Consider the following 72089-nt stretch of genomic DNA (forward strand, 5'->3'; position numbering starts at 1 on the left):
TGTTTACGCCAAAAAAGAAGACTAAGAATGGGACAAAAAACAACCTAAATATAAACTGTGGCCACTGATGACACAACATGAATTTCTTTATTTAACTTGCCAGTGCACAGATTGACGAGAACAAAAAAGGCCGCTGCATAGCATTTTCTGGCGAAAGATGCGCCAGAATATTTTAAGTTTATTTTAAGATATAAGCCAGAATATTTTAAGTTTATTCAGCAATCCACGAAAAAGGTAGTCAGACTCAATGAATTTATCTAAAAATGTACAGTACATGTAACACCACACTTTAGAAGCAATGACAGTACGACCACGGGTAATAAATTTGTGATTGACCTCACGCAACGCAATTATGTGGTATCTAAGGGAGAAAAATATTAGAATAAAGCGAATTGCAAGAAATTGTCTGAGTATACCTGAATACAGGAGACAACTTAAGAAACCGCGCTTAACAATGGGGTGAGTTTTTCTGTTTTATTTCCCCTATAAGACAATTCATGAAGGGTAGCGAGACTCAATATATTTATCATTTAACAATACACAGCACATCTAACAACATATGACAATCCGTGATAACTTTCATCACGCTTTAGAAGAAATGAGAATACGAACACAGGTAATTTATTTGTGATTGACCCCACGCAACGTAATTATGTGGTGTCTAAGGGAGAAATAATACAAGAATAAAAGGTGTTGTAGCAAATTGCCTCAGTATATCTGAATACAGGATGCAACTTAAGAAACCGCGCTTAACAGTATGGTCAGTTTTTCAGTTTTCTTTCCTCCTATAAGAGAATTCATGAAGCACACTAAACGACTTTGTTGCGACAGTTTCGACGCGTTCACGCATTATGAATTCGTCTATCGCCTCGGAGAAATATCGACTATCAAAAGAGTCCATGAACACGCTATGTCGGCCGGACGATCCTCGCTTGTCACACCAGGGCCGTCGTGTCTCCCACTCCTTCGTCATAGTCCAGAAGACCCTCGGGCTTGACAAAGGTGTCGTTGGCTCCGGCGAATGAAAGAGCGCTGTCATTCAGGCCGTAAGCCACCGCCACGGTTCCTTTCTCGAGCTGAGGAGGACGTCTGCGAACACATTTTCTTAGTCAGTGACAAAGCGCACTGACTGTGGGCGAAGGTTTGCAGCAGCGATCTATTATGAACTGTTGGGAACTATTAGGAATAGGTGAACAATCTGAGCTTCAACGAATGTGGCATAGAATAAACCTCACAACATCATCCGCGTGGCTGCCTATCATACGGAGGTGAGAAGTTTGCCCTTCTGACAGTTTTTCGACAGGCCTTTTTACAGTAAAAATCCTGCGACCGTGCCCTCATTTGAATGCGACGCGCAATGTCACAAGGACACTGCTGCGTTTCATGAGATATGCCAACCCTATATGACCATTTGTGATGAAATGCTACAGCTACGCCTACTATAGGCACTTATCCCTGGCCGGGAGCACTACGACACTCAAATTTATTTGTCAACACAGCATCAACGACACCGCCATGGCGCGCGCATGCCGTCGTTCGTCCATACATTAGCATCGAGTTTTGCTTAGTTGAAGGCCGGGAATATTCTTACATCTAATCTCGATTGCAAGCATGCCGAATCATGGGGAGCATGCGAAACTGCACATTTTCAGAACGTATACATTATCACCTCGTCATAAGCAATCGAAGAAGTCCCAGCGAATGTTTATCACGTGCCTCCCATTTTGCTTCCGCCGCTCGCTAGGAAATATGTTTTGCGGCTACGAATGTCTGCAATACGATGTCTGCTGGCGATAGAGAAGAAATGTACGAGTAAACAAGTGTGCACTATAGTGAAGCTATGATCAGGAATTAACTGGTGTAACGAAGTATCTTAAATACAAATGACAAGTATCGTATCGGATACAATTGATCTGCCGGTATCTTGTATATGTGTCTCAAATAAATATCGGCTTAGTATCTTGTATCTGTATCATGATACATTTGGAAAGTACCTTTGCACAGCCCTGCTAAATTCAGGTACAAGCATGTAGCACCTATTCTCGTCTGTATTGCTCAGTCACTCTTCGAGTCAGAGTTTAATTCAGCATACGTCTAGTGTAGTGCCTCTCAACTGCGGGACGTGCTTTTGACAACGTACGTGCTCGTGGTAGGCCTTCGCTTGACATGCTTTATTCGTGTGTATATCTCCTAATCAATGGAGGAAAGGCATAAAATTCGGAATCAAGATTACGTCACGCAACTCAAACGTTAGCTCTCTCAAAGCAACCTGCTGCGATACCGTTCTATGTCCGTTTTCACTCGCCAAATCCGCGCATCGAATCCTGGGAAGAGCACGCCATGGGTGGCGTGCTTTGTGATAGGTTTAAGTGCCGCTGACCGCTGGAGTTTAAACCAATTTCGCCAGCCCGTGCCGCTCGTTTACTGCGCACCTCCCATTTGAGACGTTTAGCTCATTGGCTCGATAACTGGAAAAATATTGTTACTGTTCCAACAACACAATTCTGGAGCATACCCACAATTAGCAGCGCATTATAACTTCCGATCGGCGCCGCAGACAAGGAGACGATGGACCCAGCGCAGCCGCATACGCTTACACGACGGCATGCCGTCACATGCTTGGGTGTTTTTCCCACGTTGTGTTACACTGATATTGCCGTGAGATATGCTCTCTTAGATGCATTTTTTTGCTTTCTTACCTCCACACTGCAATATTGGGAAGTACAACGCAGCGATTCCGGAAGTTTGAGTGAGTTAAACTCGCAGTAACCCTCGTCGGTGCACTCACGTGATGCCATTGGTGTTAATGCTGTCCCAGGGGATGAGCACGGTCGTCTCGAAGATGTAGGCGAGCACCATGACGAGCGAGAATATGGTGCCCGAGAGGATCACGGCCGCGGTGAACCGCACCGACGAGTGCCATGTATCGGGCGGCGGCTTGGGCAGGTTCCGCGTCTTCATCATGCGGATCACGTGGGCAGTCTCCGACGACGATGAAGACGACGACGAGGTTTTGCTCCTGCGATCGGACGTTGGACGGGATCTTGGAGCGAATTGACTGACTGGGCGAGCTCGTGATTCGTCACAGGCTGCTAGCCAGGAAATGCTCAGAAGAACTGAAACACAAATAGATAGGCGCGGACGAAGCGGATGACACGAGCTATAGTGCAGCTCGTGCCGGCCTTCGCTGCACGGCCCTGCTGTGTTGATAGGAAATAAATAATGAGCAATTGGTGGATGACCAGCGAAGCTGTTTAGCACACAACACAAAGGTGACATAGAACGGGCAGACTGCGTATGGCCAGAGGACTGCCGAGGATCAACGCGCCTACGAAGAGCGACGGCAGGAATAGAGACGAGAATGCAATCGTCGCCGGCAGTGCGCACGACACGCGGTCTCCCCATTACGACGCGAGAAGCATATATCAGAAATGGAGAACGGCCCCTTGTCCTATTTACACTCGCGACGGTGCCGCCGCCCCGGGAGAGTGGCAGGAAACTAGGCACGCAAGTGGTTGGAACGCCGACAAAGAGAGGTTGGTGCGAACGTAGAAATGGCCGACGCGGGTCGGACTTTTGGGCTAAGATCCGATTGTAGTAATGTACAAGCCTTGTCACACGGACCATCGTCAAACCCGGCTCGGCCCTTCTTGTTCCCTTGCCTGTGGACTTTTTACCCATACCACCTATGTACTCTAAATCCCTATTCACTGCCTTTATGTTCTTCCTTTGTGCTTCTTACCATTTCTGTTTTTTATGAACATCTGAATAAAACCCTCTATCCTTACCCTTGTGTGACAAGGGTAGTTCAAGGGCGTGTTCCGGGTCCCGGAGCCCACCAACCGGAGTACACAGGGGTATGTGCCATTGTGCTTGGACCCTTTCTGCACAGCCACCAGGATCGGCCCACATTTTTGCAAACGCACAGGAAAAATGCTTGAAAAGTTAGCCATAATCAGCTTCGCCGTAAAAAAAAATTGTCAACCAGCGTCCTCAACTTTGTACCTTGCTACAGTCACATGTATATTACGCGCAAGCGTAGATGCCCGTCTGTCAAATCGGCGAGATTATATTTGCCCCCGCAAGAGAAGCGAGCGCCGGAGGAAGGCGCCTGGAGGTTGACAAGAGAATCGCCGCGTTCGCGACCCTTCCGTTAGGACGCCGCGGGACAGCGCTATTTGACGTAAGTGACAATTTCTTTATTGAATCGCTGTGCACCACTTATAGCGAATTCCAATTGCACACTCGGAGCACTTTCGGAGCAGCATTTTCAGCTCTTTTTGGAGCAACAGTGTTCCAATGACGGATCGGGGGCCCCGAATGAGTGTTCCAATGGCAGATTGAGAGCACTCGTGGAGGCGAGATAACTGCGCGGAGCTGCCTAACCCTGCTCTGCCAAAATCGGCGGAGCAGACCGAAACTCTCGCCTGACGCATTTCCTGTTTCTATCCAGCATGCCTCTATTCACGCCGGGACGCCGGTACCGACTGAAGCTACGGACACCGCTATATCGCCTCGCCCACTTTTGCTCGTGCGGCTTGAGAGCCACAGCTTCGTGCCGGGCTGTCTCCTAAGAAAACGGGCGGCTTCAGTTCGTGTCGCTTGCACAACGTACAAGGGGATGCCTTGTGCGTTTGATGAGTCTTCTAGTGCGTCGTAGTTTCAATTGTCCCTCTACATGCTATCTTTGAGAGCGTCTCCTTTTCTTCACAGACGCCGACAGCTGCATGTGGAGAGCCGCAACGCGAATGTCAGCAATGTGTAAATGTTTGTTATTTTGCTTGTGCTTTTTGTTTGTACGTTCCTTACGCTTTTTGGTACGTTTGCTTCCACCTTGCCTTTCAGCTCATAAATCTTTTATTGTGGCCTGTCTCTACGTCCCCGTAGTGCCGTGAGCGCTGTTCAGGCACGATATATCACGGAGAAGCCGCCGCGGCGGGCGGAGACAGCAGACATAATCCCCTCCGACACGCAAGGGAAGCTGGGTAGATGAATGTGCGGTTGCGTGGTGTGCACGAGCAACCCTTTGCCATATCCTTCCTCTGGCTGCAGGGATTGTGTTCAAATTTCTGATTTGGAGTCGTCGCTCAACGCCGTAATGGCGTGCTCGGTCGCGGAGTCGGCCGCCCACTCCGACTTTGCCATTGGAATTCAACATATACTGATGTTACATGTCCATTTTATTGCTTATCACCCACGCAAGCAGCAGTGGCCTTATCACGGGTTTGTCATACTCTAAAAAGACTGTGCGTCAATAAACATAAGTCACTCGCACACAGGCGTCCGACTAATTTACAACATTGGTGACGAGGCGGACCGGCCCGGCGAGGCCGCCGTCGAAGAAGGCGCGGGATGGCAGTCGGCAAGATCGGCGAGTATCGTCTCGGCATGGACGCGTCTTGGGATGAGTACGTCGAGCGGTTGAAAATGTTCTGCGTCGCGAACAAGATAACAACGGACGAACAGAAGAGAGCAGTTCTGCTGAGTAGTGGCGAATCAGCATACGGCCGCATCGATAACCCTGGTGAAGCCGGTAAGACTTACCACAGCAAGCTACGATGAAATCAAGATGGCGGTTCGCAAGCACCAGCAACCGAGGCCGTGGAGCTGAACGCAAGTTTTTTGATCTACGGAAGAAGCCAGGCGGCTGACTACGTTACCGCTCTACGAGAGCTAGCCGAAGACTGCGGTTTTGGTGGCAAGCAGTTACCGCTGGACGTCATGATGTGGGATCGTTTTGTATGCGGCATCAAGAACGAAGCAGTCCAGCAGCGGTTGATCGCAGAGCTCAACCTTACGTTCCAGGTGGCGTACGATATGGCCGTGACAGCAGAAGCTACGGCAAAACAGCAGCGAGACATACGCAACCAGGGACGAGACGAGACAAAAGACAGCCAGGGGCTAATACAAGCAACTTGCACGAAACAAGACACCGCAGCGGAAGATTCCAGTTGCTACCGCTGCAACGGTAATCACGCTCCACATTTATGCAGTTTTAGAAAGGCGGCTTGTTTCAAGTGCAAAAAAGTTGGACACATAGCAAAAGCCTGTCGTTCAATATACGAGGGTAGAACTTCTCAAAAGAAGATGCCACATGAACAGAAGAGGAAAGGGAGTAAGAGCAAGGGCGCCTACGAAATGAGCGAATTATTTTATCTCAGTGAAGGAGCAAGAACAAAAGTTCATGGTAGAAGTACAGATTCAAGGGCAAGATGTCCCGATGGAGATCGATTCTGGAGCATCGTGCTCACTTGTGAGTGAAGAGACGTTTCGATTAATCAAGGGAAAGCAAAATAAACTACCCCTTCAAGAATCAAGAACAACGCTCGTAACCTGGTCAAAGGAAGCGTTGCCTGTGGTGGGTCACGCAAGCGTTGGTGTGGAATTCAAGGGCCGGAAGGTAAAGCTGCCTTTGTTGGTAGTGAAGAGGCGAGGTAACAGTTTGCTTTGGCGGAACTGGTTTAGGCCTTTGGGCATTGGGTTGCATGGAATTGAGCAACTGAAGGTGGAAGACGTGACCTCACTATTTTCTGAAGTGTTTCGCAGTGATCTTCCTGGCTTCAATGCACCGCCAGTTCAAATCGAACTGAAAGACGACGATCCAAACCGACATTCCTCAAGAGTCTTCCAGTTCCAGGCGTGCCTCATAATCAGAACTGGTTTTGGCACGTGAAACCCCAGAAAGAAGAAGTCCAGTTCCACTAGCACTGAAGGACGACGTGGCCGAAGAAGTGAACCGCTTGGTGCCACAAGGAGTCTAGAAACCAGTCGAGTATTCGAACAGGGCAACGCCGCTTGTAGTGGTAAGGAAAAAAGACGGAACCTTATGTCTCTGCGGTGACTACCGTAGCACGATAAAATGGACATGCAACGTCAGTATATAACAGACATGGTATCAAATGACCGAGTTAAAGTATTTATAACTGCACTGATGCCACATTCTAGAACGTTTGCTCACCCAACAGTCAAACTGAATCACTCACCGACACAGATAGATAGATAGATAGATAGATAGATAGATAGATAGATAGATAGATAGATAGATAGATAGATAGATAGATAGATAGATAGATAGATAGATAGATAGATAGATAGATAGATAGATAGATAGATAGATAGATAGATAGATAGATAGATAGATATGTATCTACTTCGCTACTTCAGGGGAACTACGACGCTACTTCAGGGGAACAATGTGCAGCTTGCGCTGGTTGCTTCTAATAATCTTACGGTACTTAAAGCAAAACTCGCAACGTTTACGTATTTCACCCTGGTTGTGGCTGGTCGCGATACCCGTGGTCTCCAGTAATTAAAGGAAACAGCACAGCAACTTATAGCCGCGCCTGGCACTCAGGACCTAAACTACATACAATTAAAAAATAAAATTCTAGCATATTACATTCCAAAAACACGTTATGATTATGAGGCATGCCGTAGTGGGGGACGCCGGAATAATTTTGAACACCTGTGGTTCTTCAGCGTGCAACCAATGTACGATACACAGGCGCTTTTGCATTTCGCCCCTATCAAAGTGCAGTCGCCGCGGCCCGGACTTGATACCATGCCCAAGGGCTTAGCAGCAGAAAGCCAAATCCACTACGCCACCAAGGCAGTTACTCACAATCATCATTGTGCAATTTAATGGGCAGTTCCTTTTCCTGCAGTGCGCTGCTAGCTGAAGGCGCCATACAAGATATCATTTTTGCAATGAGCAAAAAACAAAAAGTAGAACCAACGTATATTTTGCTATAAGACGAAGCTTTACTGGAGCGTTTATTTAAATAATGCTAAGCTGTTACTATTGTGCGACGCGTTTTGCAGCATATCGATTGCGGGCCTATCCGGCAGATGAGCAGGACGCGAAAACCCCAACCGCACGAGGACGCAAAAAGAAGAATCGTCGTGACCCATTAAAAACCACGCGGCTGTTGATTAGTCTCAAGAATCGGCCTACGTTTCAGCAAGCCATTTCCGCAAACAGCCAAGTTTACTATCGCACTATCTCCAGCACTGGCTCAACTGACTCTCCAAAACGTCAAGCAAGCCGACGCGGCAAAGCACTAAAAATGAAGACATCGAAAGCTCAGCTTTATCAAAGGAATTATGCCCACGAAGGTCTTTACCTGTATCTTGAGTGAATTATGTACAGCATGTTGTTTCACTGCGTCATTCCATGGCGTATAGAGCCGGCTCCTGGGACATCTTTCGGGTTAGTACTTATGAGCTTATACGCTGATTCGTGTTGCGTGTGCTGTCCTGTGTGTGACTTATTCGACAAGGCAGCAACAGCTGTAGCTACAATCACGGTCACCAAACATACTGAAGGGTTCACGTCGCTTTGCAAACTAAGGCACCTTGTCGTCGTGCCACGCGTGCTGGCTCTGGTGGTCGTCGCCCCGGTCTTGTAGGTGGACTCCGCGAGGCTCGCCCCTGCCGAGGTCCGGGCGTCGCTCTCAAAGCTAGACACAGTCCGGGAGCCTCGGTGACGGTGACTTCGGCGCCGCCTGTAGCAGACATGCAACGATACATCTCGCAACGTTACGCGACATTATCATAATTGTCATAGGCATTTCCAGCGCTAAAGTCACTGCCAGCAATCTCCGATTAGCATACACGTGATTATGCATCTGCCATTGGGCCACGTAACTTGTTGCAAAATCTTAAAATATGCAAGTGTCACGACGCTGTACAGAATCAGGGTAAGTTTGCCGTCGCCTGTAGCAAGTCAGAAAACTATTTTTTTGTATTCCGCCTAATTACATTATTAGTTATTATGACTTATTCAACATCTCAATTAAAATAACCAGTGTCAATGACAAGATTATGAACCATCCTTAAAACTCCCGATTCAGCTTTCTGTTGCTCAATACCTGCTACATAAAAGTTTTTTCCGAGCGTGAAATAAAGCTCACGATATGCACTTTTTTATAATTTTCTGATGGATTATTTTCTCATTGAAATGTTTGTTGTGATTTTATCATTTGAAAGGTAATAACAAATAATATAACTAGTTATGTAATTAGGCGAAATACATAAAATAGTGTGACTTTCTCCAAGCGACGGCAAACAACTCTACCCTTGTTGCAAAAAATACGTGGAACACATGGTAATGCTCCAAACATGCCAGATAATCCTCAACCAACCTCAAATCCCTATCCCTCCACTGGCCCTTAGTCTGTTATCCTAATAAAAGTCCCGTGACCTGCTGTACACATCTGCTTCATGACACATTTGATCCTCTTATTCTATACTCAAATTTAAATTACAACGGTTTGCATTCTAATCCGTATGCGCCATTGTCTTTCTTTTTCTTAACAGTAAACTTATATCATTTTAACGCGAGAGCGTTAAGGGCTCCGTGTCGCAGAAAATCCGTCGTCGGCGTGGATGGTGGTGGTGGTGAAAAACTTTTATTTGTACGACAAAACGTACGAGGAGGTATGCTCGGGACGACCCTGAAGAGGCCGCCCCTTACAAACACTAGGTGGAGTCCCTAGTACGGGACCCCAGTGGCAGTAGCCGCCGCCTGGGCGCGCTTAACCAGGGCCTTTTGGGCCCGTAGGTCTGAGCAGCCAAGCAGGGCAGCCTCCCAGTCCTCCCAGGTAGGGTTGGGTAAGGGGGAAAAGGCAGGGTTGGATGGGCAAGCCCACACCATGTGGTAGAGGTCCGAAGACTTCTCCGCACAGTGCGGGCAGGCTCCAGTAAAGGCCGGATCGAAATGTTTAAGAGCCGCCGGGCACAGCATAGTGTTCGTGAAGAGACGGAGCAGGAGACGCTCCTCCTCCTTTTTGAGGCCTCTACACGGGCGGGGGTAGAGTTCGTGGCCGGATTGATAATAAGCTGTAATTTCTGTATACGAGTAGATTGGGTTTGGGGTGGAGTCCTGATCGGCGGGGTCAGAGAAATAAGGAGCCCGGTGAGAAAGCGCGCGGGCGGCAGCATCCGCTGCCTCACTTCCCTCTAATCCCATGTGAGCAGGAGCCCAAACGACGTATCGGGGGTCGGGGTCCCCGGTTCGGCAGCTAGATTGAAGGACGCGATAGGCCAGGAATGGTATCTGACCCTGTTCGTAGTTCCGACAGGCCCCTCGCGAGTCGGTAATGATGGTTTGAGAGCGAGAATCGGATGCAGCCAACGCGATGGCGACTTCCTCCGCATATGTTATGTCTCTAGCGCGAAAGCTAAGGCCGTTAACTGTTTTGCCTTCGTGGACCACCGCGGCCGTAAACCATCCCCCATGGTGTGGGCCGGTGGCATCCACGTAGAAAACGCCGGGTTTGGAATCATAATGGTGCGCCAGGGCCTCCGCCCGAGCCAGGCGTCTGCCGTCATGGTGTGTGCATGCCATGTTCCGGGGAAGAGAGCGCACGTGCTGGGCATAGCGCCATTCTTGTGGCGTACGTACGCGCTCTTCCATCTGTCTGAGAGATTGGAGGTGTAGTCGGGCAAGGAGGCGGCGACCCGACAGTGTCTGATAAAGACGTGTGATTTGGTTGGTAAGATGAGCTTCCTTGAGCTCCCGATACGTATTCACCATCCCCAGGCCCACAAGGCGCTGGTTAGAGGTGCTGACCGGGAGATCAAGGGCCCGCTTAATCATCTTTCGGAGGATGACCTCAAGGGCGTCCTCCTCATGCTTGCGGAGATGGAGGTATGGAGTCGAATACAAGATTCGACTAGTCACAAATGCATTAGCCAGCCGCAAGGCATCTTTGCATCTGAGACCCCCGCCCTTGTTAGAAACCCGGCGGACCATGCGGCCCACCTGGTCCCCCACCTTCCGCAGCTTCCCTAGTGTTGTGTCGGACCGGCGGTGTTGGTTGATGAAAAGTCCGAGGACTCTAATTTCGTGTTGTTCAGGGATTCGACCATACTCTAGAGAGAGAGCAATTTTGGACGTGCATTTGGGCGAAGGGCGGAGATGCACGAATTCAGACATTTGGGGGGAACATTGGAGGCCACAAGCGTGAGCATATCGGTCCACTATGGTCGCCGCTTGCTGCAGGTTGGCCTACATGTCTCCCAAAGAGCCTTGCGTGGCCCAGATGGTGATGTCGTCAGCGTAGAGTGCGTGTTGCAGCCCCGGGACAGCCTCCAGCTGGGCAGGCAAGTTCTTCATGGCCAGATTGAACAATAGGGGGGAGAGGACAGCGCCCTGTGATGTACCTCTGGACCCTAGAATGTATGGGCCATGTTCGGTGTCCTGTATGTGCAAGTATGCGTGTCTCTGTGTTAGAAATTGTAAGACGTACTGAAAAGCGTTAAGCCCGCAGTTGGTTTGAGAGAGATGAATTAGGATGATTTCATGAGTGACGTTGTCGAATGCTCCCTTAAGGTCCAAGGCCAGAACCACCTTGTCATTATGGGGGCATTCGATGGGGTCTAGGACTTCCCGATTAAGTTGGAGGAGGACATCCTGTGCGGATCTGTGGGGGCGAAACCCGAACATGGTGTCCGCAAATGTGTTATGGTCTTCCATGAAAGTAGACAACCGGTCCCGCACCATCGTCTCCATTAACTTGCCCACACAAGAGGTGAGAGAGATGGGGCGGAGGTTGTCAGGATTTACGGCTTTGCCAGGTTTAGGAATAAAGGTGACAAGTGCTGTCTTCCAATCGATAGGGATGGGCACTTCTCCCAGCCAGATAGAATTGAAGTATGCCAACAGTGAATTGTAAGTCGAGTCTGGTAGGTTTGCCAGGAGCTTGACTGTAATTCTGTCCCGTCCGGGTGCAGTGCCACGTTTCATTTTGGCCAGGGCTGCCTTCAGGTCATAAAGCTGGAAAGGTTGATCCAGCTCGGCATTCTCAGAGCCTGCATATGAGTATGCCGTCCCTCGGGTATCCTGGGTAGTGCACAGGTATTGGTCCCTGAGCTTGTGTGCTAGCTGAGTTGTGTTACCAGCAAAGCCGTGGATGGCGCGCTGCAAGTGTTTCTGCGTTTCAGTGCGGGTTTGTGTGGGGTGTCGGCGTGGATGCCGGCGTCCGTGGCGAAGAAAATCATCTCCAACCACCCCAACCGCCCAGGCCCTCCACGTGGTTCAGGGTTTTGGTGAACAAAAATTGAGTTTATCACAGTGAAATCCGTCAGAAAAATGGTAAAGTACGACTTAACCACAACCTACAGACATGGCCGCGTCGGATTGTAATTTGAATGTACGAGAAAACATAATTCTGTTATGAGGAAACTGAAACGCATACCCCTTTTCCAGCATTTCTACCATACCAACACAGAGCGCTCGGGTAGTTTACTTGCGAAAATGCTACCCAGATGGCACTCACAATCAAGTTATCAATTAGTCAGTGGCTGGGTGAGAGTAATATATTTGATTAATGGGAGCAGTAAAGACCAATTTGACACAAAAGAGAATTTTATAGGGCGGAACAGTCCATGAAGAGGCACGTGCTCCAAGCCCATTTTCGCGAACCTGGTGGCCATCACTGACGGGGCAAACACGCCGTCTGAGCGCACCAAACCTGTTTTTTGACAAGTGTGCTGGTGCTGTAATGTGTGTGCATGTCTTTCTTCTGTCCTCGTTTTGTTTTTCTTATCATTTTGTGCGTTTACCTTTTATGCCTTATTGCCCAAAGGGCTCCTTATCACTTTGGCAATCATATATCCTCCGGGATGGGATATTGCGGCCCGTTGTTTTCATATGGTGATATATTAACAGGGTTATGCAAATGACAACACCTGTGTAAGAACTGTCGATTGCTCCATATACGAGAGACATCAGTCTGCTGATTTCACTTCGTGTAGTGCGCTCTGCACTCAACGTGCGGTGGCAACAGCACTTGTTATCCTTGTAATAGTGTTGATGTTTTTTTTTTTTTCAAGTGATAAAGAAAGCTCTGATGGGATTTTCGGTGTCAGAATATCTTCTAAAGCAGTATACGCGTCGATGACGAGAATACGCCCATGGGATGCAGTGTGCGCTTATTGGCTGGTTGAGCAGTGCGTCACACGAAGGCAATAGTATAGCCGCAAGTGATCATCCAAGAATAGGTCCCCAAGTGAAAATCATTGCATCATTAGGACTGACATGAGCTTTGATGGGAATGTGTGTGTCCATTGTATGAAATTGCAGAAATTAAACACTGGAGCTCTTATTCGCTCTACAATTTATGCTGGTATATGCGTCACAATGGTTCGACGTCGTCATACAGCACATTGATTATGTGCTGCAAACGACTAATAAAATCTCGCTGTCATTCACGAGCTTTCGTATGCACTACTACTTAGTGCATGCACTTTGTATGCAGTTCGTAGTCATCGTCAAAGATCTCGTTGCTCATAAGACTACAGTGCATACACATCACACGCTATCTCGCACACCTCGTACATAATCTCGTTAGGTTGGCACAGAACATCACACACATCTCGCACATGCATTGTCATAGCACCTCGCATAGATCTCGTACACTTCGTGAAGTCTGAGTAGCTCATGCGTACAGATTTCGCACACTTTATACGATGTCTCATTGAATTTACGTAGCACATCGCTCACTTCTCGTGAAATCTTTGCGATATGCATACATCTCGCACATTTATCGCACATTTCTCATACAAATTTTTCAATAGGAAAGGAGAGAAACCGCTCGCTTTCCCTCGAGCTCAGAATCGTCTAGGGGTCTAAATTTAAGCTTTTAACCCCAATATGCTCAGCCAGAAGCACTATTTCAGACCGATTCTAGAAGAAATAATGTTCCCGCTCTGCTGCGAATGTCTGCTACGAATGATGTTGCATTCCAAATACATGGGGAAAAGGCACAATGCTAGAGTTTTCCTCATAGATACGCCCTATGTTTAAAGAAACCTGGCCATAATGAAAAAAGTGGAACGGGAGTTTAGTACGGCATTGCAAGTTTGAGGGCCTAAAGTTTTCCACTGTTTAAACGGTCAAGGGGCCAACAGGGACAAAATCTCACTTTGTCTAAATTCATTATAAATGAGGGAAGTATACTACGGAAGCAACCTTGGAAAAGCAGCAGCTGGCAATTGTATAGTTTTCTTTTTAGGAGCTTTTAAACAGCAACTAAGCAGACAACACGTGCACCTGGTGGCTGACGCTATGACGTCATTCCCAGCTCGCGGCCTCCGTGGTCTGAGCGCGGCGCGGGCGCCGCCTTACCTATAGAAGGTAATGGCGAGGAGCCGGAAGTTCTAGGACATACGTCACTTCCGGCGAACGGCAATTTTAAACTATGAAAACGGGGTATTCTTGCGAGCTTTTTGCAATGCCCCCGCTCGTATTTCAAACGTCCAAGTTTGCTTAGAAGCTCCTCTATATCTACGCTAGGCAATTAGGGGGTCAAATCGCTGCAGTTTGTTTTTTTCTCTGTCTATTACTGCTTCTCACTTTGGGCTAAAACACCGTGATTCTTTTTCGTGCGGAGAGCTTAACTAGGCTACGGCTTATATTAGCAGCGTTAGGCCATGGTACCTTGGTGAGGAGACTTCCGACGTGGTCAGCATGGAGTGCTCGCGCGTGCGCCGGCTCTTTCGCTTGGAGGTCCACCCTTCCTTGGGCCGTGTGCTGAAGGGGAGCGCTGCTGGATACTGCTGCGTCAGCCACCCCGCCATTTTGATTCATTAATGCATCGTTTTCTTCGTGTATACATTTGACTGCTTGCCAGTCATCCGTTGGCTTTCCTTACAGCATTTTATTCCATTATTCCGTACAGCAATTCGGATGCTGAAATACTTTAGTGTAAGTGAGAGTGCTGCAGGAGAATCGAGAATGCTATAGATCGATAACACTTGCTATAAAAATTCTATATTTCGTGGCTATTTCAAAGCCTGTTTGCAGGGAGACAGTCTGCTAAGTAAAAACCAGCAGGTCGTTTGCGAGATATGCAAGCCAACTAATTTCGTCAGCTGCGGATATCGACACTTCAAAAGAGCAAACGTGACATTTCCCTTGCCTCGCTTGTTTAATGTTTTTCGCCCATGAAAAATGCAACAAGTGAGACAGCACAAATGTCGCTTCTCTACTAAACCTGTTCCCCTACACTTATCATTTTTACGTATAAGTGTAGCGCGCAGAGACCAGTAATACAAAATGAGCAAGGAAACTTCTCCGTAGTACCCAGGCAAAGTAAGTTATTCAAGGAGCAAAAGCCCCCCCCCCCCCCCCATATTTTCTCTCTCGCACCCGCTCTTACTCGCGCCTGCGCACAAACTTCGGGTGAGTCTTGAAATGCCTCGTCCCGTTGTGCTGCCTAGCAATTGTAAAGTCTAGACCATGAGGAAGAAGCACGGTTTGCGCGGGAAATATTCTCCGGCGCGCTAGCCGTGTCCGCCCTGTTGCCATTGCAGCGGTGGTTCCCGAAGATTGAACTAAGCACAACGCGCGAGCAGGGGGATGACGCGCGGGTAGGCACCTCGACCGCCAGAAACCATCTGAAAATGAGGATACACCTGAGGTTGAGGACAAAACTGGATCAGAAGTGCTCCTTCATTAACAAGCGGCCGTTGAAGACCTAAATAGGTATGTGCAGTGCCTAAAAGCTCCGCTTTTAAGACCCCTAAGAGTTTTATTGCGATAGCAATTATATGGACACTCCAAGCGAATTTCTTCCGTCAGCATCGCCGTCATCGTCGCCGTGAGGTTCCATATAAAGTCCAAGGGCGATAAAATCATCGCCGTGTGCCGTGTATATGTGCGAGTGAAAGCGCGCGAGGGGCGCGCGCTTTCACGGAAAGTGAACGCACGGGGGAGAGCCAACGCGACCGTCGCGCGAAAGGTTGTGAGGGAATGGGAGGAAGGGAGGGGGGGGGGGAGACGTCGTGATGCGACACCAACGGCGCAAGGAGAACTGGCGACTATGTCTCGCACGCGAAAGGAGGAAAGCGGGAAGGCAACGCGAGAGGGAGGCGGTGCGTGTTCTACCCTGCCCGCAACTGCGCACTCGTACTTTGAGCGGCTGCAGCCGGTCGCCCGCACCGTATCTTGAAAGCGATATGAAGACGGCTCATAGCTTTGTATGCGCTGTGTATTCGCCACTAAGTTTTCGTTGAAGCGATAGACCCACGACGCTTCGCTCCCTGCTGCTGCTGCGCTTGCTCATGCCAGTGTTTTGAGAGCAGTCTGTGGTCGTCGAGTGGGATCGTCGAGTGTTTGCTTGTGCGCGCTGACACCATTCTTGTTAATTCAGTTAGTAAGCGAATGTGTCCAAGTTTATACAGCCGATAAAACTACTTTGCTTACTTCGTATTGCTCTGTAATAATTTGCCATCGCAATTGATGCTTCGCCTTTCAGGCGAAACTGCGACTTTTTGTTAAAACAAAAGATCCAAGGTCGTACGTCAAGCGCATGAAAGACGAATTTGAGCATGCCCCAAGAAAAATAATTTGGTCTAGTTTTGTGAGGGTACGCTTTGCATGAGACTAGGGCTGGAGGCAAGCTCCGGATCCATCCACACACAGTTGTTCCGTCGTACTCCCCAACCCGTAGCGCGTGTAATCGCAGCTACATAGGCTTCGGGAAACCGGCGGTATCAACTGAACAATATTTATTGCTGCGGGCAATAAGGCACACTTGCAGACAGAAGTCCACTCTATAATAAGTAATAAATAGGCTTGCCTCGTTGCGTGTGATGGTCAGGCAAACGAGTTCGCTCACGGGTTGCACCAGAGAGATAAGGTCTCCCCTGGTGGCGTTCTTTTATACCTTTTTGCCAATTTTGCGAGGAGAAGGTGCTCCTCACCCGTCGGATACCTTACCCTTTTCCGCGAGTCAGGGGGTCGGAGAGCGGGGAGGGTGCGCGCGTCGCGGGATGCGAGGGGGAACCGGGAGATGGCATAGTACCGCTCTCGAGTGTCTACGCCGGTTACCGATTCGTCCGCAACGTGCGAACGCGACGACGTGAGTACTCAGGGGAAGATGGTCGCATGTGATCCCCACATGCACCTCGCCTTAAGAAGGCCCTCGGACGCCAGAGACTCGGACGCATATTTTATTCCACATTCTACAGGATTGCTTCTACATCCACAGCTTCTGGCGCCTCCGGTTGCAGTGCCGCGTCATGGATCGTCGGCGCCTCCGCCGACTCCGATGCCGCCTTCTCGCCGGCGTTGCCAGGCGCCGCTGCTGGTCCCACTGCCACCGCATCCTCGGGCGTTACACAGCTGGCTGCTCCGCTGTTGACTGATTTGCTGCATCAGCAGCAGCGCTTGGGTGGCCGGTCGGCACATGGACAGCCACTCCTCAAACTCGGACTCCCGGGCCGCTTGGGCCCGCATAGCCTGGGCTGCTTCGCTGGGCGGCCGCTGCTGTGGCGGCGGTGTTTTTAGCATGCTTCTCATCCGGAGCCGGTGCAGGGCCCCCTGATCATGGCTCCTGTGGATCCTGACGGCACCACAGCCGCACAGTTTTGTACCTGCCGGCAGGGGCAGGCAGGCGCCCTCCGCTCTCCGGTCGACGTCTTTGACTGTCCTCCCCTGGAAGAGCCGGTACAGCCGCTCAGGAGGAGTCCAGATCAGGGCCCTCTCCTGCCGCCGCCAAGGCATGTGAGATACATATGCTACCGGCGGATCCACGCCGTCCTGGAACGTCCAAGTCGCCACGTCCCGGGTGCCGCGGCCTTGTTTGCTGGGGGTCCTCGCGCCGGGCTCCCGTGGAGGAGGCGACTGAGCCTCGGCGGATGGAGAGACCGGGCGGCCAGGCGATGGGACAGCGGCAAAACGGCGGCGTGCGGCGTGCTGGGCCGGCCTTGCGAGCGCCCTGGATGAGGCCTGGCGACGTCCCTGGTGGGCCCAGTAGGGCGAGGGTCCTCGTGGGGACTCCTCAAAGGCAGGGCGTCCCGCCGCCGAGTCATCTCGGCGGCACTTAGACTGGGCGTCATGCTCCATCTGTGCGGTGGAAGTCGGCACAGATAAGACTAAGACTCGCATTGCGCATTTCGCGTGACGCCTTCAACTCCGCCAGACACATGAAACGAACAGGCAGTGCCGGATGGTCTCCGCCTGCTATGCAAGTTGTAGCGCCGCTGCGGGCTCGCCGTTTGTGTCTGACTGCTCTCTCTCAGCGATCACGGTTGAAAGAGGGTCTGAGCTTTATCGCACTGCTCATCACGCGGGACGTAGCGTTTCAGGTCGCATACGTGTACCGGTCCGCCGATCAGCTTTCCGTTCCTGTTCTCGAGCCGGTAAACAAGCGAGGAAACCTTCTCTCGCATTTGATACGGCGCAGTCCACTTCTGCGCCAGCCAGGCAGTGAATTATTTGCTAGTATCGTTGAGGACGTGCTGGCGTCGAAGCACCAGATCGCCCATTTCGTAGAGGACACTCCGATGTGTGTGGTCGTACTGCGCTTTCTTTTGTGCCCTAGCAATACAAAGATTCATCACGATCATCATCATCAGCCTATATTTATGTCCACTGCTGGACGAAGGCCTCTCCCTGTGACCCGCAGGGAGAAATTAATAAGGATAAATTACAACAAATGGTTGAGGACCTTAACCGAGAAAGTTTAAGAGTGGGGTTGAAGAATATTATGCAGAAGACAAAGATAATGTTCAATTGTCTGGCAAGGAAACAACAATTCAGGATCGCCAGCCAGCCTCTAGAGTATGTAAAGGAGTACGTTTATCTAGGTCAGTTACACACGGGGGGCCTTGATCACTAGAAAGAAATTTACAGAAGAATAAAATTGGGCTGGAATGCATATGGCAGGCATTACCAAATCCTGACTGGGAGCTTACCACTGTCGTTGAAAAGAAAAGTGTACAATCATTGCATTCTACCGGTGCTAACATGCGAGGCAGAAACTTGGAAGTTAACAAAGAAGCTCGAGAACAAGTTAAGGACCGCAGAAAGAGCGATGAAAGGGAAAATGCTAGGCCTAACTTTAACAGACATGAAGAGAGCGGTGTGGATCAGGGAACAAACGGGGATAACCGATATTCTAGTTGACATTAAGCGAAAAAAAATGAAGCTGGGCAGGCTATGTAATGCGTAGGACGGATAACCAATGGACCATTATCGGTTACCAAGAGAAGGAAAGTGTAGTCAAGGACGGCAGAAATGCGAAGATTACGGAGTGCTTCATGCAAAGCTTCCTTCATCTTGGCACGTATAGATGAGTCGCGTATTCAGCTCGTGCTGAAGGTGGGACTGGCATTCTGCTGCGATCCCCGAGAGCCCTATCCAGCGGATTCGGCAGCTCTCTTCCCAGGTTGAGAGAAGAAGCCGCATAGCCAGTCGAATGGTTACTGTCGATCGCAATGCAAACCCGATCTCCAAGAAGGCAAGTGTCCCAGTCCTTATGACTTTCAGAGAGGCGGCAATTTTATGCTTGATATGGCGATTGACTCGTTCTGTGGGGTTGGACTGAGCATGGTAGGTTGTCGTTTTCTCGTGCTGAATACCTAGTGCTGTGCATGGGTCAACGAACGCCTTCGCAGTGAAGTAGGACGCATTGTCTGTTATCAACTACTCCGGAAAACCAAACCTGGTCAAAACTTCCATCAATGACCACTTGTGCCGTCAGCTTTCGTTCTACCCATTTATTAAAGTGATCCGTGACAACCAGCTAGAATTTGTTCCTGGTCGGTGTAGTGGGATACGGTCCTATGACGTGACACGCCGCGATTTGCCAGAGAATCTGGCTGTCGATAGGCTGCATGAAGCCGGGCGGTCATCCCCATCGGGGCTTCGCGCTTTGGCACACATGACATGAGCGGGCGTAGTGAATCCCATCCAGTTTCATGCCTAGCCAGGTAGCAAAATGACACAAAGTAAGTCTTGAGGCCGCCCGCGTGCCCAGCATTGCACGAGTTGTGAAAGTAGCGTAGCATGGCTCCTCTCAATGCATGCGGTATCACCACCTTAAACGCCTTGCGTCGTCCTCGGTGGGAATACCTCAACATGACGCCGTCAGAATTCAGCATATAAGAATCCAGCGCGCTCACAGCATTACCAGCTATTCCTGAGCGCTCCGCGCTCACTGCAATACCAGCTGCCTCCATGTGCGCGGCGGAGGCGCTACCCGGCTCCCGGAGCCCGTCGAGCGCTTCACGACAAAACGGATCCTTCTGCTGAACCTCGAACCACTTCTTTCTGCTAAAGACAACTCCTGTGGAACTTACAAAATCTACGAGGTTCACGCTCTCGCCCAGTATCGACGGTTGTTCCGCGTTCCTTACTCGGGCTGCGGCTAGGCTTTCTTTCTCGCCTAGGACTGTCGCTCGCGGAAGTGGGTCAGCTGCTGCATTGCTTTTTCTTTCGCGGTAGCACCGGCGAAGTCGTAATGTACCGAACGCCGGTGAAGTGTACGATGGTGAAGTCGTAATGTACCCAATGCACGCGGCGGCCACTCGGCTCGCTCAAGCGCCTGAACCAAGTAAGAGCCATGTGGTCAGTCTCAATCACGAATGCCACTCCGTGGACGTAATAGTAGATCTTTCGCAGAGCGAAAACTATCGCGAGACACGCCTTCTCTGTCACCGAGTAGTTCCTTTCTGCCGGCGTCAACGAACGGCTCGTGAGCGCCACCGGTCGGAGAATTCCTCCGTGCTCGTGAAGCAAAATTGCAACTAGACCCAGGTCGCTCGCATCTGTTTGGATCACAAACTCCCTATTCTAGTCGGGCAGCTGCAACTATTCCGTGTAGCGAGCACATTTTGTGATGCCTCGCAGTGCCGCCTCCTGCTCTTGACCTCAAGTCCAACGCTCGTCTTTACTCAAGAGCTTCGTCAAAGGTGCTTGCACGGCCGCGTAGTCTTGAATGAATTGGCGATAAAAGTTCACCAATCCCGGAAAGCGTCTCCGTTTGCTGATATCTTTCGTCGACGGGTACCTCAATATGGCGTCGAGCTTATGCTTACTCGGTAGAATGCAGCCGATGTCCAGCGTGAATCCCAACAGCTGTACTCTGGTCGCAGCTATCTGAGCTTTCCTGGGGTTCAGCGTGATACCTGCGGACGTCTAGAACGTCTAGGGCGTCTCTCAAGTTCACAAGTGCTCCTCGAATGTTTTCGGATGAACCACTATGTCGATGACATATGCGGGAGCATGATGCCACTTCGCAACTCTTTCAACTCGGTGGATCAACCTCTGATAAGTAGCGGGAGCTCTGACCTAGCCAAAAAGACACTCTTTTTAAATGAAAGAGCCCCCTGTGACAAGCGAAAACCGTTTTATCTTTGTCGGGCTCGTCCACTTCGACCCGAAAATATCCACAACTAGCATACAGCGTCGTATGCTACTTCGAACCGCCTAGGTTAGATACTAAAGATGAAATGGAGGGTAGAGGGTACGCATCCTGCTTCGTAACCTCATTCAGCGTGCGGTAGTCTACACAAAGGCGAAAAGTATCATACTTCTTCGGGACTACAACTACCGGAAGCCTCATGGGTCGTTGGATCTTTCCACAACGCCTGTGTCTATCAGTTCATCTAAGGCGCTGTCAAGTGCTTCCCGTTTGGTCACGCTTATCGGCAGAGGATTACATTTCCATGGCGCAGCGTCACCTATGTCTATACTGTACCTGTCTAGCGTAGTGCGGCCTAGGCAGTTCATGAATATTGCGTCATTTCCGTAAAACAGCGATGACCAACGTCCCCTTTGTCACTCCGACAGGCTGTTTACCTCTGACATAGTGGGTGCACCGCTCCTTGCAAAACCGCGGCGCACTGTTCTGCAGCCGTCTCTCTGTTCTTTTCCTCGCCTTCACCGATAACTGTTCGCTCGCTTGGCTGTGGCTGGGTGTGGCCTGCTGGAACCGCGCCCGGAGAAAAAGAGCCCGAAGTACGGGCGATTTTGCGAATAGCTTAAAGGCACCTGTTCCGCTCTCGCTAACCTTCGCTGCCGATGTCTATCACAATGCCTAACTTGGCGAGAAAGTCTCGACGGAAAATGACAGGCACTGATAGACACGAAAAATGTGCGAGGCGTTGTCGCTTGATGCATCTCTCCCAACGGATCACTAGGCTAGCTGCACCGCTCGATTGTGCTGTGCAGGAAGCAAGGCGGAAAGTGGTGTCACTATCTCCTAAACGGATCTTGTTCTCGCTGAGATGATACAACACATCGTCGCCCAATAGAGAAGCGCTTGCCCCAGTATCAAACAATGCAGCAAACTTCCTTCGGGCTATCGTTAGCGCCTGCGAGTCCACAACATCTATTACGCGGAAAGCCAAAGGCGCAAGTAACCTGATAGCACCGGTTGTGTTCGAGGTAGCCCCACGGGATCCAAGGTGGATCACAGGCGTCAACGCCCGTTTCCCGAACCACACGCTCGCCCTCGGCGTGCGGCCGCAGTCACTGTCGATGTGCTCTGGTAGCCACACCGGTAGCAATGGCCGCAAAAGCCTGGGTGGCCTGCGCACCCCTCACTGCAATCGGGCGGGCAGTAGCGGCTCACGCCGGCCACCAAGCGAGGGCTCGGTGGTCGGCGTGAGCTGCTCCCTCCGTCTCGCATCGGCTTAACGTTCCTGCCGCGACGCGCTGAGTGCAGCGTTAATCTATGCTGCTTTCAACGCGTATGGCTACGGGTCCAAGGCGCGGTCTGATAATTCCCCACCACACTGGACCTGTTCGACAGCGAACGATGCCGACACGTCGACTCTAGTAGAACGGGAAGCTATCCCGCTGCCGTTCCACGCGCAGCGAGGTTCGAGGGACAGCGCTGCATGTGGAGATGGCCGGCATGCTCGTGCCGCGAGGATGTCCCCTGGATGCGCTTCGCATCAGTAGGTAGTTCGTCTAAATCTCTGAAGCTACATCCTCTGAAGTAGGCCGTGAAAGTCGGGTACGCTTGCCGTGGGACGTGGTCGACTTTCTCTGCGTCGGTGGTGAGAGGGTTCGCGAGACGATAAAGTTCGTCCATCGCTCCAGCATACTCCAGCAGGGACTCGTCCGGATGCTGGGTACGCAACTCCAACTCTCCTCAAACGCCACTCGTAGTTGGCCGGGAGAAATTTCTCGCGGAAGTTCGCGCGGAACTCTTCTACTGTGCGGGCTCGGTGTCCGGCCAGTCGGAACTATGGAGCCGCCAGCTCAATCAGTGAAACAGGAACAACGCGCGCGAGAAATTCGGCGTCTGAAAGCCCTGTTGTTTGCCGGTAATACTGCAGACGGTCGACGTGCTCGTTTGTACTCGTGCGATCGTGGTACCCCACTGCAGGTAGGTATGTCTACCTCAATTTGTGGTCGCTCACTCTGCAGTGGGGCCTGCACTGTGTTCTGCAGGGCGCCGGCTAAGATCGGCATGATTTGCAGCGCGTTCAGCAGCATTATCTCCCTTGACGGCAGACTATCGCCCGAAAGTTCGGACGCATCGGCAGCTCGCGTCGAACTATTTAGTGACATGTATCTGTGTCCGCGTCGTGAAGCGGCGAGGCGTCCAACGTGGTACGCCTAGTTTCAGGCCTATAGGTAATCCCTGCGAAAGTGGCATTTCCGCAATCCTGACTGTTCCGCGTGAAACACTCAAAATCAAACCCGACGGCTTGTTCGGAAGCTGCCGCAGCGTCAGCGTAAGCTGTCCGATGTTGTGCCGCCACATCCGACATGAACAATTCTGTAAGTCAGAAAAGCCCGTCGCCATTGTTTGCTGTAACGTCGGTACTCCTAGCGCCAACACACAGAAGAGTACTCGCCGTGATCCCGAATTCGCCACACGTTGGTAGCGCCACATGAGGGGGTACGGTCTGCGTGAGGCTAGGGCTGAAGGTAATCTCCGGATCTCCACAGGTAATCTCCACACGCAGTTGTTCCGTCGTACTCCCCAACCCGTAGTGCGTGTGATGGTAGCTACGTAGGGTTCGGGTGAATAAGGCCAACCAGCTGTATCAACTCAGCCATATTTATTGCTGTGGGCAATAAGGGACACTTGCAGAGGAAAGTAGAGTCTGTGATAAGTAATAAATAGCCTTGCCTCGTTGCGTGTGATAGTCAGGCAAACGAGGTCACTCACGGGTTGCAGCAGGTAAATCCTTTTATGTGTCAAAACCTCCCCTTGTCAAGACCAGCTGTTCTGTCTCGATCATCACCGTGTGCATCTGCGAGCTCGCAGATGCGCGTCGCGAGAGGCGAGGGAGAACAGGGAGAGGGCATATTTCCGCTCTCACGTGTCTAAGGCGGCTCCCGATGCATCCGCAACGTGCGAACGCGACGACGTGAATGCGCGGGCGAAGATGGGCGTTTTTTCTCCACACAGTTTACACTTCGTGCCCTGGAAAAAAAGTCTTCAGCCACAGAAAGCACCAAAGACCTTCACGACCGTTACCTGAACAGTCTTATTTCCGTTAAGTGCGAACTTGAAGAGTGCTCAGCGTCGTTCGACGATCAACATTAATGTGCGTCATTACGTGCTCTATTCGTGAAACTCATCGCCTGTTTAAGGAAGCCTACCGTGACACCAGAATAGGACGGACAAAGTTGTATACCTTGCGACCCAAATGGGTCAAGCCCACGCCACCACAAGAAGTGTGCGCTTATTGAGCGAAGATAAAGATGGCCCTTTGTGTCCTGGAAAACGTCTTCGGCCGCAGAAGGCACCAAAAACCTTCCCGACCTTTGCCTACGCAGACTTTTTCCGTTAAGTGTGAACTTGGAGAGTGCTCAGTGAGGTCGACGGTCAAAATTAATACAAATACTTATTTTGGAACTCCTGAAAATGAAGAAGTACTATATGCGGCTTTGGGTAAAGGCGACATAATTAAGAAAGAGACTACGGCTAATCCAATTCTGGAGAACCTTCAAGAGTGCCGTAGAGAAATGAGAAACCTGGACTACATCATGCGCACTCGAGGCAAATCAGCGAAGAAAGGAGGTATTTACAGAAAACACCCTTTTTCTGCATTGCGATTTCGCAAAAATCTGGACTATTACGCTACCGGACGAAATTCAGCCAAATCACTGGAGTGAATGTCAGGTCTCCATTTTCACGTGTATGGACATGACAAGGAATGATAGTCACGGTTTTGCTGTCTTAAGCCTTGACAAGTGCCATGACTCGGCCAATGCATGCTATGCCATGGCTAAGGTGCTCGAGGGGCTCAAAACGCTCATCACCGTCTATGTTCATGTCACATACGTCAATTACGGTGCTTGAGCTCATTTCAAGAACAAATATCTAACTTATGAACTGAAAAACAACCTATATGTATCAGTCAAGTGGAAACGCAGCGCAAGTTCACAAGGGAAAAATGCCTGCCATGGAATCGCATGCATTGTGAAGCATCAGGTGACCCTACACAATCTTCGAAGTCGCGCCTCATCTGCCTTCAACATGGCTGAAACTCATCCAAGTTATGGCTCCTTAACTGCCATATTTTACATAATTTATGCCTAAAAGCTGACGAAGAATGTTTCAGGGAGTTGAAAGCGAGAGAAAGGACTTTGGTTCCTGCAAGGCCAGGTATTTGATCGTGGCATGTATGCGAGTGCAAGTGCACGCATAACTGTGAAGTAGAGTTTCTCGTAACAAAAGCAGTGGCTTCACAAAAGAAGCTACTTCTGCAGTAAAAGGGAATGCCGCAGATTCTTCAAAACGAAGGCGTAAGACCATGTCAATAAAATGTGTATATCTCGCCAACAGTACCATTAGCAAACTTCCTCTGTCACATATTGGTATCCAAGTGCACAATTATTTTGTATATAAAAGCCACAATGGTCACAGGACAGAGAAGCCAGAAAGCAGAGTTATTGTTAAAAAATAAACGTCACCTTGCTTTAGTCCCCCAAATGCGCTGCTCAAGAAATCAAAACTCGTAAAATCCCTGTAGCCGCGACTAGGCCTGTTAGATACTCAAACATTGCAATGTTTTTTAGGAAGATTGGTAGACCACGTACTTCACTTTGGCAATGGGGAATTGAAAAAAAAAGATAAAAATTTGCCTTGTTTTAGACAGGACTTTCAAATTTTGGGTTTTTATTAAACCGTTGACGTAGAGTGAAATTGTAAGGTATGACAAGGCTCTGCTGAACAATGAGAATTACCGCAAAAGATATCACGAACTCGTAAGTATAAAGCACCGACTTTTATTATCGATGGTTTCACATTTCCTCCCCTCGCAAATAGGTCTTCTAAGTACGTAAAATAAAAGAAATATTAAGGTGGGGGGGGAGGGTACCGGAGCTTTGTGTCCCCAAAATGTTAAGCTTTGTCTTTCACATAGCTCGAATGTGATGCTCACATTTGCAACATTTTGGTTGAGTAGTGCGACCGCAATCTGTAATATAGCAGTTTTTTCTTCTGTTATTACCAAGTAGACTCATTTCCGCAATACGTCAGTGTGAGGCAAGATTATCAAATGTTACAACTGATTCTGTTGTCTTCATCGGTGCGTTCGCCGCATTTCGTCGACACGAGAAGCTGAACTTAACACAAAGGAGAGCCACACGCCTTCTTCGGTTACATTTCGCGAGTTCCTGTCATCTGTGCTATTTAGTTTCATATGTTTCAAACTGGCGTAGCTGCTTTCTCTTCTTCCCAGACGACAGCTACACAGCTGCAGTTACGGCTGTCCACTGTATCATGCAGAGCGAAGAAGGCCAGACCTGATATGCAGGCTGACTAGTTGCGGCCGGCTTGGGGGGTGCGGCTGCAACCATCACAGGAGCAGGCTTTGGCACAGGCATAGACGCCGCTCTCGTCGCTTGTAGGGGTTGAGCGGCTGAAGTTGGCATAGACCGCGCTGCCGCCACGTGAGGCGCTGCGGCGGCGTACAGCTGCTGGTGATGGGATTGCCATGACACCGAAGGAGCTGCTGGTCTGTATGGAGGGGCAGGTAGCAGCAGGCGCCTGCTTGTGCGCGTAAGGCAACTGCCGGGGAGCTGGCTCTGCGCCGGAAGATGAGAGCAGTGAAAACACGCCTAGGATAAATGCCAACAAAGAGAGCCGTCAAGCAGATTACTCTAATCGGCGATACGGGTTACTTTCGCCGTGCCTTACAGCAGGATTACGCGACACTCGAAACGCGATAGTAACAACGACAGTTATTGTGAAGCACTGCTGCGTAGCATTACGAGTTGTCTCACGGAGAGGACCAGCTCAGTATTTCGTGATTTATACTACACTGGCGCATGAAATTCCCTTAAGAACCGTATGAAGCGAACCTTATGAAACGAACCTTATAGGTACATCCCAGAGACTTGATCAATTCGCTTGTATAGACCTACACCATGATTGTAAACAGCGGTAGGCACCGTCGATATATTTCAGGTCTTATAGCGACGTCGCGTAGGCTCCGCTCCCGTTCGCCACCCCCGCTTGCACGCGAGGAGGGCGCTTTTTTTTTTTTTTTGAGTGGGGTGGAGGTGGAGGCTGCTAAAACCATGATTTCATTATGAAGTACATGGTAGTGGGGGCGCCAGATTACTTTTGACTACGTGAGGTTCTTCAACGTGCACCCAGGGAAACGTTCTTGCATTTCGGCCCCATCGGAATACGGCCGAACGAGACGATAGGCCTAGCTGGCTGACTGCCGCAGTGACGGCCGACAACGCGCTTGTGATCTGGCCTGCAGCTCATCATAGCGCGCTTATGTTTGACAACACGATTGACGTGGGCTTAAATGCATTGGTGTGAATAGCAAACGAATAGCAAATGGTGTCTGGTGTGATTGGCAAACTAAACGTAGTATACTTGCAAGCCAGGCGTGCGCCTCAGTGAGACGGTCTGAGCTTGAGTTTCCGTCCGCGAGACGAAATGCCGTCAGATCGTTGCTCCCCAATCGTACCAGGGATTTATATAGTCGGGTACAACTTAAGAAGACAGGAGAGGCCCCGCCCAGATGACCGAAGCGCAGCAGCCGATTTCCTCCGCGACTAAAGAAATAGTCCCGCTGACGCGACTCACCCCGGCTTGAAGCGCGTGCTGCATGCTCTCCGCCAGTGGGGACACCGGTCGTCCGGCTCATGACGCAAGTCTTTAGTGCGCGCCCATTGGTGGAGGTTCGTATGCATCCGCCTTTGAGGGGGCAAATGCCGTTGCCTTCTAAAGTTGTACCTAACTATAGTACTGGGTGCTGCTTTACGAAATACGCGCAAATTGCAGATATTTTTTATTTACTATTCAGAACCTATTTCATGTTAAAAACAAGCTGTAGTCGATTTCTACGTCGCCGTGAGCTAAGACATAAGGGATCGCCTCGATGATGCGACCGGCGAGGTACCGTCCCGACGGCGACGCCGGCTGTGTAGGCCCGCGCCTACTCAATCAACAGATGCAAGCCTGACGGTGAGCGGTGGGTCAGACTCCCTGAAATCTATAGCAAATGCTTGCTCGGCCTACGAAGTAGAAGTACCGCGACCATATCGTGGTTGCCAAGTGCTCAATATTTTCGCTCGTTCTCTGCGATAGAATAGCCGAACGGCTAATACATATTAAATGTACCTTTTAAGTGCGGAGCACTTTAGGGACCCGGGCTGTCAACGGCATCCGTCGCGTATGATGTCATGATTGCCAACGAGTCAACAAGTGCTCAACAGAAGGGTCAAAATAAGTGCATAATTGATCAAAACCGGTTCAAAATAAACAAACATGATCCAGAATATTTTAGAAGACATGAATATACAGTGATTAAGCGCATTAATTACCAGAAAGTCGTTAATATCGGCTCCGAAACGTCAGACTGGTAGCAGAGCAGCGAAAGAGGGTGCGCTACCACCCTACACCGCACATCACTGCTACAGTGCCTAGAATATATTCTAGGCACTGTATCACTGCTTCGCACTTCCCCAGGTTTCACGTTAGTGCAGCTGTATAAGCTCTGGATTTGAACTACACTAGCGCAGGATTTGGGCGGAATTGGAGCCACATTAAGCCCGGATTTAAGCAGGATTTCAGCTGGATTGGAACTGCATTTGATTTGGGGCGCCGAATGATCTTGAAGTCATTCCAAGTTAGCGGCAGCAGCCGGCGACGCGGCCGGCGCGTCTCTCGGGGCGTGCTCTTGGCGTTCGCTACGGACGCGACGCGCGTCGCTGCCCTTGGCGCGCTTAGTTTTCAATAGATATTCGGCTATGGCGTTGACGACCTTCAAAGGGAAACCAGCTGCCAAAAGCTTTTTGCTTAGCACTCTTCTCTTTCTTTTGACATTCAATTACTAGGCAACTAGACGACGTGTCGTCAAACCATCGATTTCACCTGCTCGGTGAGGAAGAATTGCGGAAGGACGAAGAGGAGCTTGGTACGTGGGAGCCACATTAGCTCCCCGATGGGCCATGGGAGGTGGTTTCTCGCGAACCGCGTAGGGCTCTCTAGGAGCGGGCCGTGGAACCTCGTAGTATTGGCCACGGCCCGGAACTCCGGCCATGCCACCGTCCCGCAGCTGCTGGCGGCCAAGCTGTGGGTAAGCAGGATACTCTCTCCACATAGCCTCGCCAGCAACTCTTCTGTCAGCCGGAACTTGGTAGTAAGGCAGAGGCTGGGGCCGACGTCTCCAAGGATTCCAGTCTCGCTGGTCGTCCATGTTCTGCATTCAGAAGGGACATGTTTGGAATTAGTGGCTACACCACGGGAGCACGCCTATTCCTGTGTTACGATCCATATTACGCCTCGGCCAGCTGAGTCTCTCGTTCGCGAATTCATGTTCACTGGCAACAGAGAGCCTAGAACAGAAATAAAGGTGGCGGTCCTCCTTACTACGTACGCTAAAATAAAAATGATGCTTAATGGAAGGAGTGTTCATTTCCTGCCCTTAAGCGTGCGGCCGATTTGACAATCGCTGCGTTCCGTTTCAACTAAAAAACAAACACTCTATTGAAACCTCTGTGGAACTACGGTTCGCATTCAACTTAGCTCAGCTGGCGAATTGACTGCTCCTGGCAGGTGGAGCTGCGAAAAAAGAAGAAAAACGTTTCTTCAATAGAATAGATTTCTTTTTAAGTTACCTGTGCGTTTTTTTAAGCTTTATAGTGCTCTCTCAACTGGTTATTCGCATTTCTTGGTGAAAATCCTCCCACTAGTACATTGATGCGGCGCTTATTTCCGAAGCTTATCTATTTTGTCGACGCTTGACTCAAACTGCATGCTTATTACCTACAGCTACTAAATCGGCATTCCATTTTACTCAGCTAACATCTCTCACCTGAGGTACGGCAAGATCGCTGAACTTTTGTACTCTGCTGTAAACTCGGTAGCAGGGCTTTAGCTTCTGGTTACAGTACTTGAAGCAAGAGAAAACAACGCTCACTTACGCGTAGTGACGGCGGTGCTGAGCAAAAACCTCTTCCTCTTCTTCGTCGACGACCTTCTTTGGCGTATTTGTCACGTGCTAACTGCAGAGCTCGGCGTCCGTTTTTTATAAGCGATGATGATAACGAGCACTCGCGATGTGGGATTGGTAACGAATTGAGCAGTTGGAATAAAAACGCAAGGGACGAAGATGTAATCCGACATGTACACAAAAAAGCACTAAAATGAATATGTCAATAACTCGACCAAATACGTTACGAAAACATACAAGTAAACATTTTTACTTCAAAATTACTTTCTACAGTTTCACTGTTTCTCTTATTCGAAAAATGTTCGAAATGGTCTCCTGTCTTTAAAAATTGAAGAATTGCTTCACCTAAGCGCCCACTGTATCTACACCACTCTAGGTACTGTCTTTGTCACGCACTCTAGGTTGGTTCTCATTCCCGTAAAGCGTGAGCAAGAGCCAGTGACAACAATATTATATTTCTGTGAAGTCATAATGGCATACTCCTGAAAACCTGAAAGCGTTTGCACTGTGCGAAAAATTTATTATTTTACTGACATAAGCGTAACTTAAGAAAATTAACTACACTTGATTCATTTAAACTACCGAAAATCACCACTCGCATGGTTCTTATTTTAAGGGCGAAGCTCCTTAGGGTCGAGGCTTGTCCCCCGTCGCGCCGTTGTAGCCACGCTAGTACTCACCGCTCCCGCGAGAGGCGCAGCTGTGCTCTCGTTTGATTTTAACGGCGCCCAGTAGATGGCGCTTTCTCTTTCGCCGGTCGACACTCAATGTGCTTCGATACTGCTACCCTGCTACTATGAACACCGAAGACTCGTTTCCGGCGCTCGCTCGACTCGCTCTTGGCGCACTTCCTTTCTCTTTCGCCGGTCGACACTCAATGCGCTTCGATACTGCTACCCTGCTACTATGAACACCGAAAAAGACAAGGCGGTGGCGGAGCGGAGGGTTGCTGTGGTCCGTAGAGCTCTTGAACAAAATCACCTACCCCATGTGTAAATAATGAAACATTGTGTATATACTGTATAGATAATGACACCACACCCCCGTGTTTCTGTGACACATATTTGTATGATGATCGAGTGGACAAAATCTACGGAGGATTCACGGTTTACCAGATTACCTCCGGAGCTTCGCCCACTCATCATCGTTCACTTCGTGGATATAGCGATAATTTTTTTGCGTGCCTCAGCCTACCCGTCCCCACGTAGGAGCGGCCCGCAGCTCTGCCCTAGGGCAGGGCTTTTCAGTACCTTGGGAATAAAGTTCTTTATCTGTCTGTGTACCGCTTCTTCACTTAATTATCAGCCGCTTTACACAACATAAAGGTACGGAGAGTCCTGGACGACTAAAGAAAAAAAAAAACGAACGAAACTGCTTTATTGCAATTGTGTGTGCATGTGCGGCACGTAAGATATGTGCTGCTCTGGCTGAAAGAGTGTCATGAGTTCTATTTACATGTATTGCGAACGGTGCTATGATGGTAGATAATAACTTTCATGGAGGTCAACCTGCGCATTGGTGAAGTACCATTTTAAGAATGATGGAACACCCAGTTGTCTTGTATTATCAATTTTCCCGGCATTAAAGTTGTGAATAATGTTGACGTTATGCTGAAATCTATAGTTGCATATTGGTTAGCTGTAATCGATAGAGCCTCAGCCTTTTGAAGGCTGTGGTAATGACACGTTCGACTGAAGAAGAAGAACGTAAACTTTATTTTCAAATGAATCACACTTCAGATCGTTAGTGCCCCCTCACTTAGCTTTGATTAGATTGTTGTGGGCACCAGGGCATAAGGGTCTATTTCTAAACGAAATGGCAGATTCGTTGGCGAAAGCGTTCCTGAATGGCCCGGTAATTCATATCCTAATGGTTTCAGCTTTCATCATAGGGGCTAGATTTCGGAGAAAAATGATGCTGCGTGAATTTCACGCCCATTCTTTAACAAACTCATCAGATTTACAGCACTTGTCGCATTAATGGAATACCAAACTCTGTCAAACGCTATCACTTGAAGTCGCAATCGCTAGACTACGCTGCAGAATTCCATTTTTAAATTTTTACCTTCACAGAGCTGATCGGGTTCCCTCACCTAACTGTCCCTACTGTGGACAACACGAAACATTAGATCATTCTCTCATTGTCTGTCAAAGATATCCTGAATTGCGAAAAAGAACCTTAGAAACACCGTTCCGCCTTCTTAGATTAGAATGAAATGTTCAAAATTTACTATCATTGGGGGCCTCTACCCTTGGGCACAGCGACAGGAAGGTTGTAGATGCCATCCAGAATTACATTACAGGGTCAGAAAGATTTAGATGACAGAATCAGGACTTAGGGTTCCGAAATATTCTTACAAATTTGATGACTTGCTGTCTACTTCTTTTTTTTTTAGTCTTCATTTATTCCTTTATTCTATTCAAAAGAGACGGAGGGCTCGGCACTGCCCGAATTGTTTGTTAAATCCTGACACTCCCATCACATGTGATTAAGCGTGGCAACCTCGCCACACGACGTGCATCTGTTTGTAGTGTACATGTCTGGATACGTGGCATGCATGAGTCTGGGGTTTCTGTAAGAATCCGTTTGTAATTGTCTGTAGTGTACTGCTTCTGTCCAGCCGTCTAACCTAGCGTAAGGGAATGGGTATACACGTTTCTGTAGCTGGTAGTGTGTCGTGATGTCGTTGAACCTGGTCATACGATCCTCCCACGCCCAGACGTTTGCAGTACCCCGCGGGGGCTCTTCCTCCGATGATGCTCGGTGAGTGAGGCCTCGAGCAACGCGGTGAGCCGCTTCGTTGGGGGTGCTCAGACCAGTATGTGCCGGGATCCATAGCAAGTGCCTTTGGTTATCAAAGTCGGCCTCTCCCTCGTGTATGGGATGTCGCTGGAGTATGTGATACGCCTCTTGCTAGATGCGTTCATTTGCAAAATTGCGAATTGCCGTTTGGGAATCGCAGATCACGTGTGTAGCTTTGGTTTGTGTGAGGGCCAGTGCTATGGCCGCTTCCTCTGCCGCTTCGGCATGTGCCGTGTTCACGCTGACGCTAGTGAGGTGGTTCCCTCGGTGGCTAGTAACTGCCACCACGAAACTCTTCCGGTCTCGATAATTGGCTGCGTCGGTGAAGACTGCCTCCTTGTCGTTGGAGTAACTTTGGTTCATGTGTTGTGCTCTGGCTTTACCTCTCCCCGTGTGGTGTTGGGGTTGCATGTTGCGAGGCAACTGGGGGTACGTACATTTGCTCGCAGTATGGTTCTTGGAATTTCCACTTTGATGCCGTGCTGCGTGTGATATGTGATGCCGAGCTGCTCGAGAACCTTGTCTTCCCGGTCGCGTTTTCGATAGGCGCTCGAGTTGGGACACTTGTTGCGCCTCCACGAGTTCCTCGAGCGTATTGTGTAAGCCTAGTTCTAAGAGCTTGGTGGTGCTGACTCCAGGCGCAAGTCCCAACGCACATTTGTACGCCTTGCGTATGAGAACGTTGAGCTTGTTCCTTTCCGCAACCGTCCAGGTGTGATACGCTGCCGTGTACTTTATTGGAGAAATGACGAAGGCTTGTATATGAGTAGTGTGACGCTGCCTTCGCGCATGCCCGCGTATTTGTTGGTGATGCATCGGATGCGCTGCATCGTGCTGGTGGCCTTTGCCGTTATCTTGCGAAGTGCTTCGCCATTGCCGCCCTTGTGTTCTATCATCATTCCTAGTACCCGGATCTTGTCTACCTCCGGGATGGGTAAGCCCTTTGATGCCGTTACTTGGATATCTTCCTTTCCCGCGGGGGGGGGGGGGGGGGGGGGGGGCGTGTAGCCTTTGGGTGGGCGTCCCTTTCTCACCCGTCTATATAACAGCAGTTTGCATTTTTCGGCCGCACAGGTGAGTCCCGTGCCCACAAGGTAGTTTACCACGCATTGGATGGCCTTCTGTAACCGTTGCTCGATCGCACCGTCACTGCCCGTTGTCGTCCAGATCGTAATATCTTCTGCGTATAGCGTGTGATGCAGTCCTTCGATTTGAAGCAATCGGTCATGTAACCCCAGCAGGACGAGGTTGAAGAGCATCGGCGAGATCACCGAGCCCTGCCAGGTGCCCGAGCTCCCGATGTTGATTTGATCTGAGTTTAGTTGGCCCACTCGCATGCGTGCGGTTCTTCCCGTCAGGAAGTCTCGGACGTAGTTGTATGCTCGCAGTCGGAGATTTAGCTTGTCTATTTGTCGAGATAAAGCTTGTCTTGTCTATTTATTTGCTTCGTTCGACTGAAGGTGTGCCGTGATTATACAAAACAAACAAAATGACCGGCAGGGATTTTCCTTGAGCTGCGAGGGCTTTCTTTCAATGAAACTCACATGTAGCGTAGTCTTGGATTGGAGAGGATACCAACTTTCCTTTTCATAAATAAAGGTTATCAGGCAATATCGAAACATTCTATTACGTTTGCTGCGCTTATGTACTGAGGCACCCCTTACAATATTCCACCTAGAAATATTTTTCTTGAGTAAAACAATTTCGTGTTTTTCACCGAGAAAGATTACACATCGCGTCAACTTATTTCATTCAAAAGGTGCCCAGTTTCTCAAGTACTGAGCCCACTTGATATTTTCATTTGTGTAACACTGTTTCGTTTGCAATTGCGCTGCTGCCTCACTGATGCATCTGCGAAAGTTTATAAATGCGATTAAATACAGTAACCGCATTGATACAATAAATTGGTAGATAGGGAGCTTATTTTTTAGTCAAGCCCTGTATAATGGCTTTGCATTTCTGTTTGCATTTCTTTGCCACTGGAGTCATTGTTGAGGCTTATGAAATTTTCTCAATTAACAGGTTAGTAAAAACTCCAGAAGTGCTATTTCTTGCACGTTTTTGAGCTGGAACATGGCAGGCATTGACCTTCTAAGTTTATTTCAAACTCTGGAGCATAGTTATTCATTTATTACTGTGCGCTAATGTCCATCAGATTTTTTTCACATAACTTCATTACCCTGAGTGATTTTATCACCACGATTGTATAAAAGTTTTGCAGTAAAATACATTGCTCTAGCTTCTCGTTTTTCCGTATTTTGATCTCACTATCATGTACACTGTAAATGCATTTTTTCGCTGATCACTGTTTTCAATTATTACTGTTATCACATCTTATTATGACGCATATTCTAAATGCAGTTTCGCTTATCATGTCCTTTCGTATGTTCACTAGATACAGGAGGTGCCAAATCAGCCTTTTATTGTCGAGCCTGCATTTGTATATCTTGACCTGTAAAAATATTTTAAATAATAAAAATTGGTTGGTTGGCTGGTTGGTTGGTTGACTGATTGATTGATTGATTGATTGGTACCTGTACTGTAAAATTAAGGTAAAGAATGGCAGGCACATGCCCACATATATCACGGTCGCTGACCAATCTTTCAGATAAATCATTGGTATTGTGTATTTTTATTTTACGTAGAAGTGCTGAAAGAAAATCTGTCAAAGGAAGCATAACTCAGAAGACCTTGTTCGTAAGTAAATCACAAGAAAATCAGGCGCTTAAAAATCCGGACACTTCCCAATCACATGACAAGCAGTTGCGGTATACAGTACGTCCAGAAGTACGTCAAAAAGAAAGCGTTGGGAGGGTTCCTGTGTTTCCATCCCAGACTGATGTTTCTACACCACTTTCAATTGGCCAGTTCATGGGACCTCTTTGGACACGGTCCAGAGGCAAGGCTCACGGTATTCCTTTGTAGGAACAAAAAGAGGCCCACACACGAACTTAGTACTATGGCGTCGAACTACCGTCCGACTTAGCGACAAAGTGCGCTATCGCAAGAGAACCGCGCTGCCGGAACTTCCATTGGTGGAGGATGCCGCTGCCGCTTCCAGCATGGCCCGGAAGCTGACCCAGTCACCGTGCTCGGTGTCCAGGAAGTACGCGGCGCCCACCACCACGGCGAACAGGAAGCCTACCAGGAAGACGGCGAACAGCATCCTCTGGTGCACCTTGGACCACGGAGTGCGTGCCCGCCTCGGGTTCTGGATGAGGTCATCGCGGTCGTCGCTGTCTGCGCAGTCGCAGTCCACGTCTTCGATGGCGCCGCGGCTGCCTATCCCACGACGAGAGACGCGGGGCGTCCTCAGCTTCGTCGTTGAGTCGAAGCTTATAGAATCGCTACTACCGTCCATCGCTTCGATGTCCAAGGTACTCGTACTCGAGGTCATGTCGGGCTCACCAGACGGCTGCATCGGCCTAAAACCTACGCATGGCGACGGCGAGAAGTGGTTTCACTGAGATTGCACACACACGAAAGCAGTTTAATTCGATATATTATGATAATATAGTAAAGGAGGCACCCAGTTATTATGTGGACAATTATCACAACTGAAATATTGCGTGAAGGCTCTGAAAATGTTTGTTAACGCATAGTCGTTAGCCTAATGGCGTCCTATCAGACATTATTTTAACTAGATAAAGCAAAAGAATATGACTTTTGTTGGCTTTATTACTAGTTGGGTGTTACATTTAAGAGTGGACCATACTGGTGACTAGCAATCGGATTGACGCCGGGTAGTGGAATCATATATATTTACTAAGCAGAAATCCAGGGTTCTGGATCTGTGTCGAGATGGATGTTCCCGAACCACGATACAAATTATGCTGGTGTTTCAGCTAGAGTTGTCAGCCAGAGCGCGAGTGTGTCTTTGGGGAAACATTACTCAAGCCGCATTTTGTACTCATTTATGCCGTCGACTCTACACGATTCCTGCCAATCGTTTCGCCGAGTAGCCTGTCCCGGCAATATGGGGGAGGCGACATCGAGCGAACCGGTGTCAAAGACAGACAGCAGTGGGAAATGGAAATAATTGTCATTCAGTATTGCCCCAAAGAGTGTCTATACATTTAATAGCGAGTAATATTTCTAAAATAAAGCTTTGGTTAAACCTAGTCGGTTTAACCAGACCCCCGGCTGCGCTTAGGCTTCGCTTGAAGTTAGACATTTTATTAAACTTAGTGGTTTCCCACTAGACTAAGAAAGGAGAGACGTTGTGGTCAATCAACGGGTAAAACTGCGGCTTCAACTATGGCTGAGGTGACGCGATCTCTCCCCTTCTATACTCCCGGTTATCACAGCTGTGGAGCGCGGGGTGTGACGTCACGCAGAGAGCGCAGCGAGCGCCCAACGGCAGGAGTGGTGGCCGCGCGGCGACCGTGACGAGGCGAGTTGCCAGAGAATCGAGGCCCGTGGTGTGACGTCACAGAGAGGGCGCAGCGAACGTGCCAGCTGTGGTGGTTGCCAGGCAGCGGTGGACGCGCCCCTGTAGGAGCGGTGGCCGCGCGGCGACCGCGACGAGCCGAGTCACCGGAGGATCGAGGCCCGTGGTGTGACGTCACACATAGGGTGCGGCGAGCGCCCAACGGCAGGAGCGGTGGTCGCGCGGCGACCGCGACGAGTCGAATTGATGGAGAATCGAGGGCCGAGGTGTGACGTCACAGTGCAGCCACGGCTCAAAGTGAGGCGACGGCTAAGAGGCGAAAACCTTGCGCAATGTAGCTATCGCTACAAAATGAGTTTCATCAACGATTGCAACGAAATGACCTCAATGTTAACTAACCCTTTGCGGACCGTAAATGATATACATCACCTGCCGCCAGTGGCTAAGTGCGTGGCTATGCCAATCTGCTGCTGAACATGAGGTACGGATTCAATTGCCAGCCTCAGCGGCAGCATTCCCCACGGGTTGGAATGCAAAATGCAAACAACTCGTGCACTTCGATTTAGGTGCACGTTACTACGGGGTCCCTCATACACCCTATACACTATCGGGAAGTTAAGCCCCAGAATTTAATTTTAAATATGACGTGCCGTGAGAACATTAATAATAAGGTCAGTTTATGAATATTGGTGAATATTTGGGAGTTACCTAATTCAATATTGTCTATCATTGTAAAAGCTACGTCCATGGCACGTCCTGAAGGAATAAATATGGAGAGGTTGAACAATGCAGAAGGCTATTTCACAAAAATCCTCTTGAAGTAAAATAAGGACACTGTGCATGAGAAGGGCCACTCAAGATTTATAAGACGGACTACCGAGTAGCACAGATCAGGAGAAAACGAGAAGACGTTCTAGTTGAAATTATCTGCAAGTATTGATGCTTGGAAGCTCGCGTAATATGCTTAGCAGGCCTAAGTCTAATAGAGCTACAGGAAGGCTGTCAAAGAAAGTGGAAGTGAGACGTAGTCGAGGACTGAAGAGGGTTAGGTGGAGAGACTGCATTGGGAAATTTGCAGGCTGCTGACACAGGTCCACGTGAATTGGAGGTGCTTTCATCATGCAGAAGAAAACAATTCAAGGGGCACTTAATTATCCCTAAGTGGATCAATGCGAAAGCATTACGACCACTAAAGGTGGAGGGTTCGACTCCCACCAAAGGTCGTTGGTTCTAAGCGCCCTAATTAACTATATACTAATTATCTTGGTTTTATAACTTCACCCTAATTAACTCTGCCTAAATAACTTTGCCATAATTAACTTTGCCTTAATTGCCGTCATAAACTATCTCAATTGCCTCAAGAGGGCCATCTCACTAACTTGGGCTACCTTGGGCCACTTTGATATTTTCGGCCATCGTGGTCACGCCAACGCAGGATTTTTCCGTCTCGTGAGCCATACAATGCTTTCGCGTTAATAACCAGACTGCGGACGGTACGTGACACTGATGCGCTAAGATAATGCGTGACAACTCCCTGAAAAATCGCCAAATGCTCCTGATATACTCGGATAGCGGTCACACCGTGAGCCGTGTCCTGAATGCAGACATCAATTAGTAAGGGCTTATTTCTGCTGTGCAATTAATGACGCTGCTTCCTTGTGTGGGCCTTTATATTTTTCGTTTCACTGCAGCTTACCTAGCCCTTAGCATAAGGCGAATAGCACTCGAGACAGCACACAGTTGAATGGCCTCGAGAACTGGCCAGTGGCTTAAATTCGTAAGTAACCCTTTCGGTAACTGCGTTAATCCAAGTTTCCGATACTCACTTGTGCAAAGACAGCGCGGTAAGCGCAGCACCAAGGCGTCGAAGTCGATTCGTGGCCTGCAAGTAGCAATTACCTCTTCTCACCAACAATCGTGCGTCTTCGTCATGGGTGGTATATTCTCGAGAGTGAAATGATCATCGCTGTATTCATTTAGGTTATTTTTTTTATCGGAAAGAAAACGTCGGCTACTCAAATGCAAGGTCGAAGTTACGAATCCGAAGCTCAATCTTCTTCTTTTTAATCTGAACTAAAGAACGAGGAGTGCTCCGAGGATTTCGTCGATGTGCCTAGAGAAATAATGTGTGTGTGTTTAGGGTGGAAGTAAATACCTTTTATGGCTTGCATCTATATACCGAGTTTTTGGTAAACTCCGCTAAACTATTTACAGCCTGACGGCTTAGAATTTAGGAACCGGAAATCTTTAAGGATTCGCGAGACTCTTAGTAATGACAGCCGATGGCTAGGCTGGCTGTAGAAGTCGTGAAATATTTTTATCATCCTTCTGATGTCTTAGTGCATTGGTGAACGTCAATGCCTTTCCTTTTTTTTAAAATACAAATCAAGTAAGACAGAACACGCCACCCTAGAACACATTCTATGGGATTGCGCACATGTAGAAGATAAAAAATTGGAGGACGCTGAAGCTTCGCCTTTAAGAGTAGAACGCGATAGCGCTATCGGGACCCGTTCGCATCGAATCGTTCGCATACGGCAAGTAGGCTTCATTCACTACAACACTGAGCGTGGGAAAGCCAGCTTACAAAGTCCAAGCTTACACCGATCCCCTTAAAGTTCACTTCACTTTTAAACAGATATGCAGAATTGCAAAGACGTTTTTCCTGGGGCAATATAAGTGGTCTTATATTAAAATGTGAAGGCCCTAGCACCTTTTTTAATTTTTTATTAATTGTTTGCTATTGCCCCGACGCGCACGCGTGTCCAAAACAAATTAGCAGGCAGAGTCCCAATTTGACCTGCCAAGGATGCGAGTGCCACCTGGATATCATTTTCGCAAGTACCCGAACGCGCGGCTGTAGGTCTGGTAGAAATGCTGGGAAAGGGGTTTCAGTTTCCTCGCAGCAGAATTAGTCTTTCTCGTACATTAAAATTTCTCGTACATTCAAAATCAAAGGAAGAGCAAAATAACAAACGCTCTAAAAATTTATCACGAACGTTCTATTCAATAAAAATGCCGGCAGATCCAACGCCCTGTGCACGGGAATCGATGTTATGCGAAGCAGTGTGCGGGGAGCCTGCCAAGTTATCGAAACGACCATGAGCGCACCAAGACGTAGGAGGATATTTCATGACCTACATGACACACATGTCAAGACATTGATGTCATGACCTATCATTTAAGTTCGTCATACGGTGCTCTCATGTTCGGAACGACCATGAGAGCACCAAGACGTAGGCGGCTGTTTCATGACCTATGCATGACACACATGTCGTGATATTCATGTCATCACCTATCATTTATGTTCGTCATGCACTCTTGTCGTGCTATGCCAATTTTGGTACCTACCAAGTTAACGAAAGACCATGAGAGCACCAAGATGCAGGCGGGGTGATAGATAGATACTCTCAAAGTGGCAAATGTTCGCCAAGAAATGCCTCGCATTTAGAACTGAAATGGCACTATCCCGAGTGTATTGGTTGGTCCTCCCACTCATTTCTTCTCCTCAATATTACTTACCCACATTCTGCAAGGGCATAATATTTCTACTTTCAATATTTGTTGATTCCCTGCTCTATGATGTCCCAAAATAGTCCTACGCTTCAATAACGCCTCTTTTCCCAGTAAGGCAGTGCTTATTGCCTCTTTATTCCATTTTGGGAAAGCTACCCAATTCTTGGTCGATTCCCCAAAATGAGTATATATCCCTTGTGCAAACGAAACAACGACATCATAATATTGTACTTTTGTATTTTTGTTCTTAATAATACGACCCGGTTCTCGTTCAATCCTCCTAGTATGCTTCTGCCATTATTGAAGAAACTATCATCATCATCAACGTGGGATTTCTAATCAAGAGCAATCAAGAAGCAGAAGAAGAAAAGGTTCCATCGTGGTTCTTGTTCTACGCAAGCCAGAAATGTTGTTCTGAGCAAACACTCGTAAGTACACACTTGAGGCACTGGATAACTTTTGTCAGAAAGTGTTAAGGAATCAATTAATTGGTTTCTGAAGCTCAGAGCCAGCGCCGCAACAGACTAAGTCGTGCAAATGTTGCTTGTAGAGCCTTAGAGCTCATCGCCAATGACAAGCTCTAGGGACAGCTTAGTATTCCAGCTGCTGACAAAAGATATTGTTTTTAATTAAAGTGATAGAAAAGCTGCTATTAAAAAGACTGTCGTCTTTTTATACAAACACTTGTCATAGCGCGAAGTGTGCTTGCAAGAACAATGCAAGTGCTTTCAATATTCTCCGGGTGCCGAGAAAAGTATACGCCATAATTATCGCTGACATTATCGCTGTTTTTATTAAAAGGGGCTCTTCCAACGACGATTTGTAGTCTTAAATAACAGCGGGAAAATAAGGACAAGAGTTTGGTGCTCTCATACCCTTCGTTGCGAAAAACAAACATAACTGGTAAAATCCACCCATTGTGTTCACACATCTATTCGTCACGTTTAGCTCAGGCACAACACAACGTAATGCACCATTTATGTGAGAGCATACTACCGCCAGAACCAACGTTCAGATTGTGAAACTTGCGGGTGCAAAGAGACTATAGCACATCTTCTGTGTGATTGTCGTCGTTTTAGTGCACAAAGGAAAGTCCTCAGAACCACGCTCGACAAGATAGACAGCCGTCCCCTTACGGAAGCCAGAATTCTTGGTCCCTGGTCCCAGCCGACGTCGGAACGAACTGCTTTAAAAGCGCTATTACGCTTTTTAAAAGATACAGGACTTCATGAAAAGCTATAGAATTGTGCGGACAGATGTGTTTTTTTTTTCTTTTTTGCTTTGTTTTTCTTCTATTTAATCTTCTCTTGTTTGCTAATCTTTTCTGCCCTTACCCCATCCCCCAGTGCAGAGTAGCCAACCGGAAACTTAACCTGGTTAACCTCTCTGCCTTTCGCTTCTTATTTTCCTTCCTTCCTTCCTTCCTAGAACGCTATGGCAGGTTTGCACGATTGAACAGATAATAGCTGCATTGTCAATATCACTCACAGTAGCGAATGTCCCATGTGAGCAAAATCGACAGCGTCGAAGAAAATATTCGTGTCTAGAATAAATGGTATGACATAAATAGTGCCTGGAGTAGCCCGGAGCAGCGTCCGTACAAATGAGGCGTCCCAGGAGTATTTACAGTGACATTACATGGGCGTAAATAAATTTGGCGGGCTTTACTATATATCGATTCCTCACGCCGCCTGGCAGAGGCCTTGCCAAACTGAAGGCGTTTTGAATGCCATACCTCTCAACTGATGGCGCTATCGACAGCTTGTGTCTGCAGCTGCATTCGCGCTGCATGTTTCTGCTTCAATTAATTCGGTAGGCGAAGCTGGAGCCCGCAATAGTGACGCCTACTTTATTATGCTCTGTAAATTTTGCATTAGTAGTGCCTGTGTCTAGAAGTGATCCTGTGAAAAGATGTATAGCTACCAACTTCCTCAACCTGAAATCCTATGAAGTACCAGGCAGTTATTAATTTATTAATTTATTTGTTTATTATTTATTTTTGCACCACGTGAGAGTTTCTGTAGGTGTCGAGCAATCGATACGTACAGGAAACTTTAACTAATCGAGTTAAGGAAATAGTAATAAAGAGTTCACTTGGACCTAGGACTTTTCGTTTTGTTCACCCATCTCTAACTAACGAGACTCGTGGTATGTGCTCCAAATGAACTGCATCAATTTGCCTAGTATGTTGACATCTCGCGAATGCATGCTTTTCGTCTTGTGAGCGGAGCAAGTTTTCTTCGTCTTCTTTTTGGGGCTTTACGTGCCAAAACCCGTTCTTATTATGAGGCATGCCGTAGTGGAGGGCTCCTGATTATTGTTGACTACCTGCGGTTCTTTAACGTGCAGTACAACGCAAGCACACGGGCGTGTTTGCATTTTGGCCTCTATCGGAAGGGGGCCGCTGCGGCTGGGATTTGATCCCGCGACCTCGTGCTCAGCAGCGCAACGCCTTAGTCCACTAGGATAACCACGGCAGTTTTGTAACTATAAATACTTATTCCGCCCTAGTAACAACGAGACGTCAACGCTACTGCGTAAAACTGCTGTTGCCGACGATGTGGACGTCGTTTCGACAAACTGATCTCATGTAGAGTTAGAGGTTCTCCTGTCGTTAATTCTGTTAACTAAACAGAGAGACGCATTGTGTACTTCGGCTTTCTCAGTTGTATTCTGTAAACAGATAAACATCATGCGCTTTACTTCCCTGCAAGATATGCAGAATATGCACACAGCGAATTTTGTAGGGCCGTAGCTACCATATAAGTGTAGCCATACAATGTTGTGTCCACGGGATGCTCCTTATGTGCAGCGATGGACGGCACCACTGTGCTTTTGATCGAAGGTGCAAAAGAACGTCGAAATCAGCGTTCCGAGGTAAGGACTTCCTATTTGTACCCGACTCATTGCATGTCGTGTCGTGCCAGTCCGCGGCAGCGACGAACTTAAAGCTTGCTTACAGATCCAAGCGGGATACGGTATAGTTCCATTGCTTATGTATTTTGCAAACCTACGGGTTTGTTGCCCGTACAACGCGCAAGGCTTTTCACTTGTTAAAATGTATGGCCAATAGGCCGACGTTCTCGCAAGTTTATTGTCATATGTCCTCTAAAGAAATACCGGCCAGTATTTTGGAAGTTGTAAAATATACACTACACGCTGCTCGTAAATGAAAAAAAGCACCGCATATCCACGGGGTGAATTATGATCAGTGGGCGAAGCTCCGGAGGGAATCATCGGTAAACCGTGAATCTTCCGTGTAATTCGCCCAGTCTCGCCGCACTAAATCGAACGATTGACTTCCACCAATGACACGCGCCATATGTGACGTCATTCCTATTTTATAACAGCGCCCTTCATTATAATTGCACCATCTCCCGCTTAAGGGGACGCTAGCACAAACGCGTTAGAAACGTGCAGTACTCTCTAGTAAGGGGGAGAGGCCACAGCGTCTTACGCAGCCGTTTACACATGCCGGAACGTGCACCGCGTTTGCCGACGCCATCACATGACTGCTGAGAGAGTATAACCCCCCGTATTCATAAACGCTCCTCGACTTGAACTTGACTTGCCACCGCCTTCAACGCGTTTCGAACGCGCTGCCCAAGGCGGTGGCAAGTCAAGTTCAAGTCGTGGAGCGTTTATGAATACGGGGGTAAGGCGGAGAGGCCACAGCGTCTTACACCAGCTTCTTACACGGGCCGTAACGCGCTAGCACAAACGCGTTAGAAACGCGCAGTGTTTCGTTAATGTTGGGTATTTATTGTCATCGTGGTGCGTGTGTCCATGTGCGCTTCGTGGCGTAGTGGTTAGCGCCGCGCGTTCGGAAGCGAGGGGTCCCTGGTTCGATTCCGCGCTACGGACACAACTTTCGGAATTTTTTTCTCATAAAAGTAGACGTGGCTACCTACTACGATGACGACGACGACTACTACTACTACTACTACTACATACTACAGAGGAGGGACAGACCCACACCCTAAGGAGCTTCGCCCCTAAAAGGGTCACCTTTATGAAGAGTCGAAGTAAGCATAGATTGTACATTTTATTTGATGCAGAAATTGTCTCGAAGTGCCGTAGCTGGTGTTAGCGACGTTACCGTGACGACCGGCAGGCAACATTTGCTTCCATAATGTAGCTGCGTCACTGCTGCTCGGGCCTTGCGCACTCGAGTAACGCTCTCGAGTAAAAACTGCGTCGCGAATATGAACCCCGGAGAATGCGGCAAACGCGTATTCGCAGGAGGGTCCGTCGGCGGAGGTGCGTCAGCCCTCGCAAATCCAGGAGGAGAGCGACCTGGACGCTCGCCTCCGAACGGCCATCACAGTAGGCGTGATGACCATGGTGATCCTGGGCCTGTTGGCCATGGTCTACGCCTTCAACGAGGCGCAGCGGCAGCTGGAATACCTGCAAGACTCGGACAACGTGAAACCCATTGAGTGCGTCAGATGCCCTGAAGCATTATCGCAGAAATCGTGCTTCACAGTAGAGCTCTTTTGCAACATAACGTGTCGATCAATAGCGCTGCTTGATTGGACGTTCGAGCGTATTTCCCCGCATGTTCCTACAAGCCTTTCTTGGTCGACAGCTCGCACGTAGCAACACGTTGTTTCTCATGGCTGCCGTCCACGGTGTCACATAACTTAGCAGCATACTATATATATCTTCTTGGCAACTGTATTAGACTTGCTGCAAGTCCACAGGTCCACGCTAAGAACACGATATATATATATATATATATATATATATATATATATATATATCGACCCTTGCAAAGGTCGGTCCACCGACCCAAACTGTTGGGTAAATAAACCTAAGATAAACCGCGAACTTGGGCTTCTGATTGTTATAACTACGCTTGGCCCATTGAAAAATCTGGTTACTACTATATGTATATATATATATATATATATATATATATATATATATATATATATATATATTATATATATATATATATTATATATATATAATGTGGGCGCAGTGGGCTGGTTTTCGATCACCAGCGTTATCAGTTCATGAGAAAAGTCCTGGGTTATTCGCACGCCATAGAATTAGTACTACACCCCTCGCGCTATTCACAATATTCGATAGAAGATCGTTTTGTCCAGGGCTAATTAGGAATTACAACATTGGAATCAGAGTCACTACAGGAACAAAAAGCGTGGTTCTCACGGCGGTGCGTCACACTCAGTCATTTGAGAAGTCCGATTATCGCTGTGTATTTTATGTAAATGCATCGCTCCCTAACTATCTCTGGCTCGCAATTAAAAAGAAAGCACTAGAAGCTGGCACGTCTAGTGCACAGCCTGAGAAGCGTTTCCGGCCTTAGGGATCAACCATTTCGTTTAGCTGTCATCGTGAGCTTTCTACAGGAATTTTCACATCACGGGCGTCTCGAATCTCGACAATGGCCATTATGCATTCTGAAGACGCACATCTATGCAACCAAAACAATTAAAGCTTGCTTAAATAAGGATAAGAATTTCTACAGTGGCTAGAGCGGAACTACCACGTGGTGCCACGAAGAGGGGGGTTCACTATATATATTTCTGAAAATACCATTGCTGCGCAAGTCTCTAAATGTAGTTAAAGTTGAACGCCATGTTGTTTGGCAATCTTAATTTTGTTTTGCAGAAGTTCTTTGCGATAGGCTCGCAATGTTGCTTATTTGCCCGTTAAAGGGATTTATACATCAGTGTACGAGAGAACGCTCAAAATAAATATGTGATGATTATGATATGTGGTGTGTAATGGCGCAAAAGCCAGGTGTGACCAAAGAGCGCCATGCATCTGATAAGTAGACATTTGAACACTTTAAACAACGTATATGAAAGCAGTCAGTTTTTTGTCTTGGACAACAGCTACAGTAGCGAGAAGGTTGTTCCAGTGGGCGAAAGGTCTTGCAATAAGATAAGTATATGCATACTAGTATGAAAGTATAGAACAACTACCTTGTATTTATGGTCTAAGAGAGGTTGAATGTTCTGAGCGGATGAACAGAATAATTTTGAAGACCGTATTTTTTAATACATTTTGAAAAGTAAATAAAAAAGATTGCTCTTAGGGCTCCAGGATAGGTCGTGGAGGCTGAAAGTATTTCCCGTAGTTTTACTACTGCACTTGAGTGACGACAGTAGTTGAACGGGATCAAAGAAAAGGAAAGATTTCGAAGACTTTCGAAAATAAACTTCAGAGTAATTTGATTAGAACCCTGCATTACGCATCCATATTTCTTTTAAGGTATATATATATATATATATATATATATATATATATATTATATATATATATATATATATATGTTTTTTCGCAGTTATAATGAGCCCTCGGTGTCTTCCAGATGTGTCAGATGTTCTAGATGGCCCACTGACATAGCCCGCTAAATTTAGCAGGCAAGAAAAGCAAGAGCCCACCAATTTTCAACATTTTCCTCCTGTACGTAATCACAGATTTACACGCCAAATTTCCCGTAGGTTATAAAATTATAAAATTAGAAAAGAATGAATTACAAAAAAAATTATAAATAGATGGTTCCTTAGGCAGCATGCACCTTTCTTTTGATCTGCAAACGCAACACAAACTTTTCGTACGTCGCAACTATTAAAAACACGCTCACTGTTAAGTTAGTGAAGTGACAAGGCACGTGACCAGAAGGTTCATGGCACCGCAGGCTCGCTGCTGTTATCGCACACGCAAACAGTCTGTAATGATTAAGCTTCATCGATGTACGCGCGGACGAATAGTTGTGCCTTAAGATTAGCGCCCCATTTTAGATACGTTTTGCATGCGTTTGTATAGGAGCAGGTTAAGAGAACCTCTTAACTCGTTTTACACATGAGCTACATGTAATTAAGGTATGGCGTTGCTACGTATTAAGTGATCCGTATGCACCTGTCTTCCAAATACAGCCTGGATAACGCGTGGCGCGCAGGCGTCTAACAGCACCTACACCTCTGCCGCGACGACCGACGACTTGGACATTGTTTCCTTCTCTACTGAAGCGGACGGCGAGAAGAAAGGGCTGCCGTCCACGGCGAAAGCAACATCGGATGGCGATGGCTCCAAGAAAACGGATGACGAAGGCGCCCAGTTGAAACAAGGAGGGAACTCCGATTAGCCGATAGCTTGCCGGCTGCAAGATTAATGATCATTACTTAGCGATTATTGATAATTCGTGTTAATTTCATTGCGACATCCCACCCTAATACAATAAATACTTGTTGCCAGTATACGTCCGAAATTAGGCCAGCCTTTTCTTTGCGTCAAGTTCGAATAAAATTTCCGGGTCATAAAATGTTTCGCACGTATTCCAGTGCTTGGCTATTAAACACATAACAGCGTTCTACTGAATACCAATAATAGATCATGTTCGCGTAAGCTATGTGTGCGCATGTAAGCATACCGTGTTAATTGTACGCATATTTCGCCCATAATTTTTGCATAATATTTGTGCGATACAAGCACAATATTCTTCAGTCCCTTCCTTTAATACTTGAGAATAATTTTGTGTGACATGGACCGGGGATAGGAATTATTTCCTATCGGGAATTATAACGAATAGTTCTGGTAGGAATAGGGAAGATTAGGAGAGGCCTTAGTCCTTGCCAGCCGTTCCGCAGACGCAAGTGGTTAAGGAATAGTACGAAGCCTAACATATACGGCTTCTAACTCATTTATTGCTTCTGTGAGAAAAAAAAATGAAGCACTTTCTAAGACTGGCTGCCTTGACAGTTATGTTTTCACCTGCCTGAACACCAGGTTCGCTAAGATTTCAGCATTGCTTTCCCTCGATTCTACTCCTCTCTTAACATCACCATTCTCACGCGGCCGATGCCGGTGATGAAGCGGAGCTCGGATGACGAAGTGTGAAAAGGAGCAGCGTTGGAATCGAACCGTTACATTATCCCGGCCCGACTTGCGTTTATATATAGTGTAGTGAATAAGAGGGACGATGCAGTGGGGCATCCTTACCAGAGCTGTCTAGTGGGTCAAGCTCTCCAGCTAGCGCATCGCTCGGACTACGCCGCTCGCGCCCCAGTTCCCTGAGCTGATCCAACGGTCGGCTCTAACGCTTGCGTGCAATAAACGCCTTTACAAGTGGTGGAGGAGAAACACCTCATAGGCATCCAACCTGTCACTGTTTCCAGTCGCCCCCGGAAAAAAACATGCATATTACCTTGACAAACTAAGCTGTACAACTTTCAGCAGTGATAAAGCGACTGAGGAAGGGAATCGGAAGCGTAGTTACCAGAGCTGTCTTGTCCAGCCGGCGACTATACGGTGCCGGAGAACTTTGATAAATGCGCTTACGGAAAAATCGCGCAGGTGATGGAAAGTAGAAAGTGAGTACCATTTATGCACCAGTCCGCCATGTCACATCTCCAAAATCAATGGTCCAGGCCAGTATAAAGTGAACAGACTTGGGCTGGCCATCAAATCACGGGTCACCTTATTCAATTCAATTCAATTCATTTTTATTGATAAGTAAATTAGTACATAGACAGTAGTATACAGGAAGGGGTCCCAAGGTAAAAACTGCAGGCGGGACCCCTTACGATGAATCATTAATCATTAGGCGCAATAAATTGCGCCTAACCAGCGCCTAATAGAATGTGTTCAGAAATTGACCGCCTCGTCGGTCCAGAATGTAAAAATGGGGAAGGCTTTCTTCACATCTTATTTTTCTTCGACAAAACTGTTATTTTCATTATTATTGCATGAGGGAAAAAGCGGTGCAAGTGACAGACTGGCAGAAGTCGTCGAAAAAGACGCAATTTCAGGCCACCTCAAAAGTACGGCGGTGTAAGAAAGATAGAAATGCACAGTAAACGAAAACAGAGCACTAATTCAGTTATTTAAACACATGTCACAAGATCACGTCTGTGCAGCGCGAATATTTTTAAAACTGAATTCGTCAAAAAAAAGAAAAAGAGGCACTAACATAGGTATGCAGATCAAAAGAAGGCGTTGCGGTTAATAATTTTGCTAATAACTTGCACTGACTGTAAAATACTGCTATCAGTAATGTTATTGCACAGTTGAACAGCTTTCTTGAAATCTGCGTTGATTGAGGTAATGTGCCGTACAAGACAAAGAAGAAGACCACACTCAAGGCACCGTAAGTTCATTTCTGCTACCTTAACGCGTACAAACGTGATATTGAGTATTACCGGGATTGTCACTTCAGTATATCTGAAATATTTCAGCGGAGTGCTAGCTATACAGATTCTGAGGCTTACCGCAACAATGAACGCGTAAGGTATGGTGTACGTAGGTAGTCTATGACTTTGCAGATGAACGTCTGCGCAGGTTCCATAGGCTTTTTAAGTTAACTTTCTTCGTTAACTTCGCGGCAATAGCTTGTTTATTAGAAGGGCAAATCAGCGCCCCTTTCTTAAAACAAGATGGTTGAACGCGAAGCTTTCGCCCATGCAGACTGAATCAAAGTCTAAGTACAAAGCCAACGACCACGCAACGAACCCAAGAAATGCTGAGCGACCTGATGCGATGCATCTGTGATTTGATTGCTTGCTAAGGATTGTATTTTTGAACGTTAAAGTTAAATGAAGACAGATTTCGTTAAGCTGCATAGCTTTTATTTTAGATGATATAGCCGGTGATTACACGCACACACTCCCACTTTCACGGATTGCATGCCGTTGCCGATACATTTGTTCGGCCTTACGCACACGATCGCGCTCGCGCTTACTTTTTTACTCTTCTGTCCGCTGCACGCGCGGCCTACTAATGGTGACGGTGTGGAATGCATTGCGTGACACGCGCAATTCAATGCAGATATATACAGTTCGTCTGAGTAGCATGGCGTTGCAGTTCCCACTGTTCTTATGGGTACAACGGCGAATGTAAACTGTATTGTCCTACGATTGTGTGCGCAGATAATTTCATTGTGTAAGTTGGCTTTCTTACAATGCCTTTTCGGCACTCACAGACGAATCAGTGAGACATAGCAAGTTTCGCTTTTAGATTGAAGATCAATAGTGCAGTACGTTTTGAGCTGCAGCCTCAGTACAAGTACGCTAGCGTGACGTCCAGAAAACGTTTCGTTTCGTATTTTGGCAGCTCAGGCCCAGTAAAAATTCTTGATACTTACTAAATTTAGCCTTTCCCTCATTTCAAATACAATGCAGTCTATGTTTACCGTTAGCATGTTGAACGAGGGCCAACGTGATATTTTGCCTCTTTATCCTTGTGCACTAAATTAAGTCCCAGGAATTCTAAACCTTAGAAAAAAAGTGCTCTCAAGCCTCAGAGCACCATAAATACTTATTGCTACAGCTATTCTACAGCCACTTTTGGTTTCATTTCTACCGTGTCGTGACGTCATGACGCAGAAGGTTGTAATGCGGGAGCAAGGAGATTGCGACCTTTCGGCACTCACTCCGGCTTGCTCGTTCTTATGCTACGCTGCCACGTCCTCCTTCGCAACGAGTTGCATCATGGGAGGACACCTAGCGAGCCGGAGTGATGGTCGAAACGTCATAATGTCCTGCTACAACGTGACCACATTCTCCTTCATGACATCACGACACAGTAATCTTCTGGGAAACCTAACCGAAAATGGCACTAGGAAAGCAATTATTTTTAATTATTTGACGTGCTCTGACACTTGCGAGCCATTGTTTTTATACGGTTTCAAGGCGTATGACTTTCACTTCATGCACAAAATTAATAGTCGGAAGTATCAAGTGAGTTCCGTTTTAAATTGGCCTGAGCAGACGCCATAAATATTCGTTACGTCACGGTGAGCTCGTGCGAGAACTTCAATGTGACCCTGCCGAGCAGGCTTTCGTTTTTGCGTCGTGTTCTGGCTTACCAAGTAACTTCTCGTCGTAATAGTTCCTTTCCTTCTCTATATTTGGCATTGTAGTGGGGCAATGTACTAGCCCGTGGCACGAATCCAGACAGGTGCTTCACACTTACACATGTCTATACATCTTCGACTTGGTCTTTGCTGATGCAAGAAATGCAGGAAAGATGTCTCGGAACGACTACGCATTTTCGCCGAAGTATCCGCAGCCGGGAGGCCTCCGGTACGACCTGCCTCGCTACACTATCGGCGAGTATGGTACGCCCGTGATGGAGCCACTTAGGACAGAAGACTTACCCGAAGTGCGTTGGACGCAGAGGAGTACGCTATACTTGGGGAAATATCCGGGTACTTTCGTATGTCATTAGCGCTTACTATTACCGTTACCATATGCCAACTATACTCGCGGGCAATTTTCTGTGACACTGAAGAGAAAGTTACAGGGGCGGAAATTCTGGACATGTCTTATCGTGCCAAGTATTATGGCAACATTTCAGAGTGCTATATTACACTATACCAGAGCCTTTGCATTTTTGTAACAGATACTAAATCAGCGTGACTTCCACTTCCACGTTTGATAGTTTCGCATTTGCCCAAACAGGGAGGAGAACTGCAGAAAAATAGGTCAAAATCACTACTCAGTGATGCACTTCGTCCTACTTTGAGGTCGTAAATAAAATGTCTACGGCTTCTTTTGCCCGGCTCCATCTAATGCGGATGGGAATGGGGGGCTTTTTTCAAGAGCGTTCTCATAACTGGGCCCGCCGTAGCTTTCCCTTGGATCATGGTATCCCAAAGTTTTCCGCGATTGTAGGTCTGTGCATATTGGATAATCCGGGCAGTACACCCGCCAGGCAGAGCTACAGCTGCAGATTACCCAGGGATGCATTGCTGACGGGTGGCCTGCGTAGCAGTGCTTGCTACAGTACGATACAGCATGCTCTAAATCATCGCATTGAGTATACATGGAGTAGACATATGGTATGTAATAGTAGCATAGGTGAAAAAAAAAGAACGTTACTTCAGTTAAGCGTAAGATACATACGGCGAGAAACTGGTGCCCAAGCGACTAACTTTATCCGGCGGGGAAAGCCAGACTCCCGCTGTCGAAAAATTCTGACACCTGCCACCAATTTGTCTCGCCTACAAATTTCGCCTGGCGAAGTGCGCTGACAGAAGCGTCAACCGGGTGGCGGCGGAGACAAGCCAATCAGCACGTAGTGTCATGTCCTGGCTTTCACTCCGTTTGCTTTCAATGGCCGGTGGCCAGAAAAGACGGGCGACGAGCGCAACAATCCGTGATTGCCGCAAGTTAATATTGTGATATAACAGGTTTATTAATGTCAGTTTCAGTTTCTTTTCTCAGGAAGTGTCTGTATTGTGAATTCATGATGCAAAAGCCGGTCAGGTGGCAGCAGGATATCCGGACGCTTTGGCTGCAGACTTGACATCGTCACACTGGTTGCAGCACTCATTTCTGCAACTTCGGCTCACTCGGTCACCGCCTACACTGCTACGCTTTGCAGGGCCCCGTGTAGCAGCATCGGAGCCAGTGTAAAAACGTTATGATGGCGTGCGCCCACATGATCACCTGCTACGTCATGACGTCACAACACTGTCACGTTCTGGGAAACTAAACCGAGACGGGCTTATAGCAAAGTTATTATACTGTATCATGTGGGGCGCTCTAAGGTTGGTCTGTGCCTTTTCGATAAGTCCTGAGGCCCCGGACCTGTAATTACCGTGCAAAAACGAAAATTCGAAATTGACATGCCGCTACAAAACTAAAATTTCATTTCAGGGGCAGGCGAATACTGGGAACGGTGGTATAACGAAACACAATCTCCTATTTGATTTAGTCCTGGAATCAAATAGTCACTATTCAGTGAGTACGAATATCTTTGGAAAACTTTCGAATACTACTAAATTGTCAACTGTGATACACCGATCATAAAAGTGTATCAATAGTACGATAGCTTTAATGGCCGCAGCCATAGGCATAAAACACGAGTTGTCACGCAGTGGAGCAGGCCTCGTTACTTTGTGTGTCAGGCTTTACTGACTAAACCATGATATTAGCACTCTCTCGATAGTCGTGGTTGTTGTTCGTGATGCTCCATTCGTTCTTTTATTAGGCAAGGCTTCATAACGTGCATTGTGATGAAAGAAACTCGCTGATGTAATATTACTATGATGCACACATTATTTTATAATAATGGCGAAAGCAGCGGTTCATTATTCAAAAGCTGTACGTAAAGTATTCGGTGTTCGATTCGCTTCTGTCAATATGGGATTGGTATTCGATATGGCCTCGAAAAGTATTGTTCGCGCACCCTGCTGTTAATAAATATTTCGTGTTCTTTCTTCATTTTTTTTGCTATACACGCACATTTCATTGTACAAGATACGCACAATCTGTGTGCTCCCATAGCCAATGGCTAGTACGGGGCCCATTTAGAAATATACATATGAAAAACTGCTGTGCAATTGGTATGAGCGTATTCAGTTTTATTAACAAAGAATACAATAAAATACAGCACTTCGCAATAAACCCAAGAATAACTGAGTAATAGTAGTACTTAGATTTGCAAATGAAAACTTGTATAGGTATCAGTATTAGCCTCTTCGATAGGTAAACAAAGAGAACAGGAAAATTACAACACTTCGCAATTAATACAAGAAAAACCTGATGAATTTTACATGCGTGCCACACTGGCCGCCTCTTGCAGCCTCCGCCGCGGCGCTCTGGCAGCTGGGATACCCGACTCGTGGTGACTCTCGTCGGCGTCGCGCTGCTCTTTTTCATCACTCTCACAGCGGCGACCTTTATCCTCAAGCGCTCGGACGCCAACGTCGACATCGCTGATGAAACGAGTGCGCCCATGAAGAAGCGAACCATATTCTTGTAAGCGCGTGCGTTCAATATCGGCAACATGGCCACGTACAGTGCCATCACATCATTCAGCTGGCCATCTTATGGAGACGACTTTATGGAGCTTTCGATGCGCCGCCATCGTGTTCTTTATTTCTTTTTCTTTACACAAGAATTTCTTAGTGGTCACAACCAGAACGGTAAAGCGTTCTGCATGAAAATGGGTACACATTTCTTCTCACTGTGTAATGCTCGAGTAAAATCCATCGCCGTGCAGAAAATTCATATTTTTTGTTAAGGACAGGTAAGGATGGCGGCTCTAGTGTACCGAAAATAAATTCAACCATAGACAGCGATTCTTGAAATTATGTGGAGTTAGACAGTATGCAATATAGCCAACGGACAGTGCAGTAAACAGTGCTGAAGACAGTATGCAGGCAGTACACAGTCTTTAGACAGTATGTAAGCCTTTTTTCTGGGCAGGTTGCAGATATTAAAATACAATTTCAACTTTAAGGCTATGACGGATGGTATTTCTTGTTATTCTAATAGCCATAGGCTAGCTGGTCATTCGAGTCCAGTTGAGATATTTCTTTTCTTTTTACTATAGTTGGGCCAAACATTGAACTTCAAGATCGCCATTGAGATACATTACAATGAAGAGTATGACCTCCATAATCACAATTTCCCCTTTTGTCATGGACAAAGGTGTCATTTTTATCTTCGCTATTCCTTATGAAACGATTAGCTTTCTATTTTACTTTATGTCGCTCTGCGTGCACCCGAAAGAAGAGTGATTAATATTAATTAAGTGTTTCAATTGAGGAACTGGAAAAGCCTTCGAAAGATCTAATGGCTTGACAAGTGTTATCAAAGTGGCCTAATACTCCATCTAATTCGTTCAAAATACGTATTGGTCGTATCAGGAATCTATTTTTTAAGTTGTAAATTGCGTGCATCTGCACCAATACGAGTACAATTCGCAGCTTCAGGGACACCAGCATTCATGATACTATTTGTCTCGAGAGCTCATCAGATTGGAAGTATATAACTGCTGATTCCAACTTGCGCCTGCAAATTTCCTAACTTCATCACCTCACCCAGTTTTCTGTCGTCCTCGACTGCGCTTCCCCCCTTCTCTTGGTATTCATTCCAGTTGAAATGAGCTAGAGCAAGACTGGGGTAATTGGAGATCGCAGAGAGAGGCCTTCGTCTTGCAGTGGACATAAATATAGGCTGATGATGATGATTATGATGATGATATAGCTGCAGTACAATAAGCATTGTCTTGCAAATAATGTGTTTTGCAGTACAAGTGCAGTAAAACGCAATTACAAGGCATATCTGCTGGCTGCATGAGCGATGTGTTCCCGTGCAAATGCTACTGGAGGCGGCGTAATCTCGAGTGTCGGAGACGCGCTGAAGAGAGAGGCCACAGAAGCGCTCACTCACCTCTGTCTGCGCTATTCAGCATGCCAGAATTGCGACAGTGAGTGTTCATGGTCATCGAATCAGATGTGTAGATGTTCGCCTGTACACGCGTGACACCATGCTTGTTAAATTTATTAGTGAGTGAATGTTTGCCCAATTTCTATCGGCTGATAAAACTACGGACCTTACTTTGTGCACTTGTCTAATAGTCCGCTAACGCGAGCAATGCTTCGCCTTCCGGATGGCGCTGCGATTTCTTGTTCTGTTTAACAACTATTGTTGCCAAAAAAGAGTGCCTATGTTGATTTGTGTGTGCAGCCACAAGGGAACAAGGGAACCGATCAGCACGACTTCAGATGCCCCCACCTTAGATTTGAACACCACCTTTATAGCAACTGATGTCATGAACGATACCTGGTCCATCGACGAACGCCGATGATGCTGGTTCGTCCAACCGCCCGTGCATCAGTGGCGACCAACGCTGATACTGACCGCTATATACGTGTCAGCAATGTGAATCTTATCTCCTTTTATGATGCTCTGTACTAATATATTTTCCGCCAGCCGAACACTCTCACTTTCTGCTTTCGCCCTTCCATTTACGAATGAACGTGTGTCGTTTCGATTCAGCTCAGGTCTCAAGCATCTGGACAATGCGTCTACGAGAGGTAACATCTATTCACATTTTTTTGTGCCCATAGGCTAGTCCCTTTGAGAGAGAAGCACGTCGACAGGCGTCCATAATTGGCGACTACTTAGCATATGAGATTACTGTGCAAGCGAAAATGGGCCAGATTTACAGAGTATACGTCAACCTGAAAACAATTAAAGAAGCGGCAGCAAGACAGGTAAACTTGTAAGACACCGCGCGAAAGTGCACCAATGTTGGCCAACAAATTGAAACAGCTCTTCTATGGTGCGATAATAATGGCTACTTCGGATATTGATGCCTGGGAATCGCCTATGGATGATGTTTCAGGTTTTCACTGGTCTTATCGGGGGAGCCCTGCACTAAACCCCTCAACAACGAAGCGCTGCGCTTCGTGGGGACCTTGACCCGATCGACTGCGGCAATGAATAACCATGCACAATCTTATGAGCAAGGTGTCCGTGCCTTACAACACAGCCTTCCTGTCCAGCATGCCATCGAGCTAGTTTTAAGTGTCGCTGCAAATGTGCTCATAGCAAAATGGGGAAGCTAGATTACAGGACAAAATTTCGAAAAGCAATTCTTGTGTGAAGGGCTGCAGCGGACACATTGAAAGAGCGGTGTCAACTCATTCTATTTACTGTATTTTTGTAATGTTAATAAAAGTAGTAACCAACGTTAAAGTAGCTCATTACTCTAATTGGTAAGTGTAATCAAAAGCAATATTCAAAGGACTAATTGCAACTGTAATCAGTTACTTATGTTTAAAGCGAAGCTTTATATGTCTAGGCGAAATCACATTGGGCTAGGAGAAATCGCCCGAGTGCAGAACTATCATAATCGGCATAGGCTCGAGTGTCGTCGTCTTCTTCCGCAGCTGGCTCGTTGGCGCCCCTCGGGTTGCTCTGTGCTCGTGCTCGGCACGCGCTCGTGCCACTGCTCCCGCGTTCGTCGTCGTCTTCTTCCACAGCTGGCTGCGTTGCCGCTCATCATTCCAGCTTAGAATTCACTTCTCTTCTGTCGTCGTAATGTGGTGGCCGCGTTTACGGGGGTATGAGCCATTGATTAAGATGGTATGAGCCATTCATTGTCTTACGTAACGGACATATTTAATTTTGAAGCAATTTAATTTCGAAGAATCGCAAGTGGCAATGGCGAGCGAATGCTGCTAACCACGCCGCCGAGAAAACTCTAAATATCGAACGCAAGTGACAACGGCGGACTTCGGGCCACTGAGAATGACGTCAGTGACGTCATTCTCTCCATTGCAGCCGAACGTGTGTGTAACCTCACAATTGAGAGATACTTTAATGTACCCTCGGGATTAACCCAGGGATATACACTGGGGCCACGCATTTCAGGTTCGCCGGTTAGCCATCTTCACGGAGTGGTAGCGCCTCCAATGTGTTTTTTTTTCTATAACGTGTACAATTTGAAATTGGATGTGGCTATTGTCTTTCGGTCAAGCTGGTGAAGGTCAAAGGTGGTCTGCACCAAGTAGCATGGCCAGACTAGGGCACATGAGCGCGAGCGCGCACTCCAGCCCTGTCACGTAGTTAGCCACTACAGTTGCATGCAGCTGCGCCTGCAGTGAACTCAACCCTAAGCTCAGGGTTAGCATCTCAGTTTGGCAAGCCGTAGGCACTAAATCAGAAGTAGTGGTATCTATGTGATCATCTAAAACCAAATTTGAAGTGCGCGCCATGGTGCCGTTCAGTAGTTAGGCATATCGTAGTGGGCACGCCTCGCTCTGCTGTAGCCTTCGCAGTACAACGCATTGAAAAAAGGGGCGGAAGCACCGCGAAGAAAATCAAAGGCGATCTTTGATTCCCAATAACTCCACTTCTGCTGAACGCGTTTAGGTAAAGTATTTCTGAAATGGTTTATCTTAACGGCAAATGCATTTCTCGACTGCGATTAGAAATGGCTTAAAGCCCGTTTAAGGCAGTCCTCCAAGAATTAAAGAAAGTACACAAGGTTTAATACAGTTTGTCCCATGCATCTTTGTATGGAAGGGAAGGGAAGAAATAAAAACGTCACAGGCCTGCGCGACACACGCAGCACAGTCCACGTGTTATCCACGAATGGCCCACGTGTTATCATTTGGGGCATCAGCACTAGCATATAGTCACAGAGACGTGTGTTGCGCAGTATTTAATTTTTTAACTGAAACAACTCGATTACCCTGCTAATAATTGTATTTGTATTCTACACATCAAATGCGTTCATATCACCTAAATTGGTTTCTCCAAATTCTTTTGTTAATATTGTAACAGCTTTTCACTTTCACATTTTAAGTTAGTCTGACTGCTCGCCGCATGGTAATGTAGTGATTGCGACATCTGCTTTTTTTTTTTTTTTGTCTTTTACTTGGCGTTTCTTGTTTTCTTGTTTTCTTGCTTTCGAATATGATTTTTCTTTAGCATACCCACTGCCACCCGATTCTTGGCCTATCCCCCTTAGTGGGTGCGAGCTATGACAGAGGTACATCATGATCATCATCAGTTACAGCGTAAGCTGGTGGAGCGGCTCTAGAGTAGTTCCAATTTGGGCACCACGCACAACAGGGTCTTCGCGGCAGTCTGTTTGCCTCGTTTTGACGAGAACGATCTGAACTGTCCGCGTGGCGTCGACGGTGAGCTGTGGCTTGTAATGTTCTCTGCACAGCAGTCTGCTGAGCCCGACCAAGCCTTACAGCTGCAACTTGCATGTCGGTCACGCCGAGTTTGCAGGCACCTTAACTAGATGGCGTCACTTTACTGGCGGAGGCTCGGTAGCTCGGGAGCGCGTTGATTGCACGCCTCGTCTGAATCGCATATTGTTGCCTGCGCCTGCGGACGCTGCGTTTGCAGGCATCTTACCTAGATGGCGCCACCATACAGGCGGAGGCTCGAGTCATCTCCCCCTGCGTGGCAGCCTTATAGGGTATTTTGCGCGGCCCGATAGCAAGCGCTTGCGTGGCTCAGTGCTGGAGTATCCGACTCCCACGCAGCGGGCGCAGGCTCGATCCCGGCGGGAATCGGGTACTTTTTTCACGTTACCGGCGATAGCGGTTACACGGCGGACGTCGGTGGCGGCGGCATCATCGCGACCCGAAACGGCTATTGGAATGAGCCCATAACAACTTACGCTGTAAAACTAAAGATCGAAGATAAAGTGCCCCTGTATAATTATTGCGCCTCACAGCAGCTTCGTAGTACGCTAGCGAAAATCATCCATCGCATGGCAATATGTCGCGACAGAATGCAATCTTAGTTGAATTCAGAAGAAACCAAAGCCATGTTTGTCGTTACTACGTGTTCATGCAATGTTCAGTTCTACCATTAATGTATAAGAACGCTCCATTCAGAATTCTTGATAACGGTTCATGGGTAAAGCAATAGCATACTTGAGAACTCAACGTGTTCCTCAGAGGTAAAATAAATGTTATGTACATACACAGAGATTGGTGAAGAATCTGGCGGTTACCGGAAACGTTCAAAGACGTGATAAACGAACAATTTGGACATTGTCCGATACAACTTTATCCTTCATTAGACATTAGAATAATCCATCCATTTCTTGGCCAATCCCCCACAGTGAGTAGAAGCCGCATGCTTGATAGGGAACAACATAATAATGCTGATAAGATTCTGAATGTTCTCGTGTGTGAAGAAAATGTTCGCATCTAATAAAAACTGCTCTGGCGGCAGTGGAAGTGGCACGGTCGGTTTCAAGTTCGATAAGTATAAGGTAATAAAAACAACAGTCCGTAATCAAGTACATGCTCTAAATATTGCGCCCAAAGCCAATTTTTTCTTCGAAGAGCGATTTGAAAGGTGCTTTTTAGGCGTCGTTTTGCTCTTTCCATCCAGCACGACATATCTTGCAGTTGATTCCATTCGTGAGACTTATCATAGCCTAACCGGCCGCTTCTTGGTCAATCCCAGCTAGCTTACCTACGTTCGTCACATGAGCGTTCACAATGCCACCCCATCCCACATGCCTGCGGGCCGCATTCTAGTGCACTGCGAATGGCCCACGTCCTCTCCTGACGCCGAATGTGCACGCACGCCACGGTCCAGCCCCATATCCACGCCTTACACTTGGGCGAGCTTGTCCGCACCACCCGAAGGCCTGCGCCCATAGAGTTTCCCACTATATAGTGAGAAACTCTATGTCTGCGCCAGACTCTGACAGATACTGGTTAACCAAGTTCGCTTACTACATGGGAGGATGGCACCCGCCTCACATTCAGCACTGCGGAGTGCCACATTCACGAAGGTGACTATAATAAACTTTTCTTTTTTTTGTTTGCATTTCAGAGCACCAGACTGACCTTACTGGGGCCGACCATGTTACGCGTATTTACGAAAAAGGATATGGTTCACATTGACATCAACGAAACTTCAAGTTATACGCTATTATATCCCCGCGTATCGCACGCTACAAATATTATTCGGAGCGCGAGAATATAGATGTAAATATGGCGTCGTACATTGTAATAGCGTTCTTTATTTACAATTTGTTGCACGAAAATACGTCTATTTATTTACTACAATACACTTCTAAGTGCCACAAGGCAACGCCGTGGCTAAAGGTTCGAAGTACGAAAGAAATATAGCTAATTTTTCGCAAAACGCACTGCAGAGGCCCCAGTGGAGCGAACGACAAAAGCCACAAGAATGGTGGACGCAGAGTTGTAATCCGCATTAAAGGATTTTGAGCTCTGCGAGGAAGGGCTGGAACGGCAAAGGGCGATGCCTTGGCTGGAGCTGCAAGAATCGAATGAAAGCAGAGTGTCATATTTAGGAAGGTGTGTCTACTATTACTTATTTGATTGTTTAGTTAGTTATTGTTGCACGCGGTAGCCAGTACTCTAGGAGTACAAAAGCACTGCAGAAAACTAAAACCTACAAAGGACGATTACATTAATCCAACCTTTTTATGTAACAAAATCAGAAGTAGCCGAATCTATAGCTCATCCAAGGGGGAGATGGGAGTGGGGACGGAAGGGGAGGCGGCTCAGGACTTGTGCCTCCCACGGGAGCATTACATTACGGCAATTTGACGCTCTCGAAATTAACACGCAAAACTTAGAACGGAAACACAGCTAAGAACGAGACAAGAAAGGGGAAAAGTCACAGCACCTCTCCGTCATTCTTGGGTCCGTTCATAGTGCTGCTTCCGCTATAAAGAAGCACGTACCAATTGCCCCAATGAGAAACTCTTCCGATCAGTGAACTTCTCCGAACCCTCTTCCCCTCACGCCGTTCTTATTTCGCTTTGATAATGAAGAGGAAAAGAGAATGAAGAAACTCCATTGGAGTTATCTAACAACGCATAAGCATACTCCCAAAGTTCCGTTGGCCCACCCCAAATTTCAAGTTGGCGCACCCCCAAACTTCAAGTTGGCCACCCCTTCAATTAGGTTGCCCCACCCCTACTACAACTTCGCCACGCATTTTCTAAGGAGCGCTATGTATCCCTATGAGTATTGCCTTTTTATTTTACTTTTTTGGTTTAAATTGTTACTGATACGTTATAAAACTACCAATCATCTAAGATAATTTACACGATTATAACGATTAAATGCCTTGAGTCTGCAAACTGCGAATTTATGTACATATAGAAGGCATTACCCTTTTCGCGGGACGGAGCTAGGTATACTCGCCAAAGAATTCGAACGCGTTAAAAGCGAAGCGTTAGGCGACGAGGACACCAGTGCACGTCGGACAAGTCCAGTATACTGCGTAATGAGCACGGTGTAAGAAGATAGGTGTTCCGACGGCGCGCCCGCGCTGGGGCGAGAGAGCGGCCACTTCGTGTGACCGGAAGTGAGCCCCGCCGCTAGGGGCAGCACGTGTTCAGGAGGCCTTGGAGAAGCGGTACAACAGTGGATAATTTACGACCTCCGTCAGCATTTAAACACCCATACCCAAAGATACGCAATTTTTCGCTATTTAGACGCCGAATCCTGAGCAGTAGAAGGTTTCATGCCACTCACAGTCAAAATACCGTCATTTCGAACACGAGAAAGACTCGTCGTCTGCTCGAGCAGACGGCGCGCTGCGCTTACCGCTGCTCGCCGCGTCGGAGTCAATCGGAATGTCGGCAGAAATATAAAGGGACGTTCCTCCAACCAAGTAGAGTCGTTTCAAGCAGGCGAACGACATATATTCATCGAAATAAAGCACTTCTGCCGCGCGTGCCCATAAAAGCGCCAGCAAAGCAAGCGAAAAAGCGGCCCCCAGAACACGTGCTGCCCCTTGCGGCAGCGGCGTGCGTAGAGTCACACTAAGTGGCCGCGCCTCGCGCCGCCGTCGGATCACCTTCCTTTTTACACCGTGGTAATGAGTTACCCACCGCCTGCATCCGCTACTGCCGTCCTGGTAATATGCCGCGGTCGGGACCTAGGACGATGCTTGAGGAGGAGGCTTCCACGTGGGGGGTGCGTACCCATGGCCGAGATACCGCCGGCGGTGTCACTGTCTGCGAACCTCGATGGACGCCACCAGTGGAGGGGCCTCAGCCTGGCGCGCAGACTCCGCACCCAAATTCATGTCTAGTTCCGGCGCCTTCATTTTCTTCATGCGAACCTGGCCGCGGTATACAACCTGCGATGCGCAGAGATGTGGCAATGTGGCCGTGCATGGTTACACGAGGATCACTTGCAGAGTAAGATGCAAAATACTGCACCGCGTGCAGATAACACTGCACGTGGTGCAGTGTTAACTAAGTGCGCTGAATGCTGCGAGGAGGTAGGGCTTAGTGGTTCACGTGGCAATCGGCAAAGGAGATGCAGCACATATTAAAATATAAACCGTTGATAGGTTTAAGGGAAAGATTCACCGCGGTGCCACTTCGGATTTCTTGATTCGTGTATGCATGTGAAACGCAGGAATGTTCCTATCAGACAACCGATTCATGAATGTCGGTGAAACTTCTTGCATTAGAGAGGAAGCTTTAGCTTGCGTGCATCTGTCTACATACATGGGAAAGTAGAAATCGTCTTTATAGACAACCGCTGCACAAAATTTGATAAGAGTTGTGGCATTTAAAAGAAAAAGATGAAGTCTAGTGACTCTTGGAAACGAATATTTCATTTAGGCTGTCAATTTCCTTACAAAACATTTCGAACATCGCAAGTTTCCAGGACACGAAACTATCAAGGTTACAACTCTGTAACTCAGTAATGAAAAATCATATCGCAATTTTGCAAATTGCATCTAATAGCGCCTCTAAAGTGGAGCTTGATATAGTACATGTGGCTCTTAAGTGCGCCACTAACTATTTAACAAGACTGTTGCAAACCCCTTGCACATATTGTAACAAGTTCACGTAAGATAGAATTATTTTATCACATTTGTCACCTTTGGGTGTTCTAACGGGTCATGTTTATAGGACTGTCATATCTGTACAGAATTACGGATTTGTGAATTTCATGCTTCCAGTCTTGATAAAAACCGAATTTCCGGAATTCCTGTAAAACAATCCAGGCGGAAAATCAAAATTGCGCTTACACGGCCATAAGGACATAACTTTCTCTCTCAAATGGATTAAATTTAATTAAAATCACCCAAGGGGTTATCTCAGAGCCTTTTTGAGTTTTCCATGTATTTGAATAGGCGGCATCGAAATGGGGCAGGAGCTAATGCTCGTTCTAAGAGAGAAAGGTGATTTCTACTGACAGTACGAAGCTAAATATCGATATTTGGCATTACAGCACTTACGACAATCGTCAATAGTCGGGAAGAAAAAAAAACAGTTGGAGTACTAAGTTTACAAATATCTAACTCTGCACCAAAAACTAATATCACAGTTCTCTAGTATGCATGTGTTAGATGGTCAGAAACTAAAAAAATAGTTACGTGTCATTTACACCTTACTTGAAGTTAGTATTTACGAGGGTTTTACAAAAGTCCTACTGACAAATAAGTGGCACATTTCAGAGTAGTGTATAACAGGTCATATTATCTTACTAAGAGCAGTTTACGGAGCGGTGATATGGTTCTTCATTGATGAATTACAAAGTTGTAAACTTGACCATTAAGATTTCCTCAACTGTGCGATCTTTAGCAATTAAAAAATTTTAAATACCATAAAAATGACTGTCGGACTTGGCCTAAGCGTAAGATGAAACGGGCCGTTTCGATAGGAGGCGCGCAGCAGACATCGGCGATGAATGCGCCTCACAACGGTCAGCCGAGGAAATGGTGCTGATGAGGAATATTACGATTGATATACTCTTTAAAAGGAGGCGACTAGTAGTAGACACATAACCAGCTTGATCTAGCCAGGTATTACTACGTGTCTTGCAGTCTAGCATTTTGCTTACCCCTTCTTTATGTTACATCTCTTCCTCAAAACTTCGGCCTCTATATTGTACATTTACCTATGCCTGCAACTACCCCGGCACGGTGAATCTCATCACGCCATTTTCCTTTTACCACCAGTACTCTAAACGTGTCTTGTTGATCTCCTTCGACAGCCAGTTAACGGCCCCGGCAGCTGTGAATCCCAACGCTAGGTAGTTGGTTCCTTCAAATCATATTTGGGATCGCTGGTGTCGTGGCGGGGCGGATGCACATTCAGGTGTCACGTTTCGTATTTCGCGAGCTGCGAGTAAACAGCGGAAAACGTATTTATCCAGTACATGGCGCTCTGAGAGGGAATGAACGAGCTCTTTTCGTAGGCATTAAAATGTCTACCATCGATAGTAAGAACGCCCATAATTCATTCCTTACTGTTTTTATTTAGTCTACTCTAATTAGCCGTGTACACAGAAATTACGTTGGTGGTAGAGGCGGACTGGTGACTTACACCATCGGCGTTATTGTATATGGTACTAGTATTTTTCTTATTTATTTATTTATTTACCCTGACGTGCGTGGTGCAAGTGGTAACGTATATCACTGTCCGCGTTTGCACGATAGCGGCATTTGAGGGACGTAGCGGTCATATGAACCGATCACGTTAATATAAACGTGGATGATGCGCTAGAAAGACGCATTGTCTGAGTGCTCCAGCCGGAGATAGCTAAAGTTGACGAAATTGGACCGATCTGTAAACGATCAGATAAAACTCTATTTTTAGCTAGCACGATTTGTTTGCGTTTTGTAAAGGACTTGTCTGCTGTCAGAATCCACGCCCCAGCTATGGTTGCCTCTGAGTAACAGAAACAGATCTCGAAGGGTGTGCTTTTACTAACAGTAGCCGCCAGATGCAATTGCGGAGCCGCGAGTGACGTCATAGACGCCACGTTTAGGACATAACCTATTAATCCTTGGCTAAACGGGTGAGAGGACTGCCGAAGGAAAGCTCACTCTGTAGTACTTGTCGTAGACTTTTCCTAGCGCGCGAATCTCTCCCTTGACGGCGACCGCGAGCATCATCGCGATGAGGTGGAAGAGAACCAGCAGCAACGTGTACAGCACCACCTCTATGACGCTAGATTCCAGGTAGTGAAATATGGCCGAGCCACAGCCACGAGTGTACACACGCTGCGAGAAATAGCGAGACATCGTGACCACAATTTAATGGCATGCTTCAGCATATCTTTCATATATAACCTCCCCACAAAGTTCAAAATTGAGGCGCTGCTGCCCATTCACCAAGGCGCATACGCTGAAAAAATCTGACCGGGTGTAGGCTAGTATGAAGGAGATGGAGACACTCTTGAAAGAAATAATAGGTGATGCCCAAATTTATGCACCAGTGGGCCTCTTAGATTATCTGTCCCTTACAGTCCTGGACCGCCCAAGGCGGTGCTTTCAGCCACTGAGCGTTGCGTAATGCAGCGTCTTGGTCACTTCTTATTAGCCCAAGACGACAAATCGAAGAGGCCCCGTGACTGCTTTCTCTGGCTAACCAAAGCTGATCTCGAAGGCCATGCGTTTATGCACTCCAAGGGCAGGAAGCGATCGCAGAGCGGCAAACAGGTCACGGTCGCCTTCTTATGGACACCACCTAGTGTATGTAGTACATAAAGAAGGCACCTCAAAAAATTTGTGATGAGAAGCTGCTTATGAAGACTTTTGAGCCTGAGCTCTTTCGCGAAGCCAGTTTTAAAGTTCCTGAAAGTGATCTTTTAGCTAAGATGCCACGCAGTTTGCTGCCCTGTCTCAAAAATAGGCCGACCGCGCCGCATATGTCTGAGGTTCTTGCATGATTGGCGTGGGCGATTGCTGCTTAGATAACACGCAGACTTTAGGTGAAGAAAGTATGCGTTCACACCAGCGGCGTTATATTCCACATACACACACACACACACACACACACACACACGCACGCACGCACACGCGCACACACACACACACACACACACACACACACACACACACACACACACACACACACACACACACACACACACACGCACGCACGCACGCACGCACGCACGCACGCACGCACGCACGCACGCACGCACGCACGCACGCACGCACGCACGCACGCACGCACGCACGCACACACACGCACACACACACACACACACACGCACACACACACACACACACACACACACACACACACACACACACACACACACACACACACACACACACACACACACACACACACACACACACACACACACACACACACACACACACACACACACACACACACACACACACACACACACACACACACACACACACACACACACACACACACACACACACACACACACACACACACACACACACACACACACACACACACACACACACACACACACACACACACACACACACACACACACACACACACACACACACACACACACACACACACACACACACACACACACACACACACACACACACTCTCATGTGTGCCAGCGATCACGCTCACACAAACACGTGCGCGAGCGCGAACGCTCACACACACACGCACGTACACACGCACATAGGAAATGTGCCGCTAGGAGGCCTCTGGTTAGCCGACGCAGTCGTGAGTGCTGACAAATATGGAGTGATCAAGCTCGCAATGAGCTATTTGCTGCGACATCTTGCATTATCCCTTCCTTTTAGGCGATGTAACACGAATATCGATGCGGCATGCATTCCGGCATATACCTTCCAAGCGTCGGCGTGGTCGAGCTTCATTACGCCACGTCCGCAAAGAGTTGTCGGGACAACGACGTCGTCGACGTTGTCACTTTCTTCCTCGGCAACTCTCGACTTCACTGCGCCACTTGCTTTTCCTGGGGCAGCTGCATTGTCGTAAATGTCGGACGTCCTCACCTTGCAACAAGACGGGGGCACTGAGCAGCGCTCCGCGCTCGGGTTAGTAGGGCTGCAGTTGAAGTAAGCGTTCGCGTTCCAATCCAAGTACGACTCGTCCGTCACACCACAGCAGTGCAGAGACGACTGCACGTAGTCAATTTCCTGCGAGGATAAATAGAGATAAAGAGACGATTAAGATAAAATCCGCCCGACAAGTGTAGAGCAGGGCACAAATATTACGGCGCAACATGTGGAACGACCAACCACGCGTTCAAAAGATGGTTGTTAGAAACTCCGACTGTTGAAATCCTGTTGAGAACTTGACTCACCTGGTTGTTTGTGCCACTAGTCGTACGGGGTGTATCACACTTTCCTGGTGTGGTCAGTCGGCCGATTTGATGGCCACCTTATATATTCGAAAACGAAAGCCCACGTGAATGCCGCAATCACAGCCCACATGACCGTTCCGCATCCATACTCGGTCCATGCTCCAATCTGGAGCCCAGCAGCTACCGCTGCGTAGCAGCTGCTACTCTCGCGGTGTCCGCAGCTGGGCATTTTAATAATGTAGACAAGTGTCATTCGCGCTGCACGTCGAATCACACACGGAACCACCTACTTCCCAAACCTGGAACACAGCTCAGCAGACATGAATAACGCGAACTGTCGTATGATTTGTCGTATTAACAATGCATCCGACAATCACCTAACGGCTCCCCAGCAGCTCTACAACAGGGGCGCTATAACCTAAAATGATTCCAAACTGTTTTGATTCCAATTTCTGCAATCAGCCTCCACGATTGGTAAAAACATTTTCGGGCCACTCCCAACTTCGCCTGTGTGTCACGCGACGTCACGAAAACCGCGATAGCTCCCCATCTGATATAACGTGTACACACTGATTATGCACTATTAAACCGCACAAAACAAAAATAATCATTCCTGATTCGACGCATTTTCACCACTAGCCCTCTGCTATTGGTCCAATGTTTCTGGCTACGCCCACTTCTCCCGTCTGTCACGCGTCCTCACAATACCGCGAAAACTCACCCCGTAAAAGTGACGTGTACGGGAAAAAAATGCATTAATATGCCGAAAAAAACTGAAAACTTTTCTCAATAGCCACAGACTGCCCCGTTCCGAAATGAATAGAAGATGGCTGCCCACCGATCGCTCCGGCCCTCGCTACTCGCACCTGCCGATAAGTATGTATTTATTTGCGCAACATAAACCTTTTTGCGTGGCAGTAAAACGTTATCGAGCACTTTCGGCACGTATACGAGATCGCTCTGCCAACTCTTCCCTGCTGAGGCTTCGTTGTAGCGGCATTTTCATCCTTCCGTTGCACGCCGAAGAGATTTTCGGCCAGCCACAGCAAGCTAAGTAAGGTGAAGTGGACCAATCGGAGAAGCCGGCACCACCCTTTTCATGAGGTTATCTATTTTCACTGTACTGGCTCGGCCGCATTGAATCTCTCTCCACTAGAGCGTGCTCCTCGCCTCTTGCAGCCAATTAGATAAGAAAAACCGCTGAGTGTAGACGATGTTATTGGTTTTGAAAGCGAACAAAGGTGACCTCCTATAAACGAGGAGAGAGTTTGATTGGGTTGTTCAGACAACGCTGCGGGTCACCGCCTGAAGCTTGCGTCGGTGGCTACGTAAATTTGACGTCAGGAGTTTGGAATCAAAACTGTTTGGAATCATTTTACGTTATAGCGCCCCAGGTGTAGACAGCCCTAGGCGTTATTGTAGAGACGCGTTGCCCAACATATCGCAGTGTTTTGGCAATCACGTGTTCACCCGTTAAAATGGGTTGGGAAAAACGTGCACATTGACTTGGAACTATTCGATACGACGTGCGATGGGCTCGAAATCTGGTTACTCAGACGTTTGGGGTCTGTTGCAAACAATTTGTTCATACGAATATATTAGTACGTATATAAGGTTGTCTTCCACGCTCACAGAAGGAAAGAGAATAGATAAAAAACATTGAATTTGCCTGATGCTGCGCTGGAAAGATAGCTACCCTGTCTGGCATTCCTTCTGCCAGTTTAAAACATGTTGGGTGTGCTAGTCGACACCACTTGTAGTCTGTCGAATCCAGGCCACTTTTGCGCTCAGCCCATACGCCTCGCCTCGCTCGTGGATTCAGGCGTGGACCAGATGGCGTAAAATTTGTGAGGCATGTACAGGACGTCACCATTCTATGAGCATCCATGATCATCATCTATGGATGTATTTATTTCGGTTACAAAAGCTGACGACAGGGTCGTCGTGTGTGGAACATCGTCGCATTCCTTTCTTTTTTTTTTCTTTATCGGGGCCTGCCTGTTAACGAGTGTATAAAGCTGGTGGCACATGTTACGAAAAGGTGCACGACATGACATGCAGAGTTTCGGAAAGATGCCCCCTCGCACGCTTTCACTCACACATACAGCTTACTGCGCGCGGCGATGGCGTTATGGCTCTTGTACTTTATAGGGAACATCACGGCGACGGCGACAGCGAAAATGCGGCTGGAGTGTCCATTTAACCTTCTGTCGCATTAAAAGAGAGGATAAAGGAAGTTTGAAAACATCGGGACGTTATTTGATGATGCGATTCGGTACTACTCTTACTAGTTGTACGTCAAGTCCAACCATGTGTCCCCTGTTTAAAGATAAATACTGGCATGACCACGTACAGCGCGATAGTCGGCGCCGTCCCGATAGTGAACGATCAGGTCGGTTGTGATGTGCGAAAGGACGAACTCCCGGCCAATCAGCGGCAGGAAGAACACGCCGAATATGAACACGATTAGGCAGCTGATCAAGGCCCCCTGCAGCGACACGTAGAGCTCCAACAGCGGAATATTTTGCCGCAGGGCGCCGAGGAGGCCGACAGAGGCGATGAAGAAGTAGATCAGGGAGACGACCATAAACACGAGCTCCAGGTTCAGCAGCAGGTACACCAGCCACGTGTTAGGCGAGGCGGAGACTTGCATCGTCTCTTGGCCGAAGTACGCGTAAACAGAGCCCAGGAAAACGATTGCCGAAACTGCGAAGAAGAACAAGAAGCGTGACGGAGTGCGCTCTAATTGGTCACTTGCCACGTGGATTGAGTGACAGCGCAAAATCAGGAAACAGGACAATTTTCGCCACGAGCACAAGCATTAGAGTGTTTTAGTTGAGCGTCTTTACGGTCCGCTCCACTCCGAGTTGCGCCGCTAAAACCACAACGGAGCGGCGGGCGATTTTCACGTTTTAGTTATGCGTGTAGCGTAGCGGAGCGCACCTTTCGTAGCTGCAGCGCCCTCTGGCGAGATTCAGCGTAGTGAAACAAAATAAAAAAACCGTTTTGTGACTTTTACAAAGTAAAACGAATATATATAACTTATGTGTTCATGAAGTATCTAGACGGGTGCTTGTAATGCGTAACCGGTCAATTTTATCGACTGGAAAATGAAGCGTCGACTTGGTGAACGACATGTGATAGCCAGCGAGGTTGCATTTCGAATCCAATCCAATCTTTTGTGACGCCAATGCGCAGGCGACGTTTTTGTTAGCTGTGCTGTTCACTTTATTTCCTTAAAGAACCAGTTGGAGCTGTACTACACAAGTTATTCGCGCTCGTACGACTGGTGCCTCGATGCAAGGTGCTTCGATGCACGCGCGAGAGAGGGCGTGTGCATCGCCCACCCTCGCTAGCGAAAGACGGCAGCAACGCTCCCCGCTCCGCTTAGGCAGCTTGTAAGCGGACCTAGGGATGGTCGATTAAATGTTTTAATCGATTAACGATTAATCGTTCGTCGCTTTAGCGTATCATCGATTAATCGATTTCGATGCGGGGTTTTTCGTCGATTAATCGATTAATCGACTTTTTTTTCGGGCGCTTTAAAAAGGCTGAAACACCGTTATCTATTCACGTAAGTACCTATTTTAACGCTTGAAAGGTGGAACCAGGATAAGACATAGACGCGTGTAAATTTTGATAAAGAGTAATGTTTAATTTGTTAGAGGTCAACTATAATTGACACTAGTGACTAGTGAAGGAATAAGCAATATACAGAGTGTTCATATTGACACGTGTACTTGTTTATCTTTCCCCGGTGACCGCTTTTCACCGGCTAACAAATGTTAAGGTGGTGGTCCGGTGCCACCAGCCCCCCGTTTCGAGTACTTTTGGAGCAACCGTGGTGGCTCTTCTACTTAGGATATAAAGTTGTCGTAT

General features: G+C 47.7%; 3 protein-coding genes across 3 annotated transcripts; 1 reads left to right on the forward strand and 2 right to left on the reverse strand.

Annotated features, from left to right (window-relative positions):
* Positions 1-657: 657 nt before the first annotated feature.
* LOC125946572 (uncharacterized) lies at positions 658-3092 on the reverse strand. The gene is made up of 2 exons (XM_049670067.1): positions 2789-3092; positions 658-1089 (listed from the first exon to the last, which is right to left on the reverse strand). Exons 1-2 carry the CDS (start codon positions 2962-2964, stop codon positions 936-938), a joined length of 330 nt encoding a protein of 109 aa, XP_049526024.1. The 5' UTR covers positions 2965-3092; the 3' UTR covers positions 658-935.
* A 23433-nt stretch (positions 3093-26525) lies between these two features.
* Positions 26526-30193, reverse strand: LOC125947098 (uncharacterized). Its single transcript, XM_049671446.1, has 3 exons — positions 30152-30193; positions 29100-29427; positions 26526-26791 (listed from the first exon to the last, which is right to left on the reverse strand). Exons 2-3 carry the CDS (start codon positions 29422-29424, stop codon positions 26526-26528), a joined length of 591 nt encoding a protein of 196 aa, XP_049527403.1. The 5' UTR covers positions 29425-29427; positions 30152-30193.
* Positions 30194-43668: 13475 nt separating this feature from the next.
* On the forward strand, positions 43669-54628 carry LOC125947099 (uncharacterized). Its single transcript, XM_049671447.1, has 3 exons — positions 43669-43765; positions 45131-45331; positions 54449-54628. The coding sequence occupies exons 1-3, from the start codon at positions 43703-43705 to the stop codon at positions 54626-54628; spliced, it is 444 nt and encodes a 147-aa protein (XP_049527404.1). The 5' UTR covers positions 43669-43702.
* Positions 54629-72089: the final 17461 nt, after the last annotated feature.

This window comes from Dermacentor silvarum, chromosome 7 (genome assembly GCF_013339745.2).
Source record: "Dermacentor silvarum isolate Dsil-2018 chromosome 7, BIME_Dsil_1.4, whole genome shotgun sequence".
In the NCBI taxonomy this organism is placed as follows: domain Eukaryota; kingdom Metazoa; phylum Arthropoda; class Arachnida; order Ixodida; family Ixodidae; genus Dermacentor; species Dermacentor silvarum.

Coding starts and splice junctions, on each gene's coding strand:
- LOC125946572 (XM_049670067.1), bottom strand. CDS start 2,964: ATGATGAAGACGCGGAACCTGCCCAAGCCGCCGCCCGATACATGGCAC. Junction 1,090..2,788: donor ATTAACACCAATGGCATCAC/GTGAGTGCACCG, acceptor ATGTGTTCGCAG/ACGTCCTCCTCAGCTCGAGA.
- LOC125947098 (XM_049671446.1), bottom strand. CDS start 29,424: ATGGACGACCAGCGAGACTGGAATCCTTGGAGACGTCGGCCCCAGCCT. Junction 26,792..29,099: donor AATTCTTCCTCACCGAGCAG/GTGAAATCGATG, acceptor CTTCCGGCGCAG/AGCCAGCTCCCCGGCAGTTG.
- LOC125947099 (XM_049671447.1), top strand. CDS start 43,703: ATGGACGGCACCACTGTGCTTTTGATCGAAGGTGCAAAAGAACGTCGA. Junction 43,766..45,130: donor GTCGAAATCAGCGTTCCGAG/GTAAGGACTTCC, acceptor GCGTATTCGCAG/GAGGGTCCGTCGGCGGAGGT. Junction 45,332..54,448: donor ACGTGAAACCCATTGAGTGC/GTCAGATGCCCT, acceptor CGCCTCTTGCAG/CCTCCGCCGCGGCGCTCTGG.